Below are 72089 nucleotides of genomic sequence, written 5' to 3'. Positions count from 1 at the left end.
CTGGCTTTTTTGCTTTGAAGAACGGCAAATTAAACAAATGATATATGTTTTGTACGATATACAGTGTTTTTGTTATTATAATACATGTTAAATTTAAAATCTTGCAGCTGATATAGTTTAAAGTAAAAACATATTATTTAACGAACTGTATACATATTGTTGTAAACAATCAGTGTTGCTAAAACACTTGAAACCCGGAAAAGCTTTGAATTTGACAATTTATGCTCTAAAAAATCTAGAAAAACCTTGAATTTTAAACGTTTTATACATTTAAAGTAGTGAATTTTTATTTTGACGAATAAAATCTTCTATACAAATATTTTTTATTAAAAAACACATCTAAAAGAGCTTGAAAGTATTTTTAATTGTTGTTATGTTATTTAATTTTATTTTATAACTTATAATAGAAGCAAAAAATTTGTACTTTGAAAAATTTTATGTTTGTGCATCGCACATTTGCTTTTAAAATGTATTTGCCTATTGTTGTTTTTTGCATTGAACTAAACCTAGAAAATTTTCTAAAATTTCAAAGTTAGTAAAAAAACTTATAGTAGAAAGTAAGTATTTTAGTAGAATCTAAAACTAAATGAACAATTTTTGTTGTATTAGTACTCTCATTTTAACAGATTATAAAAGTCCTAATTTGATTTATGCGGTTTTACAATCTTAAGACATTTTCTAAACACGAATTCTTGCTTTATTGAAAAAATTATTGTCATTGAAAAATTAAACAAAAATATTTTGCTACCAAAGTTCTTTAAAAAAGTTTTAAGTACTAAAGGGTAACTTCTTTTTAGTAGTTAATTTTGCTACGTTATAAATTGCCTTAAAAAATTTAACTGATCAGCTTGTAGTTACTGAAAATAATCATGTGCTTTGTTGGAACTGACTTGAGCGATTTTTATTTATTTTTTCTCCGAAAACTCCTACTAACCTTTTTCAATTCTTGTATATAATGCTTAATAAATTTTTTCTACTTCATTTATGGCTTAATAAAATTTTATATTTTTGTTAAAAACATTTAAGTAACTTAATTGATCATTCAAGCTGAATAATAATGATTTTTTTTTGCTATATTTTAAATTTACTGTTAATAAACTTTATCTTAACTATTAAAGACAGTTAGGTTGTAAGTATAATAAAAAAACATTAAGTTTAGCTTCTTAAGTGTTTAAGAAAGTTAGTATTTTATTTTAACTTAAGGTTTATTAGTCAATGTAAACTTATTCCAATAAATAATTTTAATTTAAATTTAAACTATGTGTAGCTAAAAGTCATTTATAATTAATAAAGTAATTAAGAGTAAAATTTTTTGTAGAGTGACTAAAACTAAAACCAAAATAATATTAAAACGTCACTAAAACTAAAACTGCGGCCCGCGAAGATTTTGGGAACTTGAATTTTGGCCCGCAAGCACCAACTGCTTGCCGACCCCTGATCTATACAAAGGTACTTGCCTAGCTTTATATAATTGTGTTGAAAGCTTTTATAATCAAATTCAAAAAAATGAATAAACTTGCCATAACTTATGAAAAGTGCATTTAATCAAAAAAGTTGAAGCGTATTGCAAAGCAATGAATTTTTTGTAATAAAAAAAGTTTTATCTAAGTTTCAAGTTCTTTAGTTTGGATTTCGAATTAATCAGTTTATATAATAAGTGTAATAAGTTTATATATTTAAACAACTTTAAATGTTGTAAATTAATTTTCAGTTGTAACCAAATTTAAAGCGTATAACTTTTTAAAAATTTTCAGAACAATTTAAATTTTCTAAGTTTAGTCTATTAGTTGTTAATTTTTTTAGTGTTTTATTAGATTTAACAACAATATAATGTATTTTAAGAACATTCCTAATCAGTGCCTAACATATTTATATATATTTTTTTATAATACTGCCATAGTTATTAGAAACTTAGTTTTAAAATTTTGTTATTTTCAAAATACATTACTTCAATTTGACTATTATGTTGTTACCTAATACTTGTACAGTTTTGTGTTTTTACTTGTCAATTTTTCAACTCTAAATGCTCTTAGCTTTTGATGTTAGTAAAAGTATTTCTTTTACTTGGTATGAATTTTAGCTGTTTGTGTTCTACAAGATGTAAATTTTAATAAGTTAAGGTTTCATAATGCTTTTTAATTTTCGACAGATTTAAATCATAATCAGCAATATTTATAAACTGTCTAGTAAGCATGAATGTGGAGTACATAACTTAGTTGGAGATGAAGGTACGTTATGGTTTTTATAGCAATATAGTCAGTAGCAGGGGCGTAGCTCGCATGGGTCTGCAATTAGTGTTCAAATTTAAATTTTTAAGACTTATTCAGCTAGTAGTCTTTAAAAGTTAATATAACTTTTAGTTCTTAATACCGACTTACCATTCTATCAGGATGACTTATGCTATTTAAATTTGCTGTGTATAAAGTAATAGCAATAAGTTTGACTAAGAAGTTGTTTAAACTGTATGAAAAAAATATATTATAGTATGAGAGTATTGAATTTTATGTAATGTTATAAATTTATTTTCTGTTAACCATTAGTTATCAAACTATTTTTTTGTTAAACTCTATTTTTATTACTCCGATTCACTGCAGGGCAGCTCATCAGACACAAAATAAGCTTTATCAATTGAATTCGATTGATTGCCAACGATTGATACTTCTGTTTTATCTGCTTTTATATTTAAAAACCATTAGTTGTTATTAAAGTCTAAGTTTATCACTAAAACAATTGTTTTCAGCATTATTTAATACTTATACAAAAAATTACAGGTATGAAACACCTTTTTTTGATGTTTGTCGAAAACTGAATGAAGGATTTTTGTTGTATCCAAAAAAGCAACTGTATCTACGATTTCTATATTTTTGGTTGTATAAAGCTGCAGAATTGTTGATATAGGTTAGTTTTTTCTCAAAAAACGTTTTATATATGTTTTTTATTTTGTATTTTTTCTTAAAGAACTTTATTATGTTTTTCTATAAAAGTTTCATCGATTAGATATTTTATTGACAGTTGAAATTTAGGGCTTATATGGTTTAACAGAAACTAAAAATTTTACTTTTTCTAATAAAATAATATTTTTGTTTTGACACTTTATATTCAAAAGCATAAAAGCCATTATGATAAAATATACATTTAAGTTTATTTAATTATGAAGGTTTTTTAAATTAATACATAAACTTTTAAAATACTTATATATATTTAAAACAACACTTTGAAAGAAAAAAAAAACGTTCTAAAATTTTATAAAATATTTTAATATCAGTTTTTCATCTTTTTATATATAATGTTGTAATACCAGTTTTTTAAACTCTGTATACACAAAATTTTATACCTTTAAAAGGTAGTTTAAAATGTAAAATGTTTAATTGATAACATAGTAAAACAAGTGTATATAAGCTTTGCAGTTTTTGATAAACTGAAATAGAAACAAATATTTTGTATTATATTGTAAAACATTTGTATATTTATTGGTTTTATAATTAGCGTAATTATGAGTTGATGTTCAGTTTGTAGTCAAACATGTTTGAAAATTAAATGAATCAAATTTTCACTTGACAGCTTCTGGTAAGGAAAATGATGAGTAAAATGGAGTTGTAGGGAGTTTTTTTTAAAACTCCGCACACTGAAAGAGGAAGGTGACGTAAATCTGTGACGTCATCAAAATTGACTTTTAGTAAACAGTAATTACATTTGTGTGCTGATAACAAAAAAAAATCAATACTAACTTTTTGTAAATCAATTTCACTTAAACTCAAGTTTTAAAGTTTTAGCAAAAATCGAGTGAATATAGTTTTTTCTAATGACTATGATAATGACTTTGATGATTTTTTATTTGTAAACAGCTAAACAATGAATGGTTTATAGTCATTAAAAAAATAACTCAATCAATTATATGTGATGTTTCGTATTTATTAATATTTTTTAATTTAAAAGTTATTATAAAATTTAATCACCACTGTAAATATTTTAAGCAAGTTATTAGAACTATTTTTAAACTTTTAAATGTTTATTTAATGTTATTGTTTTTTTTTCTTTAGAATAAAACTAACTAAATTTTTCAGTATAGGTGGTACCTATTTGTCTGTTTATTCTTACTAAAACATTGTAATTTCAGTACAGCTTGTAATTTATAATCAAGTATTGCTAATTTATAAGGTTAATTTACGTTTTGTTCATGTATTCATAAATTTTTTTTTATTATTTGTTTCTATTTCAATTATAAGTTTAAATTTTTTTTTGTTTTAGTATTAATAAACAATTTAGTTGTAACAAATAGATAAATTCAGTTGATAGTTATTTTATTAATACTTTATTTATTTTAATAATTTATTTACTTTTTGCCCTAGTCATTATCAATTTGTAGTTTTAGCTCTTTACTGTGAACTTTAAATTAAAGTATAACGTCCGTTTTTGGAAAAATGATTTAGTCCTTTAATTATAATGAGTACAATTAAGATTATTGACTTTTACTTTGTGAAAAGTACTTTAATTGAACTATAAAATACCAAAGTGTACCTCAATAAATAATGATCTTTACCACACGACCATCAACAACAGTATCCGATACAACCTACGACCGGTTTTATCCTGATTAGAATTCCTCAGGCAGTCATAGTCACGAGAATTTTTTCAATTTTACCCACAAACGGTCTCTTCAGTACTTTGTATTTTATCTAGCTTGGTAAGATCTCAGCAGCGGTTTCTCGCGACTATGTCTGCCCGATGAGTTCTAATCAGGACAAAACCGGTCGTAGGTTGTCTCAGATACTGTTGCTGATGGTCGTGTGGTAAAGTTTGTTAATGGCAGCCGCAATTAATACTGGACAAAGCGTACCTTAAAATAAAAATGTTCTTGAAAAATTTAAATTATTTTAATTATTGTTTTATTTAAGTTTACTTGGTATGAAATATTAGTCATTTTTATTTCTTCGAATAGAATTTCTATCTGTAATTGTTGAAAGATATTGTTGTAGAAAAAAGCATTAATTTATTTATATCAATTTAAAAACAATTTAACCAAAACACAATTTCATCAAAATATTCACATCTATGTTAGTATTTTCTATATAACCACTTTTTGAAAGTTAAGGCTAAATGTTTTGCAATAAATTTTGCAGCATACAAAATATTACTGTTGTAAATTGAAAATATAACAAAAACTGTATAGTGCAGATTAGATTCCACAAATTATATAACTAATGATAGCACATACATGTAAAAAAGTTATTAATGTTACAATTGTGACGAAATGTTATACTACAAGGAGATACGTTTAAATAAAACAAGTTGTATAAAACTATTATTTACTATAGTATCATTATTATTGCCAATCCAACAAAACTATTCAGGCATTCTATTTTAAGTAAAATCAAACTGAAGCTTATAAAGGATTAACGGTCAGTTGGCATAGCATTCTGGCAACCCTGATTGAAAAATTTAGTTTAAAAGCTATTGAGATAAAAAGTTACTTCTTAAAAGTATAACAAGCTTCTTTAGCAAAGCTAGTTATACTTTTTTAATTAGTAAAACTTGTGAGAAAGGAGTTAACGATTTATCAGACTCTAAGAAGAAAAATACATGTTTATTTAAGTATTAAAAAATTTCAGTTCGCATTTTTAATATAACTCAAATATCAGTTGAAATTAGTGATGTACCGGACTCACTATCCGGGTCTGGCCGGATATTGCCATTTTTGTCTGATATTCGGATCCGGCCGAATTCTAATTTGAAAAAAAAGTCCGGATCCGGTTCCGGCCGGATTCTAACTTAAAAAAAAAGTCCGGATCCGGTTCCGGCCGGATTCTAATTTGAAAAAAAAAGTCCGGATCCGGGTCCGGCCGGATCCTAACAGAGATCCGTCCGGACCCGGATCTAGTTAGTAAAAAAGAGCATACTAAATAGTATTTATTCAAAAACAAACCCTGTGTAAATTAATAAGAGTCATTTTCGTCAGTTAAAATTAAACACCTACCCCGATTGGCTCATTTTGTACACGTGACTAATTTACATTTGTTTACATTTAAACTACGAAATAAACATTTCAGAAATGCAACTCTTTACATATGTTGTAAAATTGAAAACTTTGGAATGAATACTTGCATTATTTATTGTTAAAAGTTGAGCTCAGAGAATATTTAAAGTTAATACGGTTGCATGTACGAGCCAATGAGAATCATATGACGAAATGTTTCAAACTAAATACTGATGCAACAAAACATCAGAACATGACAGGCAGTTTATATGTAAGCAGTTAGTTAGTTTAGTGTGCAGCTTGAAGCAACAAAATATCTTGAACTTTTTGTGAATGCTTATTGTAAGTAGTGTTTTGTTTTAAAAGTGAATATTTCAACTGGTGTTTAATTGTTTAAATATTTAAGCCAGGTTTATAGTTCAATAGTTTATTAAAAATTTTACAGTTTCTTGTTTACTAGAAGTTCTATTTAATTTTTAGTTTATTGTTTTAAGTTTTTTGATATAGATTTAAATAGCTTTCAGTTTTTAAAATGTTACCAAAGTAATTAATCATTTAGTATATGCTAGTATTTCTTGTTGTGTTCTATATAAAAGATTCATCACTCAAAACTGTCGTGTCTGATTAAAGAAAGTAGTCTCAGTTAAGTTTAGTATTTGGTAGATGTTAATCAAATAAGGTAGGATTTAATTATGATGGGTAGTACTAATAATTTAAGTGTACCACAATCAGTCCACAATTTTACTACCAAATTGTCAACCTTTGCTAGCTGTTCTACTGATTATTAGATTAAAGTATTTTTTTCAGTTTTTAAAAACCTCATTCTGACTTAGGCTTGTTTATACTCATTCTAGCTAGTTTTATTGACTTAAACAGTGGTAACCCTGCTAGTTGAAAACTTTTGAGAATTTTAGAAAATCTTGGACTGCCTCAAGCTAGTTTAGTTTTTTATAAAAACTTAGGCTAGTTTTCTTTCAGATTTTGAATGAGTTTGAGCTGATCCAGTTTTCATTATTTTGTAATTTTCTAGTGTATTTTCTTCAAGAACTTGATTTCAGATTTGTAATTGTAAATAACACCTAAATTTGTAAACCTTGTGGTTAGCTGTTCTACTTATCATTAGATTAAAGTTCTTTTTTTTCAGATTTTAAAAACCTCATTCTGACTCAGGCTAGTTTATACTAGTGATGTAACGGACTCACTATCCGGGTCCGGGTCCGGCCGGATATTGCCATTTTTATCTGATATCCGGATCCGGCCGGATTCTAACTTGAAAAAAAAGTCCGGATCCGGTTCCGGCCGGATTCTAATTTGAAAAAAAAGTCCGGATCCGGTTCCGGCCGGATTCTAATTTGAAAAAAAAGTCCGGGTCCGGGTTTGGCCGGACCCGAAATTGTGGGTCCGGTACATCACTAGTTGAAATTGGCTATGTGTGTTGTGCTCAAAAAGTTAATTAGGCACAGGACTTACACTGAAAACAAAGACAAACACAGTGACGCAATAAAATGAGTTCAAGCAAAATAATACAACTGAAAATATCTTGATTCCGATTTTTATACTTTGGTATCTTTAAGTGTTGTTCTATTATTTCTATCGTATTTAAAAGATTGTCATTTATCGCGGTCGTTAGCAAACTCTTGATACATATAAGAAATACACTTAAACATTTTCGCTTTACGTAATAACGGACGACTACGGTTGCGTTTGTCAACGATGAACTCTCTGTACAACAGAAACTTTGGGACTCACTCTTCACCCAACCTTAGAACATGAGCTGGCTGAGGGTAAAGTAAATAGTGGTGAGACCAGTATGTCAAAACTTTTTGTTGACATAAAAGTTTAATGACCTGGAACAACGACGTTAAAATGTATCCGTGGTGTATGACTCGATAACCAAAAAAAGTTTTTTCGTACACCATGTCCTAGGACCGAATTTATTGAGCGCTTTTTTTGTCGTTCAATGAACCAATATAAAATAGTTCAGCAGATGCATCGTAGATGGAAAGTTTTAATTTTTTTCTCTATAATATTTAAATGTTTATAAGATAATAAAAAATTATCAAAGAACAATTTATACAGTAATGGTTTGTTAAATGTAACTAAAAACTGCTGTTGATACTAACTTACGTAAATGTAAATGTTTATTGTAATTTTATTTACTATTACGTACTTTCACTGTGGTTTACTAAGCTTATAAATATTAAGACAGATGAAAAAAAGCAATTTAACAGTAAGTAAGTTTTTAAACAAGAAAGGTTTTGAGTATTTAACGGTTCTGATTTTTAATGCTTTATAAATTTAATTGTTTTATTTTAAAATGGTTAAACAGCTAGAGTAAACAGTAAAAAATAGTAAATAGAGTTAGTATGATAAAAGTTTTGATTTTTAGTTATTATTAGTTATACTTTTAATTAAACATAGTGGCTTAATACCATAACAAAAATTATTTTGACTTTAAAATGTTTTCTTTCAAAATTGTCAAAAATTTAAAATATATTTTATTATAATTATCTTTATTTTAGTAAGACTTTCACTTTAAATGCTACTTGGTTTTGGGTGACTTAATAAAAATAACAATTAAAACTTTATATTCAAACTATTTAAGTATTTTTTTCTAGATTTATTTAGTTATTTAATTAAGATCGTAGTGAATATTTCTCTATTAAACAAAATTATATCAACGCTTAGAGTCAAAGTTAAAAACTAGTTTAACTATCAATAGTAATTTCCATTTCAAAATTTTTTTAAGAGGAATATAAAAAACTTAATTTTTTTATGGACATATGTCTAAACTAATTAAATATAATTTACTTTGTTTTTACTGAGTATTTTGTTACTTGTTTAACATTAAAAAATAAAATGTTTTTCACTAGGAATTAGTAAAACTTTCAGTATTTTGAGTGAAGTAAAAAGTTTTCAAACGTAAATTATAGTTAATTGAACGATAAAAAAGACGCTCAAAACATTTGGTCCTAGGATCTGGTGCACAAAGAATCTTTCGGTTATCGAGTCCCACACTACGGATACCTTTTACGTCTTGTCAAAGACAATAAAAAAATAAAATGTTTCATGAGTTCAGCAAGCCTTTTTAGGTTAAAAAACATTCGATGTAACTTAACTTATTAAGTATTCAACAATGATCTAATCTTTATAAGTTTTGAAGTTTTAGCATTAAAAGTGCATTGAAAGTTTAATTTGAGTGTATTACAGTTTTATATTTTCAGTTGATAAAACTTCGTTTTCAAAACTTTAATAGTTTATACTTACTTGAAATTATTTTCTCAACTCAAAGTCTACTAATTTAATATAACTATTTGTTACTATGTAATAAGAGTTATATTTATAAAAACATTATTCTGAATTTAAAAGTTAGATGAATGTCTTTTTTTTCAAACAACAGCAAAAAGTTCATATTTTCTTTAAACTCTTTTTACTGTACATTTTATCACACCTTTTTTTCTCGTGTTTGAACTTTATTGGTGTTTTAAAACCAAATCTAGTTTAATGTAATAGTTTAAAAAAGTTTGCTTATTTTTAGTGAACATAAAACAATTTGTTAAATTTGTTACTGAAACAAAGTTAGTTAAATAGATTTAAAAAACTAAAACTTTTGCTTATTGTACTAGTTTAGCTTTTAAGTGAAACTTAACCTTAAGTTTGTAATTGCACAAGAGTTTTAATGTCATTTTAAAAATAAATCAAAGTCAAGTATACTAATTACGCTTTTTTCCTAAATATTCTTCTAGACATAATACCTTCACTGTATAGAGCACAAGAATAATAACATTTAAACAATTTAGTTGCAACCTAAAACAAAATAAATTCTTCAACAGTGTTACATTTATTTTTGTGACTTCCGCTATTGTTCTACTACGAGTAACATGGCTCAAAACCGTGAACTCGATGGAGATGGCAATGCAGTCAACCTTCCAGGAAGAAATCAGGATGACTACTCCGATGGGGACAGTTCTTCTGTATGTAGCAACCCGTTCGCCAATGAGCTTCCTGACCACCTAGAACGAGGGTTCAAAGGTTTTAAGAAAAAACTGAGACAAGATTACGCACCGCCGCCGTCAGAAGAGGACATTTTGAACGTTTCGCCACGTGGTGTCAGTAAACCAAGAGTAGCGAGCTTGCGCGCGTCCGTTACTGATAAAAGTAGAATCACCACAAGCGAGAAAACCTCACACTTTTTTGGTGGTGGCCAGTCTGATTTAAACCCTGCTAGTGATGAAAACGACGCATTACCCGAGAAAGAAGCACTTCGTAGAAGAAGACTTAGTAGAAACGAATCGCGTGCCTCAGGATTTAACCCTTCTGATGTAAACACTGGGGTGAAATCAATGAAAGTAGCAAAGAATACATCTCTTGCTGAAAATAATAAAAACGCCGGTAGTGTGATGAACAAAAACCAAGTTAATTTACCTGCAGGTCAGTCTAATACAAGTGCTTCTGGGAACTCTGCTGCATCGTCAATTCTCACTCAAATTATTGATGGTCTTAGAGAGCGTGCTGAAGAAAGAGACAAGTTAACCGGCAAGAAAGACCGTTGCAGAACAACCTCTCTTCAAAAAACTCCGAACAAAACCAAAACAACTGTTTGGGTGTACGCCGATTGCAACAAGGTTACAAAATTTCTCCACGCTCATTTAAATTACGGCGGCAAGCGTCATCTGCGAGAAGTTTTATTGAAGAGAAACTTGAAGAAAACAAGAAGGTTTTTGACGAACGATGACGGAATCTATTTCGAAGTATTGAGACGGCTTCACCCCGGCGAGTCAATTTGGAGTAGATCAGCAAAGCGTGCAAAGTTCTGTTATCTTGGCCGGAAATACGAGAGCTTGCTCAGACGTGACACTTGCTGGAAATCATCAAAATTTTTAAATTGTTAATGCGAAAACAAAAAGTACAGCGAACTTAAAAGCTTTTGATTTTTGCAAAGTTGAACGTGTGAGTAGGTTTTTCTTGTGCAAAGTTGCTTGTTTCTTCATTGTAGTTGTTGTTTAATGACCGCTAAAATTTTATTGTTTTTCAGTATTGGGTACAATTGTCCATTGGATATATGGTGTATTAAAATTAGTGTTAATTTATTAGAAGCAGATTTGTAATTCTTTTATTTTTCTAAGACTATAGTTTTGTATTTAGACGTTTTTTACCGCTTATGTGCTATTGAAGAGATATTTAGATCTATTTAAGTTAATTGTTTAAGTAAATTTTGAGTATGTTTGTTAAAAAAGCTTGACAGGCTTTTCTTCAGTTTTATACTGATTAATTGTTTACTTTCATTTTTATTCAACTGCGTTGTTTTGTTCACTATAAATTTGTTTAACAACTTGATAAAAAACAAACTATTTCCAACTTTTTTTAATATTAAATTGTAGTAAGACTTCAGCATATAAAACTATTGCTAAAAGGCTTAAAATATTTTTACAGTTTTCTTACTCCATGATAAAAAGTATGTTGAACTTCTATACAAGCCTACTACAGATTACTGGTAGTTTTTATCACTATGAACAATAAAACTTGAACTAAAACTACGAAAGAAGAAAATCAAACTGTAACATGAAATGTTTGTAGTTAAAGTTTTCAAAAGTACACCCTTAGTGCTATAAGCATAAATTTAGATTGTTTTGTTTTAAAAAGCTAAACCCAATTAGCAGTTAAAATCATTATAAAATTAAATTTAAAAAACTGAAACTATCCAAAAGCATAAAAATATCAAAACAACCAATTTTTATAGTTTACGTTATAAAAATCAATTGAAAAATTATTATAGTTCTAACGAAAAAAAAGTTTTGCTACGTCTAGATAGACATGCGTCTTGTATTAAATAACAAAGATTTTAAGAACTTGATTGTATTAAAATTCCCAGTTTGTGAAAGTTCCTGTTTATAAAACTAACTAAATTCAACTACAAAACTTAAAGCTAAATGGCTTTTTAGTTATCATTTATTTTTTAATATTAAAACAACTATAAAGTACTAAAAAGTGAAACTTCTTGATCAAAACTTAAATACCATTATCCTTTGTATCTTTTAAATAATAGCATTGAGTGTTTATTTGCCAATTTTTTTCCAAAAACTGGTCATAAAAATATCTGGTATATTGGAGACGGGTCGCCAATTTTGCACGGAGGGTATTTATATGTACAAGAGTAAAAATATAATTAAGTAGCGGAAAAAAAGTTTTAGCAAAAAAAAAAAAAATACTGACCAAGGGATATTTGTAATAGAAAAAAATGAAACGAAAAAAAAAAGAAGTCACAGTTATAGTAAAAATTTTAAACCGGTCATAAATTGACACCATGCAAAAGTGTTCTTTCGTGTATTTTTGACACCTACCCAACGTAACTACATTCTTTATTAAATCTCCGTCTAATTGTGCTATTTATTTTAGAGGAAATGTCGTCAGATTTTATGGGTAAAGTAAATATTTTAATTGTAACTGTCAAATTTTGACATGCTTACAAACATAGTTGCAAGGACTTAACCAGCTAATTTACACACGTATTTAACATAAAATTCTAATAACTCTGCTTGCAAGTAATAAAATTAGCAATAAATTCCATACATAAATAAAAACCTAATTTCCTTACTTCAAGTGTACAATATTAACCTAATAGCTTTTAAATTACATTTATAATATCAAATTACTAAGTTAGTATTTAGAAGAACCATCATTTGAATTTTCCGAACCGAAGTAAAAAAATTGACTCGTAAAATTTTATCATTCAAGAATATTTTGAAATACTAACTTGAATAAGTACGGAAATATAATTAAATAGTTCACATTTTAATAATAAAACTTTAGATATATAGCAGAGTATAGGCTTTAAACGATGCAGTATAAAAATTACGAATATTTTTTTATTTTATACTTTAACTAAGACTAATAGAAATTACAAAAACATTTAAAGTTGATTTAAACTAATATTTGAAACTTAATAAGAATTAACACGAACAAAATTTTATTCAACACGATTTTAACGAAAAACTAAAATCCAGTGGTCGCGATTTTAAAGAACTAAAAAACACACTCAAAATTTTCGCGATTATAAAAAAGAAACGAAACTCATGGTCAATGAAATATAATCCACAAAAAATGATTAGGTTAATAGAAAGACACAGTTAACTTGAAATACTGTTGCTACCAAACTTAATAAAAATATTTGGCCTGGAAAGTTTTAATGAAAAAAATTATATATATATACATTTTGGTACTTGACTAAACAATTTTTAGTAAAAATAAACTGAATTTTTTAACTTTGAAATGTATTTGAAACTTAGTGCTTAATAAAGTACCCTGGAATCCTGTAAAAAATAATTTTCAAATTAAATATAACATTTGATAGTGCAACACTTAAGAGGTCCGCATTTTAGAGAAAAATCAATTCAACATGAAAAAAACTCGCACTGTTATCAACCAAACACGAATTTGCAAACACTTTTAACTGAACACGAGTTTGGAAATGCTTTCAACTTAACATGAATATTTCAAACTAAATATTCGCAACTCAGTTTCTGTTCAGCATTTCATTTTCCTCTCTACTGCCATTCTGCGGTGACTTTTTATTTCCGTCCAAGTTGCTCAAATGCTTACTGCTGTTTCTGACGAATGCCTACAGATATATTTTTTTTTAGTTAAGTGTCTATTTTAATTTCTCAATAATTTATTCAGCAAATTAAATTTCACTTAAAAAACTTGTCAGTGAATCAAACAAATACTTCTGAAAAAAACATTTAAAAGTCATGAAAGTTAAAACTTTAATTAAGCAATAACTTAAAAGAACAAAATGTATGCTATAATAATTAAAAAACAATAGTTGTAGAAAAAATTTCAAAATTAATTTCGAACGTTTTATTTCCTAACTTACTATTTTCATTATAATAATCCTGATACTACAAGATTAATTAATATTAATTTATCTATTTCTTAACATACAGTTTTCATTATGATTACAATACTACAATTTAAAAAACCAACCATGAGTGAGGTGCTCATGAAGTATTCCTTGCCAGCGCTCCCATCGTTCACCCTTGAGTCTTCGCAGAAACACAAGAACAACGTGTCTATCGTCATACCGTACACGCTGAAGAAGCAGTGAGCCACCACGTACGAGAATACGAACCTGTGACGTCATAATCAATTTAACTTTGAATGGGCTAGTTAGGTCGAGGTCATCGGCACATAAATGATATGCACGTGGTATAAATACACAATTGACGCGCAGAACAGTACAAGTGAAAAAATATTATGATGTCAGCATATATGTGCGAAATTACAAACCCTAAAATTTTATGACGTCATAACTAATAACAACTAATATAAATACGTGTAACAAATTGATCCTAAAACTTTTGTTATGACTCCACAAAACATATTTGATAAAGTCACATGAATTTGTAAAAACTTTGTGAAAATTATATTTAAGGTAAATACGTTCTCAAGAAAAATAAAAACATCATTAAAAAATATTTTTTTAAAGGTTTTCAAGTGTTTATTTTTATTACTAATTAATTGTAACAATTATTTCTAATTAATTTATTAAAATTTGTAAAAAAAATTACTGAGGTTTGCTTTTAAACTAGATTGAAGTAAAAAATCATAAATAAAGACAATAGTAATTAAATTAAAAATAGCTTAAAGTAAATTTGTAAAAGTTAGTTTAATCTTTTAGAAAACGTCTAAAACCTTTAAGTCTAATTTAATAATACTTTTACTACGCAGTTTCAAACTAAATTTTCTCGAATTAGTGATTGTACAAAAATTTGAATTATTAAAATTTTGACCATGTGTATTCTAAATTGAACTTTGTCAAGTAACTAAACAATTTGGAACACTAACACGCAAGCTATGGGAGCCATCAGTATTCTGACTTTATCGTTGTAACTGCGAACAACCAGTATCCCACAAACAGCCGCCATTGAAACTGCCACTAACAGCTTGCCTGTTGAGTTGACGTAAACACAATAAGAATATTTATGTAAAACTTTTAAGAAGTTAAAAGTCGTATATTAGTATGATGTTGTTTTAAAAAAGTAGTATGAGTATAGCATTTAGTTAGTTTTATAAAATTAAAAAACTAATATAAGTAAAGCATTTAATTTAAAACTAATAGACTAATATGAAGTGAATAAAAAAGTTAAATGTACATATTAAATTTAAGGATTACTTTACTTAAATTTTTAATAGAGCAAATTATTTAAGTAATTTTGGTTTCTTAAAAAAGTATGATCATATTTGCACATAACGCAATGCGAGTATACTTGCGCATTTTGTTTTTGTACAAACAAAGTAGTTCAAACAAACACTCACCAAGGAACAGCACGAAAGATCCGACCGAATTGATGGCGGCCACTCTCAACGGATTGGACAGGAAAGTGGAAACTACATCGCAAGCGCTTCTGCAGAAATTTCTACCGTTGATCGCCACCATTGAATACGCGTTCTATTTGTTAAAATCATTACTTTTAGTCGTTAGTTAAACCGTAATAGTTCCCAAATCATACGGGTACTTTTCGAATTATACTTCGATTTTATCTAATAAGGTTATCATTACAATACAATGCTGCGCCCAGTAAGGCTGTTCAGTTAAAAATTAAATCTTATTACGATAGAGACTTGATCGAATTAATAAGATTTTATTCAAAACTGAAAAGCCCTACTCAGTGAAACAATGCATTGAAAACGTGATAAAACAAAATATTATATTAAAATTGTTAATTGTAAAAAGTTATACTAATATTGCACAAAATATTTATTTTTTATACTTTAAATGTGTACGTGTTTTATTTTTTTTGCAGAATAACTTACTATAAAAAAAAATAGTGACACGCAATAAATATATTTTTCTTAAGATTCATAAAAGTTTATAGCGATTTTTTAATTAAGTTATTACTAACTGCCTTTAATATAAAATGGTCAGTAATGATACTATGTTTAAAAAATAAAAACAATTTAAATACCAGCTTGTTAATAAAACACGTCAAAATTTCTTTTTAAAATAATGATTGAAAGATTAAAATGTCATTTAGCTCATTAATAATTCAAACACAATTCTATTCTGCTGAATTTTCAACAAAATTGTTTCATGAAATATTCATTGAGTTTAGTCGATTTTAAACTTGTTTTTACACAAGAAAATCCAATTTAGATGGCTAATAAAAATCGTGTATACTGTGTATAGTTTAAACGCATAACGATGTATAAAGCATAATAAAATTATTACAATTAAATAAATGAAATAAATTATTTTAATTTACTTTTTTGTGTTAAAGTGTGAAACGTAAGCTAAATTTAGTTTTTATATTGTAAATTGACTTATTAATTTACTTAACAATAATATACAATATGTTCGTTATTTAAAAAAAATACTAAGTCATTAAACATATAAAAAGCTAGTTGATAAAAATACTTAATTCATACTTAACACGATATACTAATTGCAGAATTGTGTGGTCAATACAACTAACATAATTGAGGTATCTGAGTATTTTTTCCAAGCACCATAGGCAGCAAATACAACATTTCATTATGCACTTTGCTATCATGTTTTCCTGTGAATTAATAAAAGCATTATATGATTTATTTTGAAAGTTTATAGAACTATAAAATCTAAGTTTGTATCTTACGAATATGGCCTTTTCGTAACTACAACCAATAAAGTCAAATTTGACCAAAAAAAATATATACAGCCTATAAGACTTTATTCGTAATTTCACAACAAATTTAAATACATCTGTTTTGATTGATTCAGGATATTTATAATTAACTAATTTATTTATACTTGTAAATTAATTTTAATGTGTACTTTCATATTAAAACAACAATTTTGTTGGTGTTATAAGTTTAACTTTCAAACATGCTATTTTTAACGCTTTTAATTATTAAATAGTTTTAACAGTTTCGTTAGAGCTATTCAAATATATAAGTTAAAAACTTCATTTATCAAAATAATAGTATATATTTATCTAATTATATAAAAACTATAATTTATACAGCTGTTTCATACATGAAATATAAAGTTTCATGTACTCCTCAGTAAGCTACAGTTTATTACAATAGTAAACCGAAATTATCGACCAGAACTTTTTATAATACCTTTAACATTACAGTATGTGTATATATTTATTTATTTATGTAAATGAATCAAGGCCTAAAACTTTAACGATGGTTGTGAAATCAAGTGTCTTTAAAATATCGGATAACTTTGAAATTTAAATGATCTTTTACTTTATTCAAAAAGACTAACAATAATTTTAACATAATTCAAAACCTAATACAGAACTAAGAGATCAAAAAGTTTTTAATCAATTTCCTATCATTAATTCCAACTTGAAAGTATAAATTTGCTTAATTTCAAATACTTTCTTATACAACTATCAAAAACTTATGGTTTTAATTTAATAACGACATTTAAACTAAATTTTTGCTTTTAAACTCGTAAATAGTGTGACAACAGCAGAATACTAACAGACCATTACAAAGTATTAAACTGAAAATACATACAAACTTTGAAATCAGGAAAAAAACAAGGTTTATATTTATTATAAATGTATGCACAGAATTTGGTTATAAACCATTAAATACACAATAAGTAAACATTGACAATTCTAATACTTAAGATGAGCTGAAACTAGTTTTTAGAAATTAGTTAACTGTAAATGACATAAGCAAACAGATTTTTTGGAGTTTCTGTATATATATCTAAAAGGATTATATTCAAAAAATATTTGTTATCTTAAATTTAAAACATCCTTTTCTTTTCAAATAAAGTGTACAGTAAGCTTTGATCGATTGTAAAAACATAGAACTTAAAGATCCGATTGATGCGATGGTCTTCACGGTGTGCACGAAATTTATTTTGGGGTGCACAGAATTTATTTGGGGTGCACTTATTTTGAAACTTAAACTGGACACTCTGGAGTTTCTGATGAAATTTAAAAGAAATTTCAGGCATATTTCTGGGGAGTTTAAAGTTTGGTGTCCACATTTTTTTTATCCACTTTAATGTGCACAGATTTCAATTACCGCAATGACCTCTGATTAAATGTTTATTATTGACTAATTTAAATGTTTCTAACTTTGTTCAACCTCAATTAAAAGTTTGCTTCTATCAGAAAACATAAAAATAATCAACTCATTGATTAAATGTGCCAATATGAACATACATATATGAAAACAAATAGTGTCTGTATATGTAAGTGTGACAAAACGGAATCCTAGCAGTTTCTGTACATATAGGTGAATATCAGTATAATAAAATAAACAAACGGAATCTTTGCAGTTTCTGTAAATGTAGGTGAGTATCCACCTGGGAAGAGCCACCAGGACAATGAACAGGGAACCGAACGCGCACGAACCCAAGTGGTAGCAGACGAGCATGTTGGTTGACGTGCAAATTGGCGCTCCTATATTCTTCTTATCTCTGTTGGTTTGTTATTTTGTTGTTGTGTGTGTTTTACAAGCAGTAAGTTTCAATTTACTTTACACAGAAATATTTATTACTGACTAGTAATTGTAGTAGCAACACTGTTATGAAAAGTGTCATTTAAAATAGCACTGAGCGGCAACAAGTATATACAAACGAAAAAAAAAAACTTGTCACTCATTGTGCTGCATTTTTAAAGTGCATAGCTCTTTTACATATATATTTTTCTTAATAATACAATTTAACTTTTATAACAACTTAAACTAATTAAACAACATTTTCAAACCTGGTAAAGTACCACTGGGCGACGGCGCCGGCGATGACCATCTGTTGGCACGCCAACGCGAACTCGGTCAACCAGAACAGCGCCACCAGGTGGTACCACCACATGTAGGTTATGGTTTGGGTTTTGACGAACTTGACGAAACCCCTTTCCTCGTCCACCACTTCCAAGTTGCCTGTGACAATTACGAATGTTTTTTTTTACAATTGAGTGCGAGGTTTTCACAACTTGTTACAAATAAAAATATAAAAATAACGGGATAGACGGAAAATATCAACTAGCAGTTGGTTCGGCCACCTACGGCAAAGCTGAGATGTTTTGATGCAATTGTACAATATATAGACTGCACTCCGTCTTTATTAGGACTTATCAGGCAGAGATAGTCATAGTAAGTCCTAATAAAAACGAAGCCAGCGGTGCAGTCTAGTTCTTACAAAATTACTAGTTATTTCAAGCTACTTTACATCATCTACTACTTTCCTATGACGATGAAGTTTACTTTTTTTTTGAAACTGAAGCAAAATTTAGCTTGTATATATATTTGATACATAGGACAAACTTTAACTATGTAATTAACAGAACAATAAATTAATCCATAAGTTGTAGTTATAAACAATATCATCGTAAGTTATGTGTTGAGATAGTAGTTGGGACACGTGATTACGTCATAAAGGTTCAATAAAGTCATATTAACTTACTTGAATACGGCTTTACTTATATACAAATGATTAAGTTTGAGTGTTTTTGAAATTAAAACAAAAATAAACTTGTATAACAACTGAATCAGAGCTGGTTCATGTATCTCCCTACAAAATCATCAAGCGTTCTCACTCAGTATACTCAGAGGGTTGCCAAATATTTTTGGAAAGTTTTCTCCAGGTTTTTAAAAGTACACATTTTTGGGTATATTTTTAGTTTTAAGTCAAGTTTAAGGATTGAACCTGTGTTAAATAGTGTTAAAACATTGTAAAGATACTGTAAAGCTACTTTAAATATGCTTTTTAGTAAAAAAATGTTTAATGATAACAAAAAAATAATATTTATATGACAGAGTTTTTGTTTCAAATCGAGATTTTGATACATAACATAATAAAATTGTTAAAAATTCCAGGTTATTTTAGTGATTTTTGTTCAAAATTCCAGGTTTTTTAGCCTAAATTGTCAAATTCCAGGTTTTTTGGCAACCCTGGTATACTACAAATCATGGATTTATCTAAAAATATTATTTGAAAACCAACAAAATCTAAACTTCATTAAAGTTAACTTAATGACAAAATATTCAAACCAGAAGTGGCGAGGCAGCCGAAGACGAGCAGCCAGCAGACCCAGAAGACGATGAGGAAGGCGAAGGTGACGACGGGTTGGAAGAAGAGGAGTGGAATGTTCTGCAGCAGCTTGCCGGCCTGGTTGAACAGCTCCACCACCAACCCCACCCTCTTGCGCATCACAATCACCAGCAACACTATTATCACCTGTGAAATTATACCGTTATCACCAGCAACAGCAACACTATTATCACCTGCGAAATTATATTGTGTCACTATCACCAGCAACACTATTATCACCTACCAATGAAAAATATTGTTTTATTTCAATTTGTTTAACTTATCAAGTTTTAAACAATGAACGATCTGTTAAGATAATGATAGATAATGAAATACGGTACAACGAAATACAACGAAATACGGTAATGCATAACTCTGTATCACCCTAGCTCATTTAAAGAATTTAAATTAATCTTTATTTATTTAGATGTTATCACTAATATCACCTGTAGAGTTTTATTGAACAAACAATAAAAACTTTACCTGAGTTATACATTAAATGAATATACGGTTGTGTGAGTATAGATCATGGTTTCCCAAACTTTTTTCAAATGACTCCTTTGAAGAAATTAAAAAAGCTATGGCCCCCTTGTACCAAGATTACCCAAAAACTACCATAATAAACACCTAAGACCTTTTTTTTGCTCTTCATCAGCCACTCCAGAATATCTAGTGTAAGTTTCAAAACTACCATAAAAACACCTAAGATTTTTTTTTGCCTTCATCAGCCACTCCAGAATATCTAGTGTAAGTTTCAAATTATGACCTCATGGCCCCCTGAGTATCTGTCATGGCCCCTAAGGGAGCCACTTGGCCTACTTCGGGAAACCCTGGTATAGAAGCTCAACTGAGTGAAATGTTACAAGTAAAAGTTAAACATTTTTTTATAGCCGTCAGGTCAAGGGTAAACAAACTGCGGCCCGCGAAGGCTAATCTAACCCGCTAAACCGGAAGCTTTTAACAGTCACACTAGATAATCTAAGGTTTGAAGCGAAGGATGAAAAAAAAGTGAAGTTGTAATTAAAAAGCAACTGCGGCCTACGAAGATTTATTTTTTTTTATTCGTTCCGCGACCACTAAATGCACTTAAGCACCCTGTACCAAGTAAAAGACTAAATAATAAGTTATAGCGCAAATTAATAGTTTCATACAACGCGAAAAACACTGAGTAGCTATAAAACAAGCATTAATTCTAAACAAGTTAAGTTTACCTACAGGTAGTACTTTACATTGTAAAATAAACTATAAAGTATATTTTATTTCACATTGATGTTTTATTTAAATACTTATTTTTAACAACTAACAGTAGCAATGGTAGCAATAATTGAGTAAGTGAGAAAAGACTCTTTGTTTTCTTCTTCGATTTTCAGTGTGATATTGAGATTATTCAGCGTAAGTTGATTGTCAGAACTCGCGTACAAATACCACATGAGGCCCGTTCCACCTTGGAAAGTAAAACATGATCAGTATTTATAAACTATTAAGCAACAATCACAAGTTTAAGCAAGTACAACATTTGACATATGATTTAACAAAATGGAAAACTGTTAAACATTGTGATAAAATGGAAAACTGTTACATTATCTTATTTTATTTAAGAATAACTTAACTTTTTATTTAAGAATAACTAAACTTTTTACGGAAAGTTTTTACGACTGTTATAAACTTAAATGTTTTTAGGCCAGGGGAGTCAAGCACTTTTTTTTTAATTAACTTTGGCTTTTATATGAAAGCTTTAAGTACAAACTACAAACCAGATTTTATAGATTTCAAAAATATCATTTAACTTTTGAGATATTTCATTTTTTGTAAAAATTTTCCAATACAAACGTATGGACCGCAAATTTTTTGGGGTCAATTTTCTCGGAAATTTAAAAAATCACTATAAATCTATCTTCTCCTTCATTTTTCAAGCAATCTTCTTCAAATTTTCAGGAAATGTTCCATGTATTAAAAGAAAAAACGTTACTTATGAACTTTAATGATTTAACAAAATAAAAATTTTACGTAAATAATAAAATGAAAAAATGTTTTTTTTTTCAAATTAAATACATTTTTACGATATTTTTTTTTCAAGTCCAAAGTAACATTTTTTTGTTACTGTATAAAGATTAGACTGCAAACGTTTGAAGAAGATTGCTTGAAAAATATACGAGGAGATAGATTTTAGATAAAATAGTCTTTTATCGCTGTTTTAGTTTTCCCTTCCCATAGGGGATCTATTATGCGGCCCGACTTTGACTGGTCATATCTTAAAAAATAATTCGAATTTTTTGAAACGATAAAAAATATCTTGAAGCCTAGAAACAACTCTATAAAATAAGATCAAATTGTAAAAAAATACTTACCACCTCTATGGCCTTAAATTAAACTTTAATAAAAACCATGTCGTTTGTATGTACTAAGGTTTATGTATATAAGAAGTTTATGAAATTAGTTTAAGTTTTAAAACCTTTACAATACGATACATAAATTACTTTAACGTAATAGTTTACTTAAGTAAAATTTTATTCAATTTGCAATAAAATATTATAACAATAACTTAATTACTTGAGCTTTCAAGACAACATTCTATTCAAGTTTGTGTGCTTAAGATTGTAAATTAGTAAAAAAATTTACACGTGTGGTTGTTATTGCTAATATATTTGAATAGAGTTTTAAAGCTGATTTTCTTGAATCAACTTATTTAATAAAAAAGACAACGTTGTCAACAAGTAATGATATAAATAACAAGATTCAAACAAGCACTCACCTATGGAGGTAATGCACAGAAAGACGTTAATCAACACAACCACTATCGATGTCCAAAATCTGATCAGTAGAACCATCAGAATTGAGTTGACTGTTGCAAGTTAAATATGATGTTTGTGCATTACATTTGTTAAAATGATAGATTTTACTACTTATTTATAATCAAAATATTTGTTACAAATTAAAAAAAAATTGTAAATAGATGTTTTTGTCTTAATTTTATTTGTTTTAACTGGAATAAAATGTGTCATAAAAAGTTTACAACTTACAAAAAACCATGTTTTAAGCTTTAAATTTTTTAAATTTACAGTAAGTTAAAAAGACAGATTGCAAATAAACCTTTATACTAAGAAATATAATTATAGAAAACATAGTTTAACATTTCAAGATAAAACTTATAAAGACATAAAACTATTAGTAATAAAAAAAACACCTTTTGTAAACAATATGTTTTTAAATGTTTTTGAGAAATATCTTCCAAGTTTTCAAATTTTTTCCAGGTTTTAAAAGTAAATTTTTTCGGTTCTATTTTCAGTTTATAATTAAGTTCAAGGTAAAAAATGTCTTACTTTGTAAAACAAAATTGATAAGAAATTTTAAGTATACATTTGTAGCAGATTTTCACGAAAACAACATTTATAACTCACATCTTTTAAGATCATAATATCTGAAATTTACTACTAGATAATGGTTATAAAAATCAAAGAAACTTGATCAGTTTTCGATAAAAAACCCACAAAAACAAAATTTTGTTGTTTCACATGACTAACAAAATAACCGTATTTATTAGTTTAAAACCAGCCAAAATCAAAAACAAGTCAGCGCATCATAATAAAAAAATCTGAAATTGTAATCGTTTTCACCAACCGAAAGCGACGGTGCACAGCAGTATTATGGTGAATCTGGTTAGGTACAGATCGGCCAGTATCGTGTTGAGAACCGGTATGTTGTTCAGCTGTTTCGCCATGTAAATAATGAAAGCCGGCAAGTAGTCCGGTATGCACCGAAACAATATCGATTCGCTGAAAACGGTTGATTGTGCTAAGTTTGTAAAATTTTTATTCAAGCATGAGTCTTTTTTAATTGAAAAGTTTCAAACTTCAAAAAAATTTCTTCTTCTTTTAACAATGGTGTGACGAAAAGTTAAGCAACTGTAATAAATCTATTTTTATTGAACAGATTTTAATTTGAAACTCAAAACAATAACTAAAAGTGTAAATAGGGCTTTCTACCATTTTCACATTTAAATTAACTAAAACTAATTATAAAAAACTTTAAACATATATTCTAAATAAATATTATTTCAAAACCTCTCAGAAACGGGCAGTTGTGGACACGGTCCGTACTTCTGATACTCGGCACTTTTCATCTGGTCTCTAGTGATGTCATAATCACAGTAACTTATGTGGGTTCGGTCGTAGTAGGCTATCAAGTCCTGCGTGAAAAAAAAAGTCATTGAAATTTTGGTTGTAGCAAAGCAATTACAAAAATTAGTTTTAGTTCAAAATGAAAGTATTTGTTTGAAGATAAAATTGTGTTTAAAAATAAAACTTAGAGTATTTGTTATTTAGAAAAAAAGACTACGTTGTACAAATAAAAAAATCTTTATCTAAAGGCGAGTTTTTAAAGTATTTAAAAATTTAACTAAACAGTTTGAATGAAAATTATTTAAGTAAAGTTTCAATACAAAATACGATATTAACAGTCCGCATGGAACCAGGGTTGTAAATTTCTTCTAGGTTGTCTGAAAGTCTTCCGGGTTTTTGAAAACTAGTTTTTCCGGGTCAATTTTTAGTCATAAAATTAAACTTAAGTTAAAAAAAAACTGTCTTAAATAGTAAAAAAACATTAAACAAAAACTGTAAAGCTACTTTAAATGTGTTTTTTAATAAAAAGTATTTAAATCACACAAAAAAAATTTGATGGTAGACTTATTGTTTTAATCCAGTTTTCGTTACTTTACATGTAAAAATAGTTTTAAATTCAAAGACTTTTAGTCGAAATTTTGGATTTTTTCAGAATTTTTCTAATTCGTTTTTTAACTTTTTAACTAATTAATCTTTTAATGTTTTTTAGTGTGGAAATTGTCAAACTCCATGTTTTAAGCAAACCTGAACAACGTAATTTAGACTATATTTAGTCTTCATATAGCTTAATTGAAATTAAACATTTTTTGATACTAAAAAAAAATGGATTCAATAATTATAATTTAACCATATTCTACAACTACTAAGAAAATATTTCTTTAAAAATAGATATTTAAAACTGTTTATTCCTACTTCTCTAGTATTTAACTTGATATCTGGGCATTTTTCTACGCAAACTTCTAAAGATTTTTCGGCATCAGTAATATCCATAAAAAATATGTACCTAAAAAAAGAATATTAAAAAAATTAAAAAACATTTAAACTAATTTTAATCGTATTCATGATAAACACTTAAAAACAATAAAATAACATATTATATTTTTCTGTAACTTCATATACATACAACTTTTTATTTTAAATAAAACTTTAAAAAATGGAAACACTTTAAACTAGCTTTTGATTGCATTAGTTAATAAAAAACATTTTATTCGTTAACATTAAACTTAAAAGCAACTTTGAACAATTATATAAATGGTGGTTTAGTATTTAAAATTCAAAATTGACAAAAGACTTATAAAAAATCTTCCACTTATATAATGAACTAATATTTTAGATGTCTCAAATACAAACTTTTTTCCAGTCAAATCCATGCCTGATTTAGAATGGTTGAAAAGTATTTCGTTTTTCTTATTGCAGATATTGCCATAACTGTCAAACCCGTATATGAGCCTGTCTACAGCTCCGTCCAATATTGAGTATGCTGTTATTACTCCCTGAAGTAACAAAAAAATTAATAACTATTTTATCTTTTAACTTAAGTTAGTTATTACGTGCTTTCAATTAATGTATAAAATGAACTATTAAATAAATATTTTTACAAATACTAAATACTTATTTCAATAATATGTCTTGTGTACTGTTTATATCACTATAAAAAAATCAGTGTTTTAATCCTCTTTAATTACTTGATAAAGCTAATTCGCATTACTAATTTTTTTAAAATCTACCATAAAAAAAAAGTTTAATATATTATTTCAAGTAATGTGCAAATCAAAAACGCAAAATCAAACACTGCTTTTAATACCAACAGTATAACTATTTATCTATCTAGCTTAACATGTATATAAATTGTATACACATCAAACGGGGAAAATTTTAAACAAAAACATGTAAGCACTTTTACGTCAGGAATTTATTTAGTTTTCAGAAAAAAACACTAGAATGGCATAAATGTTCAAAGTTAAATAATTAAGAGTTATTAACATTACTTTAAAGCTACTTTTAGTACAATTTTATGTCATACTTTTATTTAATTTTGCTATATATAATTTTTCCAATATATTTTTTGTTTGAGCTTAAATTTTTCAGCTAATATCAATTTCTACAATTTAATTTCAACTCAAGATATACTTTGAAATAGTGGTTTATCTTAATATTTTTCTGCTTTTTAATCTGTATATGCTTGTATATGTACATTATGACTATTACGTTTTTAACATAACACAGAATATTCAGTATACTCAAAACGCATATGGGCAACAATTGGTAGTAATTTGTCAGGTGATGTTTATAAACCAGTAGCATGAACTTGTACAGTTTTCAAGCGAATCATTAAAATATCATAAATTAGATTTGCAAGAACAATTAGTCAGGAATAAGGCTAACAAAATCGTACTGACATAACTGACACAAGTTTTAGTTTTGAAAATATTTATTTTTTCATTAATCTCATAAAATTTAGTAAAACCAAATGTTTAAATCTAATATTTTATTTCTTAAGAAGTCGTTAGCTAAAAAAACTTAAAGTAATTATTTTGAACAAGTGTTCTCACAATCTTGTTTAGTTTTGATTAAAAACAATCAGTTGTCAACATCGGTGTAATAATTTGTAAAAAATAAAAACTGATAAAAACAGTTGCATCATATTTTAGAAAAAAAAACAATAAAAAAAAACAATCATTTGAAATAATTTGCAATTAAAATAAAATTTAAACATCTGTCATTAAAAAAATCAAAACATAATTGAAAACCATAACTTGATTTACTAAAAAAAAAGTAATATATTCAAGGTTTTTAATCATTTAGCAATTGCATTACATTAATTGAGCTATTAATGTCTATTCTAGAACTTCAAGCTAACTTTGTTGTTTTAAATTGGTCAAAAAGTTAAAATTTATTTAAAATTTAGGGAAAGCTTAAGTAATTTATAGTTTTAAAATAACTAAACTAATTAACTAACTACAAACAATGTGACTTACTAAAATAGTACTTAATTGTTTTATCCTTTTTTTTATATAATGTTGTAACGAAGTATAACTTATTTAATATTTTATAAAAAATTTAAGGTAAAAAGTATTATACTTACTTAAATTTTAATAAGTTTTTTATTTTATAATATTTAAAAACATTCGATCCTTATATTAGAATCGTTTTTATTTTGTCAAAGCTAAGATTTTTTAATTCAATATGAAAAACTATAAAAACAAAATACGTTAATAACAAATTATGTAGTAAAATTTAAACTGCTTTAATCAAAAATTTCTTCTCAAAGAAGCTTAGTCATCACACTTTATAATAAAAAACAACAAATAAAAAAATTAAACTATTCAGTAACAAACTCCAAAGCAATATCTAATTTTTTTCAAATCTTAATTCTACCCCAAACATCATTGTCAATAAAAAAATAAACCGTAACAAAAAATCAAACAACAAACCATGCCGATAATGAAACAAGTAAACACGAACAACGGGATTATATCCGTGCACCCTCGCTTATCCAGAGGCTTCCACTTCTTCAATTTACCGTTCTCCTCAACGTCCGAGTTATCCGAACAACAACAACCCATTGTGAATATATTTTGTTTTTATTATTATTTTTTTAACTCTGGTTGTTAAAATTCTTTTTGTATTTTGTATTTTTCAATTTAAAGAAATTAAATACAGCTACAAGGTATTAAAGCTAATTAACATAAACTTTAAAAAAATAATTTACTGCAAAAAAGTATTGAATACTTGTTTAATACTTGTTTATAAAAAAACTTTATGATGTATTTTGAAAAACTAACTCAAGCATTCAACTATCAAACAAGTTGTATATAGAGCAGTTTTACTAACTTTGGCACAATTTTGAAAAGGCTTCTGTATACCAATGTAAATTTTCCTAAATTTACTTATGGTGACATAAAACTAATTACCTAATTTATAACAAAAACAAATTGCAAAAAAACAATAAAATAAAACTTAAATGTAAAGTTGAAACGATAATTTTTTTTTTCATTTTATTACTACCATAAAACATCATTATTCAAATGATGAAATTTTATCTGCTATTTATTATATATTCAAACAAAAAGAGTATCAAAAGCATTAAATTTAAACTAATCTATTACAATCAAACTAAACATTTAAATGATTTACTATAGTAATCACAACTCAGTACAAAAACTACTACAATTGAATAGTGTTTTTTATCATGACTTTTTTATAATGTTTAGTTGTCCCGACAAATGTACTCATGCTATACACAATTAAAAGTTTAAATTAAAAAACAAATTTTTTTTATATCTTTTTTACTATCTGATGAAAAAAATATTATCCATAAACTTTTCAAATATTTTTTTTTGCACACAACCAAAAATATATCACAATGTGCTAATCAAACTATATAATAATGTATCTTATACGAAAAACCTTGAATTAAAAAAAATCATTTTTATACATTTACAACTTAGTAATAATTTTGTTTAAAAACTAGAAGCAAAAGCAACGTATTTCTAAAGCAGTACTTTTGTTCTTTTAATCGTGTTTTTATTTTTTCGAATTTACTAAAAAGTAAAAACCATAAAAACAGCAATAAAAAAATCAGATCAGTTTTAAAAAGCTTTTAAGCTGTTGGTATTTAGATCATATGGCATTATGAAGCAATAACACAAAGGCATTATAGCGTAGGTAAAATAATTGAAATATTTTACTTCAAGGCTGCCTTAATTGGTATAAAAAACATCAAAAATTAATTTATTTGAGTATAAATTACAAACTTTCTTTTTTAGGTAAATCAAATACAAAGTATTTTAGAATAAAAATAAAAACCATATTATGTATATATAAAAAATATCTACTCTTGATTTGTTTTGAAGCCTTAAGTACTTACTAAACTGTAAAAATCCAATAAAAAATCGTTAACATTTATTTTTCCGGCAAAAAATAAAATTATTTTAGTTTTTAGTATATATCTATTATATAAACTCACTACAAAACCTCTGTATGCATAGTTCAAAAAATAAAATTTTATACAAAAATCAATAAATGCATTAAAAAAAGCTGAAAAACACTACTTGTAAAACTCCTAAATTTATAATCAATGTTTTTTTTTAATATCATAACTCATCGTTCGACGAGCTGGAATAGTCGGCAACTAATGACGACACAATGCAAGGTTTTTCCGCTTTCGACGAAACTTTTTCCGTCTTGCTCGTTTCGCCTTTCTCCTTTTCCGGTTTCTTCTTGTTCACTATCAGGCCCGAGAGCTTTCTCTTCAGCCCCGATTTCTCTGGATTTTTCTTCCTGGTGGATTGCTGGAGGAGTTTTATCAGCTTTTCTTTGTCGGTGGTTTCTTTCTTGGTGCTGGTGTTTTTGAATATTGGAGTTTCAGCCTTGTCTACTTTTACTACTTTTTCTGTGAAAATAACAATTAGTTTATGCGAATTGTTTGAAAATAAATAAAATGCTGACCTTGTAATTGGTAGTTAATGTATAAAATAAATTGAAGAAAATTAATTATAATCAAAATATATACATTTCTTTTTTTTATAATTTTAATATTTTATAACTCTTTTTAACTTAGTTTCACTACTTTTTTTGCAAAAACAATAAATTTATTAAAAGATTTGTTGAAAATTAAATTGTGAATCTTTAAGTCTAATTTAAATTGTAAATTTGTATAGAAAACTGAACGAAAATATAATATGAAAAATGTATTGTTTTTTTCATTACTATAACTATTTTTTAATCAAAAAATTGAAGTATTTCAAAACGATTTTTATCTAGTTATTATTTGACATACTTTACTAGATTTCTTAGTTTTACAAACTTCAATACTTAATTTAAAATTTCAACCTTGTTTAAAAGACAATAAAACATATGCAGGAACAATTAATTTTGATATATAATTAAAGTCAAAAACACTTTATATCATGTGAACATTTAGTACTAATAAAAATAAACATGTTGCTTAATTTTATGAAAATGCTTATTCTGCTAAAGTAAATGCACACAAGACTGTTAAATAATTTGTAGCTAAAATAAGTACCTACGAAATTCACTTGTTAATTGAAATAAAGCTTTCTATTTTTTACAAAAGTTATTTATTTTGCTTTTCTGAAGAAAAAGAAAACTTGAAGTTTTCAAACCTGGTACTTAAATATATTAAAAAATCTTTATTTCAGTTTTTATAACTGTTAAACCAAAATATTACACTAATCTAATACTGATTAACTACTTTAATTACCACACTTAAAGGTTTGCAAATTTATCCTAGCACTTTATATAAACAAAACTCAAAAAAAAATTATGCAAAATGACAAAAAAGACTTAATTTACTGTAACATATCAAACAAGTTTTCTATTTGTTTTTAGTCCAAGTTGTTTACATTACAATTCCTACTAAATGCTGAGCAAACATTACACTAGACAGGTGTACTGAGTAACATTTTATTACTAATTTAATGAGACAAAACTAATTGTAACTAAACTTTAGTTGTTCAATATTATTTTTTTAACTAGGTATAAAACAGAACTTGAAAAAATCATGAATAATAATTTATGTTATGTATATTTTTCAAATACAGTTACTGATATAACACGGATTTGATAAAAAATAGATATATACATAAAATTACCTATTTTTAAAATTTTAAGTTTAAAAATAAAATTACAAAAAAATATTTATAACATAAAATAAAACTCAAAGGCAAAAATAATATCAGAAACAAACTAAGTTAAAGCTTCCAGTTTTATCTGCATAAGGAAAAAGTTTAAGGAGTAGATAAAACTTAGCTTTCTAAATTGATTTTCCAAAGCAGGAAAAAATTATTAAATTTAAAAAATCAGAATATGAATTAAGCGCATAACAAAACTAATAAAATACACTTCAACATTTATCTGATTATAAATATATATTTTAAGTATTTAGGTATTTCAAATAAAATTATAAAGAATGTATGATAGTTTAAATAAACAAAACTTAAAGAACAAACACATGCTACCTTATACATCTTTAAACAATAAATAATCAATAAAACAAACCGAGCATTTTTAATCTCGCAAGTTTTTCGTCTTCCTCATTTTTATCCAACAATTTTAGTGATGTACTTCCGTTCAACAGCTTCAAATCTTCTTCGTTCTGTGCTGTAATTCTCTGTAGTAAAATTGTTAAATTTCTTATTTCAAAGTTAACACAGTTCTATAAAACTACTTTTGGTGATAGTGTTTGATATAGTTTCATATATAAAAAAATATAAGTTTGCTATGGGAATTAAATGTATAATATTTTGAGCTGTTATTCTCTGTATTAAAATTGTTAAATTTTAAAGTCCATACAGTTTTGTAAAATTATTCTTTGTGTTAATATTTGATGTAATTTAAAAAAATTTAAGTTAGCTATGGGAATTAAATGTATAGTACTACAAAGAGTTATTCACGTAAAGCATCCAAGCAGCTGGTTATATATTATCGTTTTTATATTTATTTATTATTATTTATTATAAAAAACAAAAAAAAACAGAATTTTAAAAATACTACAGTAAACTTTAAAGGCCAACTTTACGCTCGAGCTTATATTGTAAAATCTGTTTTTTTAACCTGTTAGTCTAAAATTCGTAGATAAGTTTTTTGTAAAATTAAAAATATATATATAAAAGTATAATTTAATATAAAGAGTATGATATACTGTGCACACGACACAAGTACTAAAAACATTGTATATCAATTAATAGTAACTAAGTTAATTGACTTCTTGAGGTCACCAACTCCTAAAGTGGTTATAAAAAATTTACTTGATGCTGATCCTAATACAAATATCTCAGTGTATTATATGTGAAAAAATAAGTTTTCAAATGTAGTTAGACGTTTGTGGGTTTTTTGTTGTTTGCAAACTAGCATTTTTTTTTTACACAAAATCTTCCAATTTACACCCATGGCTTCAATATATATTACTTACCCCTAACTCTTACCCTCAGTCAGTATTCTTCTTATTTTTTCTTACTGTCATGCAAAAATTACTCTTTGTGCAAAATGTCTTCGTTCAAACGTGACCCCCAGTGCAAAAGTGACACTTCGTGAAAAATTTTCCCTTCGTGCATATTTGACCCGCTCCCGGCTTCAATATATACTACATACTACAAACTTTTTTTCTATTTTAAAACTGAAATCAATCAAACACTTTTTTATTATTTTTCAAGCTAATTTTCATTTCTACCTTCTTTTCTTCCCTGAACTTCCTCCTCAGGTCCCTGTGCAGCTGGTAGTCGTCCCTCATCAGCCGGTCCTGCTTCTCCTGAACTTCCTGGAGCGAGGGTATCTTCACCTTCAGCTTCTCCGCGTCCTTCCTCGCGTGCTCCAGCTTGAACATCGGGTCGGTTTTCAGCTTCTTCTTCACTTCGTGCTCTGGTTGGTTTATCAATACTTTATGTTTTTGTCTTTTTTTAAAGCATTTTATTAAAATAGTCACTATCAATTTGTGTTATCACTTTTAGTTTTATTTTGTTCAAGTTTTTCAATTTTCAACTTCGTGCTCTGATATCTGATATTATTAACTTAATAAATTTTAACTTATTATTTATAACTGTTTCTTCTTTTTTTCTTTTCTTGATGTAGTGTTTCTTATCAAAATAGTGGCTAATAAAGTTTTATTTTTGTTTGAATAACATAGTGCTCTAGTTAATTTAAATACTTTATTTTTATTTTGCACTTGTTTGCACTTTTTAATTAAAACTACAACATCAAATATGTCCTACTACATAAAGTTTTCCTTTCTTTATTATTTTCATTCTTCACTTTATGCTCTGATATCAAACTGTTATATTTTCGTTAATTTTTACTTTTCCCTTTTCTAAATGGGATGTGCTCAAATTTGATATCAAACCAGTGGCTAATAAAGTTTTTATTTTTGTTTAGATAAGCATCTCATTTTGTTAATGATGTTTTTTATTGAAAAAAATACAGCTTAGTTGTATATTTGACACACAATAGTTTAAATACACAATAGTTGACACACTTAGAACTTAAACAAAAACAAAGCATTTGAAATGTTACGAAATAATTTGCTTTAATAATGTTAAAAACAAACTTTTAAATTTTTGTCAACAAATAATTTCTATTCTTTGTTTTTCGAGTTGTTATGTTATTTTTGTTGAAATATTTTAGCCATTATTTTAATTATAAGTACAAAATGCAAGCATTAAGATTAACTTTTAAGTTAAAAAAATTACTTAGTCGTAAAACGAATTGTAAGATCTTTAAAAGTTAAATTAGATAAAAAACTATATACATGCTAATTTTAAAATTTCCTTATATCAAGATTTTTTCTATAATTCTGCAAACTTTAAAGATGTTTATCAAAAACATGCAAACAGAAATATGAACTCAAATTTGAGTTCAAGTAATTTAATTAATTTTAGTAAGCCTATCTGTTCCTTTAAACATTATATTTCCAATAGTAATTTGAACGGTATTTTTCAATCAAACTTCAGAGAAAAAAATCAGTTTTAAACGTGAATTTTGTTTGTTTACATTGAAAATCTTAATTCGTGACTTAAAACTTTCAATCAAAAATACCAACTGTCAAATATAATGTTTACATTATTTGTACACCATTATTTAAGAAATATATAAAGCTTTATAAAAACTAAAAAACTTTTATAAAAAGATGTGTTAAGTTATTATCAGAAATATATATAAATAAATTGCGCACATCTTAGGATAAGCAAAGGAAAATAAAAAAGAATATTGTTCTTAGCTTTATTCGATCAAACACTAAAAAAAATATCAGCTATTTTTTAACCCGTTAACTAAAATAAAGTAACTACTGAAAACAAGTAGAATTTATTTTTGTTAATCAAAACTGTGAATTAAGTCTTTGCGTTTAAAAATTCATTTTATTTAAAAAAAATACTTTTTGCTTAAAAAACTAAAAATTCTTCTACTAAAAAAAATACACTTCTCTTATAAAATTACTTGATAATAGTAGCTTCAAGGTAAATTACAATTACAAAAGTTAAGTTTATATTGTCTTTAAATATTTGTTAATAAGTATAAGCTTTCATTTAGACATAAATTATAAGTTTAGGACATGTATAAGTGATTTTATTACTGTTTAAGTCAAAAAATTGATAAGTATGTAATTTTTGAGGTTTAAATTAGTTTTTTGGGCAGCAGTTGTTTTTTTTTTGATTTTTTTTTTCAGATTCTTCTTAATGAAGCAAAAACACATCCAAATCATAATGACTTGAATGAATATTACAATATGACCAAAAAAATGTGCTGTACTCCTACCCCTATAAAGGAGTTATAAGAAAAAAAAAATTTTCATGACCAGCAAACAAACTTGAAATAATCAAAGAGTTTAGTATTTTATAGCTTGTATAAACAAGGCTAGAATAATATTTTGAACTTGAACTGTATAAATAGTTTATGCTCTTCAAATATTTTTAATTTTTGTCTTTGTTGTGGCCAAAAACACTTTCACAGTCATGAGACTGTATAATGTATATATGTTTTATAAAGAAGACTAAAATTGAATATTGCATTTTAAGTATTTGATAATTTCCACTTAAAACAACACAAAAATCCCTACCGTTTAGTCTTATTTATTTACTTTTAAAATTACAAGAAAAAATTAGTGACACAGCCAGAAAAAAAACAAATTATCCAAGTAACTTGTTTTTATAAATATTAGACCGGGTTAAGCTTTAAAATATTTTATATTTTAAAAAAATTCTTAATTTTATATACGGCAAAATTAGTTTGAGCTGTTATTTAAAATTTTAAAGTTTAAGATCACTAAAAAAGAAAAATCAACATTCAAAATGAGAAATAAGCTTTATAATAGTTTATAATTTTCAAATGAAAACAAACAGTTTTTTTTTCACATAACAGATAAACTATATCAAGCGTACTTATGTATTTGTAAAGTCTTATTTTTAAATTTACTTAAAAACACTCATTGCAGTTGACTAATAAATGTAAATTTTTTCTACATTAAAATATATATTCAATTTAATCTAATTAGTATTAATTAAGTTAGTTTAACTTTTTATATTTATCTAATACTATCTAACCAGTTGTTTTAATCTGTTTATTTTCTTTGCATACATTTGTTTAATATAGCTTAAGCAACAGTTTCAATTTGTTAATTTTATTTATAATCTCACCGGTAGTTTCAATTTGTTCGTTATCTTTCTGGTCCCACCTTTCCTCCTTGCGCCTCGCCCCGCTCAGTATCTTGTAGTCGCAGTTCTGAGGATCGGTCTGGATTTCGAAGTAGTTCTCGCAAAAGTGGCACCTCATTCGGAACTTGTATATCACCGTGCTGTAGTATTTGCCTATCTGTGAAAAACAATAAGAAAATTGTTTATAATATAAGATTAGATTTTTTTATCAGGGCTATATACCATGTGTCTATCTGTGGAAAATAATAACAAAACTGTTTGAAATATAAGATTTAATTTTTAATCAGGACTATATCACTTGTCTATCTGTAGAAAATAATACGAAATTTGTAAATTATACAACTACTTTTTAAACCTGACTGTAATATTTTATAGCTGATTAAAGTAGTTTTTGTGAAAACTTGGATACAAAACTGAATTAAATATACTTTGTGCATAAAACTTCAGTTTGATAAAAAAATAATGTGCATAGACACAAAAATGTTGGTTAAAAACTGTTTGTACACAACTTGACAAGTATACTTCAATATAAAAAGCACTTGGGTATTTTAAACTATAAATAAGGTAAACTTTACTGAAGAAGTATTTATAAACAAATTAAAGTGTTAAACTCAGTCTAGTAGAAAAAAATATATACAATGTGATTTTAAATTGCTTTATAAAGTTGTTTGGAAAACATATTTAACTAAATGTAATTTATAAACAACTTTGAACAGGAACAATACATAAATTTTATTGAAACAACAAAATATATACTAAAACTTTTTTAATTATTTTTTTTAATAACTTGTTTGAAAGCTTAGACTTTTATAACTTCATGCAAATGCTTATTTTGTAAAACAATACAAAATATACATAAATTTTACCATCTAGCTTTAGAACTAAAAATAAAAAAGACAAACGATCAAACCTTTTTCTTTTCTGCATTGTATCTGACTCCCATGGCTATGTGGATTCCACAACCATTGCACCAAATATTATATGGCATTTCGAATCTGATAATCAAGATTCCCTGTAAATAATTTTAATTATGAATAAAATTTGTATAATGTTTTATTTACAATAAATATTATAGGAATTTAAAATATAATAATCAAGTTGCTCTGAAAAATTAAATTATAAAATAAAATAAGTTTAATAATCTAGTCACACCAAACACTATATGGCATTTCAAATCTAAAAAAATACTTCACGGGAAAAACGTTTCTGCACTCGGGCAGGATCCGGCTTGGATATTCTAAAACCACTAATACAACTGCATTGCTGTATAACTTAAGATTGCTGAGTGTTAAACAACGCTAAAAAGTAATAGTTAATATCACAATATACATGCATCACTGAATTATTTAAATTATGCTGAGCCTAAAACAATGTAAATTGATACCAACCTGCGACAGCTTGCTAGCCCTTTCTCTCAACGGGTGAGAGTTGTGGTACCTGTCCAAATTGCCATGTACCTTGTAATCGAAATCCGGCGGGTAGTATTTGTTCACACCTTTCCGTTCACCCTTTATTAATGTAACGTTTTAATAAAGTGTGCGCAGTTGACTACTAAGTGTAAGGTTAAAGTAAATTAAATTGATGATATGACTGTATTGATTTAGCTATTTTAAATGAAAAATAATTATACTTAAAACTTTCATTTGATTAGTTCACCGTTCACCCTGTTTTGAAAGTTTTTATAAAAGTTTATATAATCACTATAGAGTTAGTCTTAAATCAAAGCGGTGATATATCTCAATTGAATTAGCTATTTTGAATTAAAAACCTGTTAAGGAAAAATTTTAACTTAATTAGAATCCATTCAAACTTAGCATCAATTTGCAAAAGGCTTTTATTTCATGTTTTAATGTATGTGAGTAACTTTTATTAAGTAAAATAATCACTATAGAGATAGTTTTAAAGCAAAGCGTTAATGTGTCTAAATTGGAAAACTGTTTTAAATTTCAAATTTTTTTGTAAAAGATTTTGGTATTGAAACAGAACTTATTCAATTGTGGCACCAACTTGCAGAAGGCTTTAAAATGAGATATTTTATTTATGTTCAGTTTAAATTTAGTTAGATTGTGCTCAAATTTTCGAAAATTAAACACAGCTGTTGTTAACTTCAATTTCATCAAAAACAATTATACAAAAGTTAACAGGATAGATTTTAACAAAAACTGCAATTTTAAACATATTCTTTAAAAAGAAAGTCTTTTCAAAGAAATATTATTTAATGAAAATATCATAAGCTCTTACTTACCATGATTGATATTGAATTGGGAAGTTTTCTTATGAACTTTAAAAATAATCAACTAAAATCTGTAAAATTATTTAAATATTTGTCAAATTAACTAAGAACAGTTCTAAACAATTAACGAATAAAATAAAGTCAAGTGAATTAACAAAAAAAATACATATAATACCATTCAATAATCTATTTCAATTTTCTAACAAACTTATACCTATTATAAGGTATTTACATATGAAAAATTAATATATTTAATTAGACAACTATAATTTGAAAAAAGTTTTTTTTTAATTTAATTTGTTAAAATTTTTAACTCTTACACAGCTCGATAGTTTATAATTTTAATTTAAAGAAAATTTATTAATGAAAAGACTTTGTTTCAACTATCAGATATAAAAAGTTACACACTTTCTAAAACATTTTTTAAACATACAATAAAAAGTATTTTTAATAAATATTTGTTTTATACTTATGAAGCAAAAATAACAATGTCAAAATTATGTATATACATTGCTATAACTGAACAAACCACATGCTAAATAAAGTAAAATGAAAAAAAAAACTTTACAAAGTGTAGCTTTTAGATTAAAACGTTTTTGAAAACTCATTTACTGAGTGAAACAATTAAGTAATTTAAAAAGTGCAATTAGATATAAATACCATCAAAATAAGCTAAAACAATTAACATAATTTTTTTACTGTTTAATTTCATTTTTTTATAGTCAGAAATTTTTCAATTGAATGAAATAAATAAATAATAAAATTTAACGCTTACTTTCAGTACTTTTTAATTCAAATTACAATATAAACTATAATGTCATTAAATGTCTATTTCCAGCTCACAGCCCGTTTCCCCGGTCCCGCAAAACCTCCTACTTCTTTCCGAACGTCTGCGAGAAGCTTCCCTTGGTGAACTCGTCTCTCCGGTCCTCGTAGAACTTCTGCTTCTCTCTGTCCTGGGAAACCCCCTCACCCCGGCTGTACATCACCGCCAGGTTGTTGCACGCCCCCGCGTTCCCCAGCATGCACGCCTTCTCCGCCCACTTGGCCCCCTGAGAAAGTCGGTATTTTTTACGTCAGATTAATATTTAGTTCTAATTTGTAAAAGATCTCAAACAGCTGTTTATTTGTAATTACAAAAGTGATGTTATTTTAAATTTTATTTTCAAAAAATTAAATAAATTAAGAATGCTCGGAATAAATCTCAGCACCTGGAAAGCTGTTTGAAATAATCTAAAGATGGATAATTGGATAAAAACATGAAATTTTTTCCTTTCCTTCAACGGACGCGCTTCTTTTTCGAAATTTTGAAAACATCAAGAAAAAACTGCGCTTTTAAAAGCAGTAGTAGTAGTAGGTTTTAAACAATAAAAAATGCAACTGGTTTCACATTTGGGCGTTTTACCAAAGCATTTTAATTACGAAACATATTAAAATGTTTGTTGATGTTCCTAATAAAAAATGACTATTTTTCAATTTAACGTTCAGTGGTTAAACCAAATCATTATTCCTCAAACTTTGAGTATATTTCACAGCTAATGGGAAATTGTATAAACAAGAATGAATGAACTTTCTTCTTTTCTCCCTAACAGTTAATTTAATTAAACACACATTTATTAAATGATAATATATATATATAGATAAATTTATTTAATTTACTTGTTGTAATATTTATTTGATGACGTAAGCATTTCATAAAAACGTTGGAGTTAAAAAAGTGAATCTACAAGCGCGCGTTTTAAACTTATTAAAAAAATGTGTTGGTCCTTGAAAAACTGATAAAGAAAAACAAATTTAAGTACTTTTTAGTTTTAATTGTAAAATATAATTCCAAGTTCGTTGACTTTTAAACAGAAAAGTAATAATTTTTAACTAAAAACAATAAGTTAACACTACAAGAAATACTGTTCAAAATTTTGACACATTACAGCTACTAGAAAGCTGTTAAGATTAGACCCAGCATATATTTAATTGACAATTAGACAACTAAATGAACACAGATTTATATACTACTTGATGCATACTGTTTTTATGTGTTTTTGTATAATGACGTAAGCATTTGGTGGAAACGTTGTTCTATACAGTATAAATTTCTACCTTTCAGTGAAGCATACCTTTTCGAACTTGCTACGAGTAAAATATACTAATCGTCATTACAACAGTAATATTTAAATCATTACCAGCTAACTTTACCCGAAGCTTCTAAAACACTAAACCTGGCCAACATTACTCAAACAGGTAAAAAATATTTTATAGTAATCAACATCTAAAAAAAAAAAGAAGACTAATTTTAAATAAATCAAAGTTGTGCTTATGTTAATGTAATCTTTTTTAGAATAAATATCTATATCTATATTATTAAACATTCAATGACTATATAAAGGGCGATAATTTCTTATGGTTTAGTGTAATTCGTAGCTGCTGAAAGACTGTTTGGAATTGGACTAAGCTAACCACTCCAGGTTTTTAAAAGTAGACATTTTTGGGTCTATTTTTAGTTTAAAGTTAAGTTTAAGGTAAGAAACTGGGTTAAATAGTATAAAAACAATGAAAAGATACTATTAAGCTACTTAAAATGTGTTTTTTAATAAAAATATTTTTTTGTTGATGACAAAAGTTTTTTAATCATGTTATAGATTTTTTGTGCCAAAGCAAAATTTTACTACTTAAAATGTTAAAAATTATAGTTTTTCCACATATTTTAGTGATTTTGGTTCTGATTCAAGTTTATTTTTCCAAATTTCTCAAAATCTAGGTTTTCCAGGTTACCAGGTAAAGTGACAACCTTGTAACCAAGTGAGAACTTATTAAACAACCGTTTTATATAATATTCTTTGCAGCTACTGGTTGTGTTTTTATCTAATGACTTAGGAATTTGATAGAAACGTTGTACTTAAAAATGTGCATGATCTTAAAAACTAAGAAAAAATATTAAATGAAAACCTGTTTCAAAGTTTTTGTATGCTGCTCAGTTTATGATTGATGGAAAATAATTAAATTTAAAACTTAGAGTTGAATTATTAAACAATGATTGTTCCTTTGCCGAATATAAAAAAGTTTTAAATCTACTTTGCTTGTAAAAATATAATGTAAAATTTTACATTTATACGTAACATTATTAGTTTAGAGATAGAAAGAATAAGTACAAATTTCAGTCGTAAGTTATTTGAATTTATTATTTTCACTTAAATTTTAAACGGAATTCACAAGATTACAGTTCTTACACTCCTTAATTTTTCATTTTTATTATTTTTTTTTTCTTTTCTATCAACTTTTTGAAAAAGCTGGGATTTATCAAACTAAAAAAGGCACTGGTGGTGATCACTTTAAAATCTTAAACTTTTTTTAACAAAATAATTTTGTGTTGTTCCTTGATAAACTGATACAGAAAAATTTTGAAGTACTTTTAAGTTTTAATCATAAAATAAAACGTGCGTTCGTTAGTTTCTAATTACAAAAGTTTCACTTTGGAATAATAGCATCAGTTTACAATGTGACAATCTTACATGTTTCGATAAATTGCAGCTATTAGTAAGGTGATTCAAAATGGATCTATGGGCATTAAAGTATACTGCACAATCTAGTCACGCTGTTGTAATACATGAGTTTTATATACAACTGCATGCATCTACTTGTTGTGTTTTTATATAGTGACGTAATGATTTGATAGGAACGTGGTACTAAAACGGAGAGAACCTAAAAAAGCGCTTTTAATGAAGTTTATCATTGCCAAATTTAGACAGATGTAATAAGGTCCGCTGCAGTTATAAGGTTTATTTATCTTTTTCATTCATAACATTATGCAAATGAGATAAGGAAGCAATATATTAACAACATTCAAACCCTCATTTTTGACCAAATTTACCCAAAATTTTAAATTTTATCTGAAATATCTAACCCCATTTTAACCTAACATACAAGAAAAAAAAAAGTTAAGTTATTTTAACTAAAACACTAATAAACAGAAATTAAATTTTAGCCAATCAGAAGCGCTTTAAATTTGAAGCTGAAAGAATTTAAGGCTATCAATGAGTAAAAAGTACTAATATATCATTACAGTAACAGTATTTCGATTCTTATCTGTAACCAATTTTACACAAAGTTTTTAAATCATTAAACCTCAACTACCTTGCCCTAATATAAAACACTTTTAAAATAAAATTTAAAAAAGATTAATTTTGTGTAAATTAAAGGTTGATCCTACGTTTAAAATAGTCTATTGTCACATAGGGAAAAGTAATTTAATAATAAATATACTTTTAAATTCTCATTATAAAAGACATTACTATGTTTGTTTATATCTAATCATAGAGCACTATTTACTAACTTAATGTTCAACGATTGCACAAAAAGCGATATTTCCTAAATGTTTGGGATAAATCACAGCTACTAGAAAGCTGTTTAAAATCGGAACTTATGGTCCGGGCGTTTACCTAACAAACAGCTATAATATGGATACACACGCGTTTATATAAGAACTTGTGCAGATACTTATTTGTGTTTTTGTTTAGTGACGTAAGCATATGATAGAAACATTGTACTAAACAGAGCGAATCTGTAAGAGCGCTTTTAAAGAAGCGTATCGTTTCGATTTTTAGAGAGATGTTTTAGGATCTTAGCTGCAGTTGTGAGCAGAGTTGCCACTGGTCTATTTTTGTTAATTTCTTCCAAGTTTAAAAAAAACTTTTTTTTCTATATCAAGTATAAAAGTAAACTGAAGGTAAAAAAATGTCTTAAGTAAAAAACATTGAAAAGAAACTGTAAAGTTCAACACCTGAAGTACCATGCCCGAACAGTTTTGAAATAAAAAGTTAAAACAATAAGAGATAGTTTTTGTGTAAATCAAACGTTGTTCCTACATTTCGTCAATTCTCATAAGGGGGAAAAATTTTTAAATTAATTGGTTCAAATAACCTAACAAGGCTCGCCTAAAGTCTTAGATCTGTCAAAAGTCAACTCTCTGACGAAGTTGAGAGAAAAATATAAACACTTTATTAGGCTTTTTTCAATAAAAGCCCTTATTTTCATGGTTTTGAAACTCTTGGTAAAACAGCGCTTCTGTTGGCAGAAGGTTTGAAACTAAATTTGTTTCTAATATTACGCAACGTTGTTTGAAAGTTACCAATATTTATTATAAAGACTTTAAAAAAAAATAAGTAAAGCTGTGTGAAGCAAACTTTTACAGACATATTACCGAACAAAAATTCATACTTTTCACCCTTTAATTAAGTTAACATAATGAAGTTTGTATAAAAATGAGTTAAACCAAAGAAACTAAAACTAATAAGCTAATAGTTAAGATCAAACTTATGTACCTGTACATAATCCTTCTCCTTAGTAGGAACGCCCCTGTCCGGAAAACCGGTCATGCAGAACTGACTCAAGAGATTGCAGCCAATCACGTTGTCCAGTTCGCAGCTTCGCTTGAAGTTCGCATACGTCATGTCAGCTGTTGTCACGTCACCTGAATCCTCGTTCTAGTAATTTGATTATTCTAAATATAATACAATTTTTGGAGTTTTTTAAAGTTATTTGAACTTATGATTTCATCTTCAATATTAAATGCTCATTTTTAGAAGCAGGTTCATAAATTGTAAATTTAATTTTTCTTAAGATTTCTAGCTGTAAAAACTTATATTAAATGTTTAAATGCAAAAAGGATTTAAGTTATTAATAGATAGAAACTTATCAAAAATATTAGGTTGAAAACTAGTAAATAAACTAAACAAATAGTTTTATTTATTGTAAATAGAAGAAAGTAATTTAATTATTAATATTTATAAGAGCAATTATAATGAATTCAATTTTTTTTAATCAATTTTACTTCTATTGAATCCTAAAAAATTTATAACAACTAAAAATTACAATGAGTATGAAGTTTAATAATAAAATAAACTTTACCATAAACAGATGCTGAGCAAACATGTTTTAGCTCATCAACTAATGCTAAAAACAAAAACTTTTAAAATTTTTTTAAAACACATGTTCAACCTTGTAAAGATGCTGGGTTATTTTTTTATCGTGATCTCCAATCAGCATGAAGCCCAAGCTGCCGCAAGCGTCTCCGATTCGCTGGTTCTTGGCGAGCTCGTCGGTGATTGGCGAATCACAGGCCTTCTTGTAGCACTCGGCCGCTTTCAATTGGTCCTTGGCCATGCCTCCCCGGCCCAGTTGGTGGGACTGACCCAATCTGTTGGGTAAAAAACTAATTTGATGAATGAATATTTTATGTTTAAATATTTTTTCAGTCAAAATCTGTTCATTGAAGGTGTGAACTAATCTGTGTAAAACAATATCTTTAGATGCTTTCAAAGTGGCAGCAGCATGTTTAATAAGTACCTAAACTTAATAATGATGATGATTATTTTTTTTAACATTTAAACATCTTTGTTTTCCCTATTCTACCATTAGAAAAAATACTTAAACTTTTCTGTATTTGATTTATCAATCTATTGGCTAAAAATAATGTTGATAATAAATAAAAACAAGATTGAGAAATAATTCAATTATTGAAACAGTTCAGTTTAAAATCACAAAAAAATATGCTTAAAACTACTAATATTTAATAATGTTCCTTTATCTAACAAAACAGAAAAATTGTGATAAGTTGTTTTTATACAGAGTTTTAGTACAAAAGCTTAACTTTAACAACCCAAAATTATTTTAATCTTGAAAAGTTTACACATAAAAAAAACATAAATATATTTATAACTGTTCAAAATATAGTTTTAATTGTTTGCTAATAAAAGATCCTAGTAAAGTAACTTCACTGGAATATAAATAAAAACAAATTATACAGTAATCTTCCTTTATTCTACCAACATATGTTTCTGTGTGTCAACGAATCAACACACTTCAACTGGGTTCTGTAAAAAAATAATTACTGTAATTCTATGCTTCTATTCTCTCATTACAGTAATTATTTTTTTACAGAACCCAGTTGAAGTGTGTTGATTCGTTGACACACAGAAACATATGTTGGTAGAATAAAGGAAGATTACTGTATAATTTGTTTTTATTTTTATTAAATATATTTATACAAATTTATTTTGAATTAACTTCATTTAATTTCCATATTTACCTGTAACAGCAGAGTGGATTGTTGTAGGTTTCACATCCAAACTTGAAATGTTCAGAAGCTTTATTGAAGTCTTTCCTTATGTTTTGCATAAACTCTCCTAATCTAAAATTGAAATTAATAGTCAAATCAAACACTAATAAAATAAAAGCCAAAGAATAAAAAAAAAAAAAATTAAACATAGAATTTTTATATCATATCCAGTTATCAAACAATAAACGTCATAGATGATACAAAAATAAAAATAAATCACTGAACATTGAGAAATACTGCATATTTTCACTTTACATTTGAAATCTAAAATGAAATGATAAATATGTTTTTGTTATGTGTACGAAACTACTTATAAGCAATAAATAGATGCAGTTAGTATAAAAAAGTGTTTTTCTAACAGTATAACAAATTTTGTAAAACTTATAGTATTTGAGTAATATAAAATTAGCTTTAAGAATTTTTCCAAAAATTTAAATTAATTATTTTTTATTCCAATATATTGCTTTAATTTTGCTTAACAATTTTATCAAAATGATACTTGTTTTAGTTTACTTTTACTGAATTTCAAAATTTAGTATAGGTTTTTGTAAAAAAACTAAAATTGCATCTAAACTGTACTTACAGTTTTAAAATATAGTGATAATATACATCAGTACTAACACTCATTGATAACTATCACCAATAGCTAAAACTAAAGTCATCACTAACTAACTTGATTTAAACTGAGCTTACAGTTTACTAAAAACTTCTATTGATTTACATGTTATTGTCGCTTTATCAAGTACAAGACAAACTTTAGAAACTATTTAATAAACTCAAAAATTTAACATTTTAAAGATATTTGAGTAAACATGTTCACTTGAACCTTTTGAAAAGAGCATAAACATTTCACTGCATGTTTCAAAGAAAACAACTTATAACTTTTCTGTTAGTATTAGCTGTGTTTTAAAATATTTGGCTGAAAAATGGTTGTTAACAGTGGATTTAGCTTGCAGTAACTCATTTGAGTTAACAACATAAATAACTTAATATAAATTAATGAAAAATTTAGGTGTGATACTTACATAGTTTGTAATACTTGTAAACAATAAGTATAAATAACAAGTTATATATAACAACATAACTTTTTAGTTCTATAAGATTAACACTTCATAAATTTAAATGGGAACGTTGGATTAGTTTCAACAACTTAAAACATTTAAAAGGTTAAAAAAATTTAAGTAACCTGAATTAGCGCTAATGCTGCAAACTAAGTATCAAATTACCAATAAGATTTAGCTAAAAATAATTTCAATCATTTTAATTAATATTTCAAAACTAACACAGAGCTATTGTAATGTTTAATTTAGACATTATCTTAACTAGGTCTTTGTAGTAGAAAAAAAAGTTTCAGATTTTATCCAAACTTAAAAACTTTTAAACACAATTTTGTTAATTAATATTTAAAAGCAGTTTAACCAAGCTGACCTGAAACAGAAGTCGGCATCTTTTTCTTTGTAGCAGGCATAACTGTATTCAACTTCAATGTTGTTGAGCCATTCTTGTGTTTCTTCCTCATTTGTTAAATCGACCGGATTGGTAGCTAGATTTGACATTTTATCTACTTGCTGCTTAAAATGTATGAATTTAATTTAATCATGAGTTTTTAAATGTTTTAAACCAATTTAAAACAAAAGTAACTATTGTATGTAGTTTGTCTTTCAGAGCAAGTGTATAAGAATTCTTGATATCTCGAAGTGTTTTGGCACAACTTTAAAAACACCAAGATATTTTTTTCAATTTAAAAAGTTTGTGCAGTTGCTTTGAAAACTACTAAAATATTTTTTTGAAGAAAAATTGCACAATAATATGGAAATGATTGGATTATTTTAACTATTGGAATTAAGATTAACTAACATAACCTTAACATAATATGTAAAAGTTGCATGCTTCTTAATATATATGTTATAAAATTTAATTTGTATGTGTTTAAGATAAATATCTGTTGATAGCAAAAGAAAATCACACAATTTTAAATAACTAAATAATTGATAAACTAATGTATATAAAGTTTTAAAGAGAATTGAATTGTTTTTTTTAATACAAGACTATCCTAAATTTAAGTGAATGCTTTTTTAATTTGAGTTCTGAGAAACAATGTTCAAAATATAACAAAAAATATACATATAAGGCTTAAAAACAGTTCTAGAATTTTTATGATTGTTAATTTGCAAATACAATTTAAATATACCCAAAAATAAAAAAGGTTAAAGAAATAGTTCAGTTAAGTTTGTGCAAATCTAACTTAATATAATTGCTAGCTAAAATTTCTGTATGATAACTTTTAATATTTTCAAAAATAAAATTCTAATAAAAAACTAGTTTACAACCCTTTTCATAAAATATTATTACAATAATTTTACAATAATTTACAGTTGTACAACAATTTAGGAGTATTGTGAAAGATTAGTGGGTTTTAGAAACATAGACATAAAAAAGATAACATATAAAATAAATAATTGACTTCTTTAAATATTATGTTTATACACTGACATTCTAATTCAATTTTTTAGTTTATATGAAGTTATCATAACTTTTCTAGCTTTTTTTTAAATTTAATTGTTACAGCAGTATAAAGGTGTTAAAAACATTTTAAAAAACATTGTGAATAAAACAAGTAGGCAGACTAATTTCATTATTTTCCAAATGTACAAAAAAATGTTAAGATTAGTATGTAGAACCTTCATGTTTAAAATTAAAGTTGAACAAGTTTTTTACACTTTTATGTAAAACGTAGCCTTTGACAGATAGTAACTCATCAAGACTAATTTTATTGCAATTTTCTACATTTAAACTAACTTTTTTGTCAATATAAAATGTAACTATTTGCATAACATGCTCAAATGTTAGAAAACTAACAAAACTAAAAGTTATGTTTTCCAGAGCAAAATCTTCACAACAAACTAAATCAAGCACCTCTTTAACGTTTTCTTTTTCATATCCTTCTATTTCAAAGTTTTTCAAAGTGTCTTGACAGCTTCTTAAAATTAGAAAAACAGTATTTGTAACTTTAAAACTTGTACTCACCACACAACTGAACTTGAAACTTTTCAAATTTCTGAATTGAAACAAATCCCTACTGTTTGGTTCTTTGAAACAACTGCTATTTCCATTAAGACGCTTCAAACAAGTGAAATAAACTTCCAACTTCTGCAAGTACTTAAATCTTTTTCCAACATAAAACAAAGCACTTGCAGGAGGGTCTAAACAAATTTTAAGACTAGTCAATTTTTTGTTCAAGTTGTCTATGATAGATTTCTTTTGCTTGTCTTTCAGGTTAACTAAATTCACTCCAGCCTCTTCAAGAAAAGGCAACAGCTTCACAGCTGCTTTCACTTTTTTGTAAGTTTTATTGCAGTTGGCAGACATGTCTGTAAACCTTTTAAGCTTTAGACTGACACCATAGTCCACAACCATATTGAGGAAAACCACACTATCTGTTAGTTTCAATGGTAAATTTGTGTACTCTAAATTTGGAGCATAATGGTAAAGCATGTTGTAAGCCAACAAAATGTATGATTTATCTTCAAACTTAAGTCCAGGGAAATTTAGCATTTTCAATGTCTTGGAAAAATTATAACTTTTTCCATTCTCAATATCAAACAGTAGCTTATTTATATGCTCAATAGAACATTCTGTACTAATGTTTGATATTTTTGGTTCTAATTGTGCCAGTAAACTGTGTGTTGTATTAAAGGAAGAATTAGGATCACTACCAAAGTATAGATTCCAAATGGTTAATTTAACTAACTTATCACAGTTTTTTCCAATTGCACTAAGCATAGTAGGTCTGTTTTCAAACATTTCAAAGTCCAACTCAATTGCTTTCAACTGATGACCGTATTTTTCCATTATAGCTATAAACAACTTTTCATCAAAATCCAAAGGACCACAAAAATTTATTTCACTTAAATTGCTGCAGTTTGATAAGACCCAACTCATTAAATTATTTGAATAGTTTTTAATGCAATTTTCATATCTGTATTCATGTATTTTTGGACTCAATTTCACAACAGAAAAGTCTACCAGTCTATTATTCCAGGTTAAATACTGCAAAAATTTTAAATACAAGTCGGATTCTAGGTTGGCATGTTCAAAAATATCATAAAAAATTTGTGTTGACACACAAGGTCCAAGCATTTTAAAATAATTGGCTACTTTAACTATCTCATGTGCATCATTATTTTTTTCTTTTTTAAAGCTGTGCTCATCAGTAGAAAGAAGTTTTTTGATGCACAAATATTTTAATGTATTTTTATTCATGATGTTTCTCATTTGAATTTGATATTTTTCATTACTAAAAAAGTGGTTATTCATACCTTTTTTTTTCTGGAAAAAAAAAATTAGTAAAACCTTAAAGATGAAGTTTTTTACTGTTGTAAATAAAAGCATCCAAGAAAACTGTACAATTATTATTTAGTTGTTTCAGGGTTTTTAAGGTTTTTGCAAATTTCTTTAAGCTTTTCTGAACTTATTCAATGTTCCATAAAAAGAAGTTTATAAGTATATTAGATATAAAGTTAAACTTGAGGTAAAAAACAGTCTTAAATACTATAAAAACATTTAAAAGATATTGTTAAACTACCTTAAAATTTTTAAGAAAAATGATAAGAAAAAATTTTCATCAACATAATAACTTTGAGTCTTTTAAATCAAATTTTATATCTCTAAATGTAAAATTGTTTTAAATTCCTGATTTTTTTCAACATTTTTTAGCCTAGTATGTCAAATTCAAGGTTTTTTGGCAACCATGTTCTTTTAGTTTAGACATTTTCTTACTTTGCATTACAAACTAAGGTAAAAAATATGGAAATAAATTATATTCTATAGAGGTAGGGGTAGGGAGTACAGCACATTTTTTGGGTCATGTTGTAATATTCATTCAAGTACATATGATTTGGATGTGTTTTTGCTTCATTAAGAAGTTAATGAAAAAAAAGTATTTGAAAAAAAAGTTTGCCACACAAAAAACTAATTTCACCCCCAAAAATCACATACTTTTGATTTTTTGACTTAAACAGTAATAAAATCACTTATACATGTTCTAGACTTATAATTTATGTCTTAAATAAAAGCTTATACTTATTGACATATATTCATAGACATATTGACTGCTTTTGATGTATTATGACGTCATAGTCACCCTAAATGTGCAAAATTTGTCTGTAAAATGTAGGTGTAGGGATTACAGCACATTTTTATGGTCATATTGTAAAACTCAAATAAGTACATATGATTTGGATGTGTTTTTGCTTGGTTAAAAAGAATCTAAAAAAAAATTATATTTTACAAAAACAAAAGTTGCCGCCCAAAAAACTGATTTCAACCCCAAAAATGACATATTTTTTGATTTTTTGACTTATACAGTAATAAAATTACTTATACATGTCCTAGACTTACAATTTATATCTTAAATGAAAGCTTATAATTATAGGCATAAATTAAAGACATTTCAAGTGCTTTTGTTGTATTATGACTTCATTATTACACTAAATCTGCAAATTTTGTCACAAAAAACGTACTTTTTTTCTAATATAAAAAGTAAACTCTTCTGCTGTTTTACTTTTAGTTTTTTGATTTAGAATATAAAATGTGTCAAGTCAGCTAGGCAGAAAGATATTACTGATGTTATGTCATTTCAATTGCATGTTGATATATATACAAAGTACATTTTAAATCACTTTCTGTTATTAGAAATTATGACAATTGAGAGCACCTGTCTAAGAGTAAAAGATCTAGACTTATATATCATAGAAATTATCATATAAATTTATTAAAATTAGTGCAATTTTACTCTTTAAATTTAAATTTTTTTATTTAATTAAACAATAAATGATTATCTGTATTATATTTTTTTAGCTATAAGTATGTAATTGTTTTCAAATTACTATTAATAAAAGTTTATAAAGTATTGTACATCCAAATAAATTAAAACTTTAATTTGTTATTTTATTTAAATGTTTTAATTTTCTAACTTTAAAGCTTTTTATCAAATATTTTAGTTTACAACTCATAGCAGTTAATTGTTATTGTATTCATTTATATAAAACCAAACAAAGGTGAAACAATTTGAGTTTCAATAAATCTTGCTGTTACAAATGCAATGATATCTTTCACTTAATATTGTTATGTGTCTATTACTAATAAACAAGTAGCAAAAAAGTATAAACTTTAGAGATTCCAGAATTAATAGTGTTTCTTATAGTGTTTACTTAGCTTATAGTGTTTCTGCTTATAAATAAATCAACTTTGACTTAAAATTATAGCCAAATAATATATTTATAATTATTCTAAGTTTTTTTAAAACTAGCTGAGTTTAATTGAATAGTTTTTACATACTTTCTATTACTATGATAAAAAAGACCCTTTTTACTAAGTGGCCAAAACCTGTCCGGATTCTATAAAAATATTTAAAAATTATTTTAAAAATTTATACTACTTACAAAATATAAAGTCATTTCAGCTCGAATACTTTTAAAACAATGTTATAAAATTATAATAATTTTTACTAATTAAAAACTAATCTTAAAAAAGAATAATTTTTATTTAAATCATAGAATTGAACCTGAGATTTGGGGAAATATAAAGTTAGCGATTTTTAAAATAAAACAGAAGAAGACTGAGTTTTTTAAACAGCCTGAAAAAATTAAAAATGTCCTGAGCTGGGATAAATTTATTGGAATGTAGCAAGAGTATAGTTAAAGTTTAGTTACATAATAAATAATAAAAGGTTAAGTTGAACTTTGTGTACTGTAAAATAAAGCTTATTAATAGTATTTAAACAAATTCTCATTACTCTATGTGCAATAACTTTGAAAAGAGGTAGGTATTTAGCTAAAAACAATTATTATGATGTCATAATTACTGAGCATCTACTTTAAACTTAAATGCTGTGAAATATAAGCCTTGAATACTGCTGTTGAATGTTCATAGTAATGCAGTAAATTTGATAAAAAGTGGTCTATTTTATCAGAACTCAACTCCCATCAGAAGTACATCTGAGCTGGGCTTAAAAAGGGAGTAAAGCTGCAATTTACTACAAAAAATAGTCTTGGTAATCAGAAATAAAACAGGTGATGTAGACTGTTTAATTTTGTATGTTCAAAACTTTTTTTTTTCTTATATTTGCCTTTTTTTTTGAGAAAAATTATCAGTGTAAGAAATATTGCTCAAATAACCTAAAAATAATTGCCTCTATTTGAGCTTCATCGTTTTCCCACACTTTGTGATTTTGATGTTGAGATTTTAGCCTTGTGAGTGTTTGCCACATGGCTTGTCACCAAGGGTTTTGTTTTTGAATAAAGGAATAGGATTAGTTTTTATTTTGGTTCGTTAATTTATTTTTTTTTAGTTTATAGACAGATTTAGATTTATTTTTAATTAAAAAGTAAACTTTTTCATAGTAATTTCAAAGATAGGGCAGGTGGAATAACATGTGATGAGCTCAAACTCACTTGCTTGACCTTCAAAAAACGTTTATTGTTGCAGAGGGGAGAGTGAGTTATTCTGATGTTTTTCTACCTTAAAAAAATAAACTATACTATATTAGAGAGAAATGGTAAAGGAATAACCATTTATAAGTAATTTACAAATCTTTATCTAATTATTGCAGGTTATAATTCTGACATAAACTATAGAGTACTTTGAGCACTATTTTTAGATTTTCTAAAGGTAGAAAAACATCAGAACTCACTCTCCCCTATGCAACGATAAACGTTTTTTGAAGGTCAAACAAATGAGTTTGAGCTCATCATGTGTTTTTCCACCTGCCCTATCTTTAAATTTATAAAGATAAATTTACCTTTTAATTCATAGTAAAACTAAAATTGGCTGGATCTAAATTTTCATAACTTCTTTCAATAATTTTAATGTAATATCATTTTACATTAAATTCAACAACTGACATTAAATAACTTTAAAAATATTAAAAGCTTTTATTAAAATAATGTACAGTATTTTTGTTATAGAAACTAATATTTTGTTCATCCCCTTTGATATTTTGAAGATAAGTTACTTAAACAAAACATAAAAAATAATTAAAAAGTATGTATCAATAAAATATTTTTTTATGGTAGAAAATTTTTACTTAAGCAAACAAATATGTTTAAACCTTAAGCAATTAATATTTTACCTAAATAATGTAATATTTTTAAATAATACATCAAATTTTCATAAAGCAATGAAGCATGTGAATTGTTTTAGAAAATTTCACCAGAACTATTATCTTTATAAATTTCATAAGTTGTTTAATTTTAATTTTTTAAATTATTAATTTTAAATGTGCAACAATGCAATGTTATTGCTGAAAAATTCACTGTTCAAATATTTTTATATCGAAGGCTTGGTCTGATAATCGAGTTAGTGTGATCTAGAACCCTGCTAACTTAAACTTATCTTACGGCATACAAAAGTCTATATCAGCCTTTGTAAACTTTCGCCAATGCTTTCATTGATTTTTATATGTTTGTTAGATGAAATACCTTAGTTGTGTAGTACTTAACTTAGTATCACATTTAGGGCTTACAGTATAATAACATAAGAGATTTACGTCAAGGCCATGTTTAGACTTTTTTGAGTAAAGTAACATTTTTTTTGTTAAATAATAAAGTATTTTACTTAGTATATGTTGTTTTTAAAAACACGCAAAAGTTTTGAAAAAGGACCGAAATCCATGTCATTTGTTTAATCAACAAAAATACAAAAACTATTCGGGGCATGCCATACTATTACTATCGCTTAAGTTAAAACATACTATCGCTTATAAAGCATTCATGTTCAGTTAACATAACAAGTCATTGGCATTCTGGTCACCCTTTACATTATACGACAAAACTATTTGGTTATCGAGTTGTACACGAGCGTTATCTTCCTTGTGTTTTATATTTACAGTTTTAACTAAAGTTCTTTAGTAGCCGAAGACAACAAATCTTAATCTTTTTTGTGCAGTAATGTTTTAAAAGGAATCTTCAAGTTGGTGTGTATACTTTGTTTTTTTTTTTTTTTAATTAGTACCAGTGGTGTTCTGGCCCAAAGAAAATGTAGCTTTTTTAAGTATTTTTAGCAAATCTGGCAAAAAACAAATAGTTTTTGCCATTAAAAACAAACTTGTGGGTAAGGGTCGAACTTCGTACAATTCCTACCTAAAACTAAATAAGAACGAAAGCGCAATTTTTAATTCGAGTTAAGATTCCAATGAAGGTTTCCTGAGTCTCAAAAATAGGATTATTTCTAATTAAAAACAATATGTAATCAATTAGCATTTACTTTAGAAGTCACATATTGTAGTAAGTACTTAAATTAAAAAAATTCAATATAAAATACAAAAAATAATACTAGGCAGGTTTAACAATGTTTAATGCACAACAAAAAAGCGCTCAAAACAACTTGTCTTAGGACCTGGTGCACGAAAAAACCTTTTGGTTATCGATTCGTACACCACTTGGATACAGTTTAACGTCTTGTCCAGGATAATGTCCTAACTATTGCTCTAATTTTTCGATATTTGCATCCAAAATTCTGGTATGATCTTCAATATTTTTCATACTTTTCGAGTATTCACGTTTAAATTCCTCAAACTTTATCAATTCCTCGTTGTAAGAACTGAAAAATTCGGAAAAATGTTAATCAATAGTTATAAACAAACACAAAACGGGCTTAATGCTTGTCTTAATTTATGTTGAAACGAAATGGTTACGTTTCGTTATACATATGTAATTTACTATGCATTAAAAAGTAATGATGAGCTGTTTAACATTTTCACACAAAAGTCTTAGTTTACATTAAGTTGCTAAACACTACAATTGAAAAGAGTTAATGACAACTTCTGATGTAACAAACATAGAATCATTCATTTAAAGATAAAAAACAAGAAAACATGGATATAAGTAGTTTTTAACTCCTAAAATAATATGTTTATAATTAATGTATTTTATGGAAATAAAAATTATTACAAATTAAGTTTAACTATATAAACCAGACTTTGTCTTCTTAAATGCGGGAGGAGCTGTATGACAAGATTTTTTTTGTATAAATTTAGAAAAAGTGTTATTTATTTAATCTACTTTTTATTTTACAGTTTATTATCAACAAAGCAATGTTTCACTCCTACATTGGGATATAGGAAATCATCAGTTATTATAAACAAAAAAAAAGTTGAACAAAATAAATGGAAGTTATGTAAAAGTGTTAAGTAAAACAAAATGAAAACCAAAGTGTTGATAAGACATTTTATGAACAAAATTGACACTTATGCTGCTTTAAACCGTAACGTATCAAAATAATTTATATTAATGTGGATTTATGAACAAATATAAATAAATATGTTTAATCTAACCCCCAATGATCTCCAATCAGTCCTTTGAGAAGATCTCCTTCAAGCTCGTTCAATTTCTGATGATGAGCTTTTTTGCGTCTGAAAATAAAATTTTGTAATTTTAATATTTTATACTACATGCAAATAAAAAGTAGTTTGATTGAAATATGAAGTAAATTATTTTAATGCTTGTCTACGTGTAATGTCACATTTGTAGTTATTGCTAAATATTTCATTTATTTTAACATCAGCTATTTATTGCAAAATGCTGCTAGGCAAGCAACTTACTCCTCAAAATTTTCTTCCATTGATCTTTTTGTTTCAAGATATTGACGTCTTAGAATTTTTAAATCAGTTATTTCTTGTGAATTTGTTTCACTTTCGTAAGAGGGCTGAAAATAAAGCATTAAAGTACAAATATCTCGTAACAGGCTGTATTTTGCATTTATGAAGACAGCTTCACGTAATAACAACTTAGAAAGTAACAAGTTTTCTTAATTATATACAAACAACAAGGCTATATACAAAGTTGTGTTGGCTTTTGATAAAAACAATGCCTAATAAGTATCTAAGAACCTTTTTAGAAATAAAACCTATCTATAACTCACGTGGCTAAGCAAACTGGTAGGTATTTTTCACTTACTTAACCAATCACATTAAATAAAATGATAATAATACGAGCTTCTTAAAAGTTAAAATGAAAATTTAGCATTTATAAAACTTAAGCACTTTAGTTACTTGCGAATTCATCTTGGAGCTGTTTCCTCCAAATTCCTTGTGGTTTTCAACATGGCGAACTCTGCCCTCATTTTGAGCCAATCCTCCTCCGCATACCAACTCCTCCAATTCATCTTGAACCCTCTTCAGTTGCCTGCTCAACTCTGCCTTCCTCATTTTTCGCTTTTCGTCGTTTTTTGCGAATGAGTCTATCTCCTTGTTCGTCAGCCTGAAAGTTTGTATAAGACATAATATGTGTTTATCTGGTACAAAAATAATTGTTATAACTATGGGCAATATATCTAGTATATAGTATATAATATAATATGGTCATCAATCCCCAAAAATAAAACATTTGAATTAACTGGTAAACTTAAGTAACAACGAAGAAAATATAACAGTTTCTAATTTAATGTCAGTGTTATTTAAAAATACTAAAAGTATATAAAAAGAGTAAAATTTTAATCGAAATGTTAAACCTTGTCAAACTTAAAGGTAACAAAAACCGAAAGTTGAAGAAAATAAAATTTTTAAGGAGAGGTTAAACTTGCTTTATCATTATAGAGAAGTTACAAACTTTGATTGAAACAAGCTTGGTATGTAAACTAAGGATTAATACCCAAAACTGTATCTACTTTATACTGTTAACATAGTTGACCAAGTATGTTTAAAAAACTTTTGATAAAAATGTTATAAAACTTCAACTCAAGTTATGTTGTATGTCTAAAAAGTTGGATACTAATGTCTAATTTCAAAAATTTTTCACATGATTACCAATAATTAATTTTTGTTTTTAAAGATCTTTCTCTCACCAATTGTACTTTTTTTGATCATTTTAAATTTGAACTTACCCGTCGTAGCATTCTTGTGTCAAGTGACCTAAAGCATATTCCGAATTCAAAAAGGAAATTCTTTGGTTATAATCTTCACCGAGTCTACATATGTTGTTATATTAAATAAACATTTTGCTTGTATTAAAATATATTTTTACTTATTTGTTAGGTTTTAGAGCATAACCATTTTTATTGACGATAGTGTTATGTTTTAATAAATTATAGCTGGTATGTGTAAATACTATCTAGGTAGTTGTTGCTTACGTAGTTGTCATGTTTTATTACATATGAATTGTTACTTTATTTTTTATCTATAATAAATAAGAGAAACAAAAAAGTTTTGAAATAAGCTATACTTTTTAGTATTTTAGTTTATAATTTAATGAACTAACTTTTTACAATTTTCACATAGTGCATTTTTCGCAATCTGTAGCTGTTTTTTCATCTTCAGTAGTTTACAAGCTTTTGAAATTTTGTCAGAATAATGTTCTTTATTGCGCTGTTGAAAATGTAAAGTTTTCGTAAATTATTTTTTTTATAAAGTTTTTAATGATTTTGTTTAATCTATGATACATGCGCTAAAACTCCAAGAAAGCCTAATGTACCAGTAATGCGTATAAACTTGTTAAAAATTAATACAACTTTACATAGCACTTATCCAAATCTTATAAATACTTTAAAACTTTTTATTTTAATAAATCGATTCGCTTATATTATCAAATTAAAATTTGTTTTTAGATACTTCTGTATAACACAAATGGTACTATGTGAACTTGTAAGTAATTTAATGAATTAAAAAAACTGTTTAAACAGTAAAATTTTATCTAAAAATCTTTTACTTACCATATTAGAACAGGCTCCACCAAACTCCTTATTTTTTCCAACTTGATGAACTTTTTCCTCGTATCGAAGCTCCTTCAGTTCATTTTGAATATTCTTCAGTTGCTGGCTCAATTTCAAGTTTTCGTTGAAACGCTCCACTTTCTCTTTCGAAAACGCGTTTACCTCTTTCATCATCATTCTGATAAAAAGTTTTTAAAGTGTGTAAAATTAATTAAATACTACTGTTTTTTTTTTGATAAAATTATTTACCGATTAACTAAATAAGATGGTTCATCAGTCAATTTATTTAATAGATAATAAAAATATATGTGTCAAAACGCACATAATCTAAGCTAAACTTTTAAGGCCTGCTACATCATTAAGCTAAATAATTTAATGGTAGACACGTCAGACATGCATAAACGTTCAAAATTATTCAAAGTATCAGTATAAAATGTTTAAAATCTCCAAAAGGTTCTTTATTTAATTTAAATTAAATTAAGTTTAGATTAATTTTAGAATCTCATAGATTTCAAAAATATAAAGAGTACAGCCGTTTCTAAGTTAAATTTGTTTTTGTCCATGCTAAAGTTTTCAGATTAGTATTAAATTCTTCAGATTTGTTACCATTATTATATTGAAACCTGTCAATAAAGAATTGACAGCTATATCCAAGTATGAATTTTTTTTAATAAAATGTTATAACGAAACGCGTTAGAACACTACCAGGAAGCTTTAACGAAAACGGCTCACAAGCACGAGATTATTTACGCAATGGTTAAGTAAATGACACCAAAAAAAAAGGAGAAAGCAGAGTTTAAGTACTCCACGCCACCCTTTCGTTGTCGGTAGGTACAAAAATCGGCAAGTGTTTCCTAGATGTTGTTAGCCGTATCTTTGGCCCAACATAACCTAACTACAAATAATAATAACTATTAGTATACACTGGTTCCTACAATTCCATCTGCAAGGTGTCTCTGTCTTCACGTTTTGTTAGCAAAAAGAAAAAAAAGTCTTTAAATATTTTTTATTGACTGTTGCGTTTTCTATGCAGTTATTTTAAAGAATTAAATAATGTTGACGTCACTGATCGTAACAACAAACGGTTGTTTAACAAAAACATTATAAAACATTTGCAGTTTAACCACTACAGCTTTTCGGTTACAACCGACGAACAAGTTTCAATAAGAACGAAACCCGGGTCTCAGTCCACCGAAGGCTTGTGGTCTGATGATCAAAATGGTTTAACCTTTGTGTTAACCTGACCTTGTCTCACGGTATACGAAAGTCTAGGCTTTGGCAAGAGTTTTCTTTGATCAAATAGTTAAAAGATAGAAATGTTTGTCTCATAAATGATAAATTCTTACTACCCTTTTTATTTTTTTCAAAGTTTCTACTTACGAGTTGTAGTTTTCTTTTGACACTCCGGAAACCGGAAAAACTTTTTCAAGGTTCAAAAGTCTTCTTCGGAAGTCCTCACCGAGTCTAAAAGTGATATTATATTTTACTACGTTTTTTTTTTGCTTAAAAAGTTTAAAATAAAGTTTACTTACCAAAATATAATTACTTTAAATGAAAAAAGTTAATGTTATCATAATAATTTGTAAGTAAATTCAATAAAAGACATTCAGAATGTTATTATTCTTCAAGCAAGCTTGACAATGTACTACTTAAAAAAAAAGCTTTTTTTATTACTAACGTAAAAATAGTATTTTTACCGTAATATTGTTTATAAAAAAGCATATAAGTATTAAAGTAAGATTAAGAAAGCTAAAAACTAAAAATAAAATCAGTTATTAATTGTATAACTTTTATAAACTCTAGAATGCTTTTTTAACGCAGTGGAAATTTCTACTTACAAAATTGGAAGCTTTTTGTATAATTATTGAAAGGTAATTGTAAATTTGATGCATTCTAAACTATGTTTGAGTAAACGTTTTTGAGATTTTGAATTTAGTGATTAATTCAAATTTAAATATAATTGAACAAGCATACTTTTCGGATTTGAGCTGCAATTCTTCTTTCTTTTTTAAAAGCTTATGTTTGTTTTTCAAAAGATCACGAAGTTCTTCATCAACATCAGCTCCTTCGTTGCACTGGTAAGCAAACAAAACTTTATTAAATTTGATATTGCTTTAAATATTAAAATTATGTTTTAAATTAATAGAAAGATCGAGCACTGCCACATTAGTGTTATTTGTAAAAATGTAGAACCTTAAAAATGTTAGACGTAAGTAAAACAAAGTATATAAAACTTTAAATAACCTTGGAATTTTTCCATTATACAACGGAATCAAAATATATTGCTTCTTTAGAGTTAGATTAAGAAAGTTTTTCAAAGTTATGACTTGAAACTTTTGTAAGTGTGTATTAAATAAGAGTAGGTTTATTGTTTGTAAAAACTTATAGTAATATACTATATTAAAAACTTAGTCTTGTTATAATTTTAAAGAGCCGCTGAGTATTGTTTTTAAGAAAATTAGTAGTTTTGTAAATTAGTAAAAAAGTTTAGTATGTCTCTTTAACTACAAAATCAAGAATTCGAAGTCTGTGCTTCTGAATAGTTGTCAAGTACTAATAGATAAGCTTTAAAAGATCAGTATAAATCCTCCAAATTATATTTTTTTTATTAACAATTATGTCATAGCAAGTTACAGCTCAGTAACTTGAGTGTAAAAAGTTTACCTAATGATGGTTATTTGTAAATAACTGAAACCTAACCGTTTCAAAAGAAAATCTCTGAAGTTTCTGGTTCCTTGCAACCTGACAATCTAATTCTTCTTCATACCCGAACTCTTTTAATTCATTATTCACCTTCTGCAGTTTATTGTACAAATCCAAGTGTTCGTTGCAACGTTCTTCTCTGTGTTGAGCAAATCTTTCCATTTCCCTTTGCATCAAGCTGAACAAAAAACAAAAAAGATGTAAATATGTGTAAACAGAAATGTATAACAACTGTTGAAATTTAAAGTTAATCGTTTGCTAATAAACGTCCTAGCAAAACAAGTTCAATTTAATATAATATAATTACTTATTTTATAAGTACTATTTCTATATACTTAAAAGTACTAACACATGTTTCTGTGTGTTAAAAAGTTAACACACTATAACGGAGCTATAAAAGTTGAAGAAATACTATTATTGAAGAAATACAGTATTTCATCAATTTTAATAGCTCCGTTGAAGTGTGTTAACTTGTTAACACATAGAAACATGTATTAAGTTAATAAAGATTAGAGTAATGTATAAATTTATTTTTATTAAAAATTTATAAGTGTTAATTAAATTTAACGAAATTAACTATTGCTAATTGACAGCTTTATATTGACAAAACACCTTGCTGAAAAAAGCGTTTAGAGCGCTGAAACAGATGTATAAGCAAAAGTTTGTTTTGTTATACTTAACTTATAACTGGCATCTACGTAAAGTGGAGAGCTTTACATAAAAATAGTACATGTATACATATACTTATTTCGTGTTATTTTTTGAATTGACTGTTATTAAAGAGCTGATTTTTTTTAGCAACTTACCAACTGTTTTTGAATTTCTTAGAATTGTTTAAGTTCTAATTAAAAAAAAACAATTAAAGAGTAAATAAAAAGGAAACTTTGTTGAGTGAAGTGTTAAGTTCTGTAAAGTTTTCGTATTTCAAGCAATAAAATTAACTGTATTTTAATTTGATAGTTAGTGCAAATAAAACTTGAACAGTTCTAAGCGAATTCGAAAACAATAGTTCTATTGTTTAAAATATTTCTTTATTCTTTTTTTATTATATATCATAGTTGACTTGTTTTACGTTATGTTTACTTGACTTTTGAATTTTTTTTTTTTTTGAACGACAAAAGAAGTGCTCAATATATTTGGTTTTGACCTGGTGTACGAAAAAACCTTTCGGTTATCAAGTCACACACCACGGATACCTTTTAAAGTCTTGTCCAAGACAATGTTCGATGCTTTACAAACGAAGCAGAACAAAATACATTAAAATAAACAGTTTTTGCGTTTCAAGTTTTTAATGTTTAACCATCAAACATTGGCGAGTTATAATCACATTCTGAAGAAGATTTTTTTTAATATTTCAAAAGGTTTGTACTTACTTCTCGTACCGTTCTTTTGTCAATCGAGAAGCAATCAGTTCGTTTTTCAACTTCGCTAGCTTTTTAAGGTAATCTTTCCCTTTTCTGAGAATTTATACTTTTTTATTATATCATTATCAATTGTGTTATTGTTACGTTTTGCTGCTTGACTACTTTTACATGTTTTTTTTTATCGATATACTAAACTTTTTCGTTTATTTGTTTTCAATAACTATCTGTTATTATAGTTATAACTTTTATATACTCATTATTACTTCATTGTTATACTATGAGTTATCTAAACATTTTGTTTTTCTATTATGTTTTATTATCATTACCTTTTAATTACTTAATTACTACCAGTATTTTTTAAACGCAATAATATTTTTTTTAAAAGCATGAATAATTAAATTTTTCGGTTTCACTTTAAATAATCAACTAACTCTTTAGATATGCTCTTCAGTACTTTCCTTTTTTCTTGGATTTCTTTTTTCTTCTCCAAAAGAACTAGGAGCTTAGGATCAGAAGGAATATCATCGAGCTCCTAGGTAGTTTTTTTTACAAATTGTTTCAATAAATTATTAAAGTTCAAAAATTTTTTAAACACTGCAAATTTCTTTTTAACTTGTCGAAGCTGAAGAGAAAAATTACAAAAGTTAACAAATTGTCAGTGTTAGAAATAAGAAAGTTAAAAAGAAGTAAAACTTGAAAAAAATAATGTAAAGTGAGAGTTGGTTTCGATTAAGTTAGGTTTAAAATACTGCTACTTATTTAATACAACTTGTCTTGTTATTATTATCAAGATCTTTGGAAAAAATCAGATTTTTAAACAGACAAATAGTCACTATGTAAACGAGTTGTGTAGCTTGCAAATACATTAAAAACAAAACCTTTTTTCCTAAACAGTGCCGACGACTATTAGTCAATTACAAACACAAACAATTTACTTCTTTAAAAAAAAAACTTTTGTACTACCTAGAGCAACTTATGTTACAGAAGTTATAGAGTAGATTCAACGGGTAGACTATCTTAAGATCTTACACAATTTTTGACCTTTTACTTTAGTTTTTTAACAACGTTACATTTAAAAAAACTGGTTTTCAGATACAAAAAAGACAAAAAATACAGAGCGATAAAATAAAACTAGAAAAAAAAAATTAATGCATTCTTAAAATGAGCAATAGCAACTAAATTACTCAAGGTTCTTACCATCCTAGATGAAACTCCACCGAACTCTTCATTTACATCAATTTGATAAACTTCATCTTCGTCAAGGGTTTCACTCCTCTCAAGTCGGTGCACCACACCCTCCGTGTCAATTTTGTCTAGCTCTTTTCCGTTCATTTGTATTTGCTGGTTCAGTTTTGAAAGACTTTTGAAAAAGTCACTTTTGTATTTCTTATAGCTGTTCACCTCTTGATTTTTCAAACTGAAATTATACAAATTAAAATTAGTGAAAAACCAATTAAGATTAATGTTTTATAGGTGGGTCAAAACGGTATAAATTATTATTTACGTAAATAGATAATTTCAACTCAATTTTTGTACAACTAGAGAGTATATATTTGTATATTAGTACACTTGTACATTGCCATAAAGTTAGTGAAACTTGCTTAAACAGATGTATCAAAAAAACGTAATTACACAATTACATAAATTTCTGATTTTCATACAAACAGCTTATATTTAAACCACATTTGATTATCATCTAAAAACTAACTGTATATACATTTTTAACTTACAAATTGTACTTCTTCTTGGATAATCCAGAAACAAGTTGATGCTTGAGATATTTGAGTTTAAGCTGAAAGGCCTCATCACGCCTGAACGAAAAATTGTAGTTTTTATATGCTATTAAAAGAAAACTGTATTTTTTAATGTCTTTATGCATTTGTTTTATTAAGCAAAGAATCATAAGCAATCCCAAACAGTATCGTTTGTTTTATATTATATTAATCATCGAAACACTTTGTTCTTAGTTGTAGACTTATTTTTTAAAAAGGTTAAAGCGTAAAAAGTTTTCCCTTTATCTATTTAGTATTTAGTACGAATCGGTTATGCTATTAGCTTATTTATAAAGTTGATGCATCTAAAAAACAAACATTAATTTTACAAAGTATTTGTAGTTTTGTCAGGTTCATGTTTTTTTTTTGCAAATTATTGTAAATATAAAACAAAAGTATAATAAACCATAGCACTGAAAACATTTAAAAGTACAAAATGTAAAACTATGAAATTTCTTATAAATGCTTAATAATCAACTAACATTGCAAAATCCTTCTGCATGGACTGTTTCTTCTCACGGAGCTGTTTGCTTGTCACAAGAAGTTTGAAAAGCTTTGATCCATTAAAAGCTCCTTCACTGCTCTAATAATAAAAATAATTTTTTTTATAGATATAAAGAGGTGTGTATAGTATAATAGTATTAGTATTAAAAAAATATAACAATATAATTTATCGTATCAAAGTTTTTATCACAATTTTCAAAGTCATATAGTAAAGGCTAATCTGTATCACAACAGTTTTTAGTTCTCAGCTTTAGACTGAGATAAATAGGTTGCCTTACATTTTTAAAAACAAAAATGTCTTATTAAAAACGGTGCAGCTAAAGATTGCTGGTAGCACATCAGTTTTTTATAATACTCTATTTTATAAAAGCTAGCAATGCTAAAGTATGTTAAAATAATTTTGTAAAACAATTGTAAATCAGTGCTTTTCACTCACCATTTTGGAGCAAGATCCTCCGAACTCCTGCTTCTTTTCAACCTGACAAACCAATCCTTCGCGCTCCAACTCATCTTGTATCTTCTCCAGCTGCTCGTCCAACTGCGAAGTCCACCCGGAGTTGCTGGAAAGATAAAAAAAATATATATATAGACTTTTTGCTTAACACTATAGTCTTTCTCTCGAGATCTTACTTTGAACACAACAAACTTCTATATCAATACCAAAAACTACACTTGTCTTTTTGAATGTTAGGTAGACTAGGCAAATAAATACATGTGTATAACTTGTTAGTTTTCTCGAACAAACAATTGAAAAAATCGACCTATCTACAATAGCTGAATATTTTCTAAAATATATTTTTTTAAATCTAATTGTTCTAAATATACCATAAAATACTTTTAAACAACCAAATATTTTTTGTTTTTTTTTAACTTGATTTGTATATTAACATTAAGTTTAGTTTAAACTAAGTTATACAAACTAACTCTTCGGAATTTCCCAGTAATGATTTCTTTAGTACGCGGATCTGATTTTTTTTCAGCAAAATTTTTTGTATCTTAGCATCTCTATCAGTAAAAGCGTCTTTATTCTGCTGGCAATTAGTAACTTTTATTGTTTTTTAAATATACTATAACTATACACAGTGTTTAAACGTATAGATATACAAAAGTATTGAGAATAATTATTGCATTTGTTTTCTATATTTTTGTAATTTTTTTTTACAAATAGAGTGCTATAGTTTATTTTGTTTAACAACAGCTGTTTCGAAAGACAGATAGTCAATCTCTTCAGGCTTCAACAAAATAAGAATAAGCACGTTTTAGGCAACTATTAATAAATACAAAATAACTATTCATGCGTAAAAAGAAAGTAAATGAAAGTAAAAAGAGAGAGAAAAAAGGGAGAGAAAGTAGAAATGCTTTTTGTTAATTATTTTGATTAGATTAAGTTAGCAATTAGAAAAATATATTGTATTGTAATTATAATAATAATATCAGAATGTTTGATTATAGTTAAAGGTTTTGGCAAAAGGATTGGCTTTAATTCTTAATATACTTCGAAATAAAACAAAACATTAAAAAGCAACATATTAACTAGTAATAGTTAAACACAATGCATGAATTTAAGTTGAAACGGAATATTTAACATTTAACAAAATAATAAAAAAAACAACAAATAAAACTCAAAAATTCAAAATTCAAAACCCTAATTTGAACATTTGTTATACTAGCTAATTGCTTGCTTCCAATTCATCAACAGAAATTTATTCCTATGTCTGCAACTGCCCATAAGTTCGGATTTTTTGTTGATACAGTTGTTACTTGCTTGTAATATCTTGAGGGCTTCTTTCAAGCAAAGCTTGCATGTTGTTTTTCCTGGTTGGTGTTTGTTTACTTTTTCTAGGATCTTCCAATTTAATTTGTAATCCTCTCCTTCGTTTTTTAATTTGTGAATTAGTTTTGATAGTTCTGTTGAATTTACGTATTTATTGTAGTTTCTGTTATCAGGTTTGCAATTGATTGTTGTATTGTGCGTTGAAATTCTTTTCTTTAATTGGTTTGCTGTTATTCCAATATATGTTTTGGTTTCGTTTTTTGCGCTTACTGAAGCTTCATATATGACGTTTTCAGTTCTACAATTGCCACCTTTCAGGGGGCATTTATTTTTGTCCCTACAATTGCACGTCTCATCTGTGATTTTTTCTTTATTCAACAGTTTTTTGTTGTGGCTTTTGATTGTCATTTCGATATTTGGCATACAGCTGTAACTTAGCTTTATGCAGTTGCTGTTGACATATTTATTTAGTTTGCTTTCTTTGCTAAAATGCTTCTTTATTATTTTTAAGAATTTGTTTCCCACATTTGTTTTCACTGAACAGCAATTTCCTTTACTTTAATTTTTTAAACTTAAAAAAAAATATTTGTAATAACATAGATTGAATAGTGCTTTCAAGTTTACAACTAAGACTAAAACGTTCAAAACAGCTATGTTTTATGTTTTAAACTTTCAAAAACATTGTGTTATACTCTCCTCTTTATTTTTTAAAAGAGTTCTAGATAATATATGTTACACTATTTTGTGTAAAGAAAGAATATTTAATTGATAGATTAATAAATATTTTAATATTTTACCATCTTAGAAGAAGAACCTCCGAACTCTTTCTTCTTTTCAACTCGGTAAACTTCATCTTCATCAAAAGCTTTATTTGAAAATTTGTTTAATTCTCCTTTCATGACAACTTTCTCCGAGTTTATTTTATTAGTCTCTATTTGCTTGTTCATTTTCAAATAGCTTTCAACGAACTTTGGATCAGAAGGAATGCTGTCGATGTGCTAAAAGTAAACATAAAAAGTTTAAATGAACTCTAAAAGAAACTAACACTCAAATTTTTGTTTAAAAGCATAAAAAAAATTGAGTAAAATTGCGAAAAAAAACTGCTTTGACAGTGTTAAAACAAAGAAAGTAAAAAAAAATGATAAAAAAGTGTATTCTAAAATGAGAGTGGCTTTTGTATTAGAAAAGGTATAAAAACTATTTGAAATAACTATAACTTTTATTTTTTTTAAAGGTCTTTAGAGAAAGTTATTAAAAAAAAAACTTCTTTTAGTTTAAACTAGTAGTGTAGCGCAGAATAAGTGCAAATACAAAACAAAGAAAAAAATCTCAAAACACTAAAATCAGCTACTTACATTTACAAACACAAACGGTAGATTTTTTTTTAATTTTATTTGTATGAAATAGTGCTAGAGCAATTTATGTTACAGTAATTTGTGAATAGTAGTAACAAGAAGATTGTTTAAAGATCTTACCATCATTGAAGGAACTCCACCAAAATCTTTGTTCTTCTGAACTTGGTATACTTTATCTTCATCAGCAGAAAAACAATAGTTCTGGTTTAAATATTCTATTTAAATTAAAATTTCAAAAAAAAAAAACAGAATATGATTGACTGTCTAAATTATAATTAGATACTCAGAATAAAATTTGTAGAATTTGTGAAATTCGTACTTTCCAGTAAATTTAAAATGCTTAGAATTCACAGTACCTTATAACGTAGTTTACTTATAAATTTATAAATTGTGAACTAAAATTATACTTATACACTCTAATTTCCTTTTTTTTTTAAATAGTAGCACTGTTTTTACTTAAGAACAATTAATGTGCTTTCAAAGATTATAGCTTCTGATATTTTTCAAAACTAACCATTTTAGAACAAGCCTCCTTATTTTTATTATATGGATGCACCACATCTGTTTCGTAAACTTTATCCAAAATTGCTTTGTTTAATTCCATTTGCTTGTTTAAGATTGCAAATTTTTTCAAAAAGTTTTCTTTGTATAGTTCAAAGCATTCCAATTCTTCATTTAGCAAGCTAAAATTTTATATTTAAGTAGTCGATACCCTATAAAAACAGTAAAAAACTGAGTTTTCTTTTTCTGACTGTAATAGTTGCAACTAGAAAATTAAAGTTAGTTTCATACAAAATCTTGAATACAAAAAAAAAATTACTAAATAAATAAAGTAGACATTTGTATATTCGGTTGGTCTTACATACTTTCAATATTATAGGTCCTTTGTCAAAACTAAACTTCCATTAGTTTTTCAAAACATTTTAGTAAACAGCTTAAATTTAAACAGTCTATGACTTATATTTAAAAATAATTTATACCCATATAAGTACAACTCACTCATCAAACTCCTCTTTTGAAACTCCAGTTCTGATTTTTTTCTTCAAGTCGACAAGTCTCTGCTGGTGGTCATCTACACGTCTGAATATAGTGTGACGTTTGTTGAAGTTGTATATTAGTTTAAATATAGCCATACTTTTTAAGTAAAACTTTAAATGTGTTTATTCTCAAATGTTTCTTTAAATAGTGTTCTTGAATCATTATATCATTGTAAGTATTAAGCGAAGTTCGATATATGAAAGAGTCTCATTTATTTTCAACTATCAAGTACTTAACTATTTTTATTATAATTTTGAAAATATTTTATAAAAATTAAATTTAACTTAAACTTTAAAAATAGTTAAAAATATTTTAATTTTATAAACTAACAAATAGTAAGTATTTTATATTACAAAAAAAAATACGAATTCATGATGGAAACTTTGTTACAAGTTATGCTGAAACATATCTTAATAACTTAACACACTCGTTAGAAACCCTTTTAATTGGCATTAAATTATCTAACTACTTGTAAAAAAAAACAAACATATTTAAGTTGACCGGGTGTAAGATAACTACAGTAACAATAAATTTTATAGAAAACAAATAATATTTCCTCATAAACACTAAAAATACAAACTGAAAATTAAATGCCTGTTTAAAACAACTCGAACAGCTACTAACAACTTGTCTTTACTCTGAAAAAATGGCAGTTAATTTTTCCTTTACTTTAATTTTTCATTCTAGGCACAGTTGACAGAAGTAAGAAATCAATAAAACTTCAAACAATCACTAAACCTTCCATACGCCTTATGCATTTCGTTTTTCATCTCGCAGATTCGCTTGATTTTCATCGGAATCAATTGAGCGGCAGATATTTTCGATTCTTCTTCGTGATCGTACGCGCAAAGCTCATCAGTCTGGTGATGCAAGTCGTAACATTTTAAGAAATAAAGGTTAACAATTTGCATTAAACCTCTAACATTTTAAGAAATATGATGCTCATTATCTCTAGTATGGTTAAATAAAAAATTATTAGTAAAAAAAGTATTTCATTTTCATTTAATAAAAACTTGATTAAAAGTATTTACCGTTATTGGTAATTTTAAAATTAATGACGTAGTGGGACTTGTAATTTTTAAATTAGTGACCTGCAGTTGTATAAATAAGATGTTGTTCTCAAAACGGTGCAGTTGACGAAATTTTAGAAAATTTAGTTTTTTCATTATGTTAGATTGCTTAAAAGATATATGTGTATCCGCGTTTTATTTTTGAAATAGAAAATTTAATGATAAAAATAATGCTTTGTACAAAGACCTTCCAACAAAGGACTTAACTAGAGAGGCTAAATAAATAAATAACTACAAAGTAATTGCTCACCATCATAGAGTAGTTTCCACCAAATTCTTTGTTGTTTTCAACCGGACATACTTTATCTTCATCGTCAAAACAAGTTGAAACCTAATAAAGTTAATGTTTCCAAATAAAAAATCAATACTTAACTAAAAACATAGCACTTATTTTGTTATACAAGCTACTAAAGCTATAACGTTTATTCAAGTGTAAATAACTTTCACAGGTCAGTTACGTTGATCGATAAACATCTAATTTACATAATCAGAATGTTTACCATCTTTGAATAAGATCTACCAAGTTCCTTATTTTTATGTACTCGGTGAATTAAGCATTTTCCACACTTGTTTTTTTCACAAAGAAATCCTTTTTAAAAGGAATTAGCGGTAAAGTTTCAATACACTGTTTAATAAAATTCTGCATTAAACAAATGTTTTCATTTTCAGTTATTAAAAACTAAATACAAACTAAACAAGAGTAAGTATATATAAAGGTCAGACTAAGCTAAAAAAGCTGTGTCAGCAATTTTTTTAAAGCTTTTTATTATTTAACCCTTATTCTTAAACCAACTTAACAAAAATATTAAAAATTAATCTAGAAATAAAAACAGATAATCGAAATTAAAAATAACATGAAAACAAACTTTTAATTTGCTGACTCAGTTTATTTTCAGCTTATTTTAGCTCAGACTGATTAAGCATACTAGCCCTAAACACTATACATTCGAACATACTGACCTGGCAGGTATCAAAACTCATGTCTTTCTCCATCGTTTTGAGCCTCGTCAGCGCATCTTTTAACTCTTGGTAACCGTTGTCAGGCCAGCTCGTTTCCCGACCCCTCTGACTTTCATGGACCACATCTGAACAATAAAAGCATTCATAATGTTTGACCGCTCATCGTAGTTAATTAAACAACAGAATCATTGATGACGGTGACCAGAGTTGTTAAAAAACACATGGTCTTGAAATTTTCTACTTTTTTTAGGATAGTGCTAAAGTTTTTAAAATTTGAATAAAAGAAGGATAATAAAGCACGCTTGAAACAAATTAATATCTACAACTAGTAAATTATATTTTGGACAAGTGTGGTGGTGACCTTTGTATCTTAAAGATACTGGAAAAATATAAAAATAATTCAAATTAAAAAAAGTTGACAACTACCTTCTTGATAAACATCGTAATCATCTGTACTACTACTTAATGTGTAAGTACAAACTTCAGGATAACCTCTCTCCTCATAACTCTCTTCTCTTGTATTCATTCTCTCGTTTATGTTTATACAAAAATACAAAACGTAACTGTAAGTAGTAATGTTACAGTTAGCCTACGAAATTCAATTTTTTAAACTATTTACGCAACAATTATTTTAAGGATAGTTACGGTGCCAGTTTGACAGTTACTGAAAAGAATATATTTAAACTACACAAAATTAAAGTTACACGTAACTTCAGACTACTTTTAAACTTTTGATTACTAAAGTTTGTGGTGATGTTGTAGAAGATTTTGGCGCGCTTTTCAAAAGGATACTTTTATTTTAAATTTAGAGTTGTTCGTACTATTCCTTAAAACTTACAAACTAAAATAAAACTAACTTTAAATAATTTATCTTAGGTATTTAAAAGCTAGAAAAGTTTTTTACTATAGTGAAGTTTTAGCAGTAGTTTAAATCTAAACTTGTTTTACGAGCTACTGCAAAAAGAGGTTTTATCGTAAAGCTATATCAAACTTTTATAATATACTACAAAAACAGTTTTTACTAAAAAATTTGGCAAGCAGCAAAGCTATAACCTTAACTTGTTGTATTACAAGTTTGTTAGACATTTACTTTTAACAAGTTATCACACTAGTATTTTAGACTTTGTTTGTTTTTGTTTTAACTTTCAAAATAGATACTTATAGTTTTTTTTTCCGTAAAGCAGTGCTTCTGAAATGGGGTTCCGCGGAACCCTAGGGTTCCGCGACGCCTCTCAGGGGTTCCGCGAAGTCTTTCGAAATTCAAAAAAGAACATTTATTTAATTAAACATTTTATGCAAAATTAAAACTAGGGGTTCCGCGGAAAAATTGAACTTTGGAAAAGGGTTCCGCCACTAGAAAAAGGTTCAGAAGCACTGCCGTAAAGTATATAGTAACAAAGTTAAATTAATTTTAAACTAAATTTATCGTTAAAAATAGAAAATAAAACAATTCAAAGACTACAAGCACTTTATCTCTGTAGAAAATAAACAGCAGCCTAAATAATGGAAAAAGCTGAACAAAATGTTTAAATAATGAAAAAAAATAATGTGCTAACTTTGAGTTTATATAAAAGCAAGTGTTGGTTTGATACGTTTTACTTGATAAAATCATTGTTAACACTTTAAGTTTATCATTTGTATCTTTTACAAAAATCTGAATAAAAAATTTAAACAATAAAAAAAATTATCATACTAGATAAGTCTGCGAGAATCTGCTTTAATATATTCAAAATATACAAGATTTTCTTTTAAAAAAGCAATTTGTCTGCCTAATAAAACAGCTCAAAAAAAAATGAAACCTCTTATCCTTAAAATATTGAACTTTTTTAAACAAAAGTTTATGTGTTTTGATATTGAAAAATATATTTCAATTTTCAAATGTATGTACAACAGCCATTGCAGTACTTTTTTTTAAAAGAAACCTTTACTTTTTTAAGTAGTTCTAACTGTTGCCTATTTGAAAACTAATGTATTGACTTATAACATCTAGAGAAATTATTAAATAAAAACCACCTTTATCTATTAAAACATTTTTTTAAGCTAAACTTTTTATCTATCAAAATACCGGCCAACTAAGTTATGCACGCCTAATTTAAACTATTTATACTAATGTTTTATAAACTACATGAAATAAATTTGAGGATTATTTGATTTAAATTCAAGGATCTAAATGAAAATTTATTGATCTAAATTAAAATTTAGAAT

At 26.7% G+C, this 72089-nt stretch overlaps 3 protein-coding genes across 3 annotated transcripts; all 3 read right to left on the bottom strand.

Moving 5' to 3' along the window:
- Positions 1–12930: 12930 nt before the first annotated feature.
- Positions 12931–27725, bottom strand: LOC145835303 (choline transporter-like protein 1). Its single transcript, XM_082942873.1, has 15 exons — positions 27565–27725; positions 25481–25623; positions 25043–25133; positions 24074–24198; positions 23631–23785; positions 22765–22854; positions 21317–21456; positions 19973–20159; positions 18691–18862; positions 18248–18401; positions 16447–16530; positions 15290–15422; positions 14819–14921; positions 13958–14102; positions 12931–13592 (listed from the first exon to the last, which is right to left on the bottom strand). The coding sequence occupies exons 1-15, from the start codon at positions 27694–27696 to the stop codon at positions 13488–13490; spliced, it is 1959 nt and encodes a 652-aa protein (XP_082798999.1). The 5' UTR covers positions 27697–27725; the 3' UTR covers positions 12931–13487.
- A 779-nt stretch (positions 27726–28504) lies between these two features.
- Positions 28505–37601, bottom strand: LOC145834265 (putative splicing factor YJU2B). The gene is made up of 7 exons (XM_082941648.1): positions 37541–37601; positions 36684–36803; positions 36206–36307; positions 35278–35452; positions 32325–32512; positions 31154–31265; positions 28505–29525 (listed from the first exon to the last, which is right to left on the bottom strand). The coding sequence occupies exons 1-7, from the start codon at positions 37541–37543 to the stop codon at positions 29227–29229; spliced, it is 999 nt and encodes a 332-aa protein (XP_082797774.1). The 5' UTR covers positions 37544–37601; the 3' UTR covers positions 28505–29226.
- Positions 37602–38255: 654 nt separating this feature from the next.
- LOC145834750 (cytochrome c oxidase assembly factor 7-like) lies at positions 38256–46203 on the bottom strand. Its single transcript, XM_082942258.1, has 5 exons — positions 46068–46203; positions 44610–44711; positions 43520–43718; positions 42844–43005; positions 38256–38580 (listed from the first exon to the last, which is right to left on the bottom strand). Exons 1-5 carry the CDS (start codon positions 46193–46195, stop codon positions 38401–38403), a joined length of 771 nt encoding a protein of 256 aa, XP_082798384.1. The 5' UTR covers positions 46196–46203; the 3' UTR covers positions 38256–38400.
- Positions 46204–72089: the final 25886 nt, after the last annotated feature.

The sequence above is a fragment of the Thalia democratica genome, chromosome 4, assembly GCF_965202585.1.
Source record: "Thalia democratica chromosome 4, ktThaDemo2.hap1.1, whole genome shotgun sequence".
Classification (NCBI taxonomy): Eukaryota; Metazoa; Chordata; class Thaliacea; order Salpida; family Salpidae; genus Thalia; species Thalia democratica.
This window is presented reverse-complemented; position numbering and strand designations above follow the sequence as displayed.

What these genes read in the sequence shown, in the direction of transcription:
- LOC145835303 (XM_082942873.1), bottom strand. Translation starts at nt 27,696, where the DNA reads ATGGGTTGTTGTTGTTCGGATAACTCGGACGTTGAGGAGAACGGTAAA. An exon ending in TTATTGCTACCATTGCTACT is followed by an intron (nt 20,160 to 21,316) that starts GTTAGTTGTTAA and finishes ATAATTTCACAG; the next exon opens with GTGATAATAGTGTTGCTGGT. An exon ending in CGGCTGCCTCGCCACTTCTG is followed by an intron (nt 18,863 to 19,972) that starts GTTTGAATATTT and finishes TAATTGTCACAG; the next exon opens with GCAACTTGGAAGTGGTGGAC.
- LOC145834265 (XM_082941648.1), bottom strand. An exon ending in AGTTCAGGGAAGAAAAGAAG is followed by an intron (nt 31,266 to 32,324) that starts GTAGAAATGAAA and finishes ATTTTACTACAG; the next exon opens with AGAATTACAGCACAGAACGA. An exon ending in TGCGAGATTAAAAATGCTCG is followed by an intron (nt 29,526 to 31,153) that starts GTTTGTTTTATT and finishes TTATTTTCACAG; the next exon opens with AAAAAGTAGTAAAAGTAGAC.
- LOC145834750 (XM_082942258.1), bottom strand. Translation starts at nt 46,195, where the DNA reads ATGTCAAATCTAGCTACCAATCCGGTCGATTTAACAAATGAGGAAGAA. An exon ending in AATCCACTCTGCTGTTACAG is followed by an intron (nt 43,719 to 44,609) that starts GTAAATATGGAA and finishes TTTACCCAACAG; the next exon opens with ATTGGGTCAGTCCCACCAAC. An exon ending in TAACCCAGCATCTTTACAAG is followed by an intron (nt 43,006 to 43,519) that starts GTTGAACATGTG and finishes TCAAATTACTAG; the next exon opens with AACGAGGATTCAGGTGACGT.